General features: G+C 39.5%; 1 protein-coding gene and 1 long non-coding RNA gene across 2 annotated transcripts; both read right to left on the bottom strand.

Moving 5' to 3' along the window:
* Positions 1 to 40,323: 40,323 nt before the first annotated feature.
* LOC110888732 lies at positions 40,324 to 43,360 on the bottom strand. The gene is made up of 3 exons (XM_035980779.1): positions 42,448 to 43,360; positions 40,667 to 42,381; positions 40,324 to 40,413 (listed from the first exon to the last, which is right to left on the bottom strand). The coding sequence occupies exons 1-3, from the start codon at positions 43,358 to 43,360 to the stop codon at positions 40,324 to 40,326; spliced, it is 2,718 nt and encodes a 905-aa protein (XP_035836672.1).
* A 5,052-nt stretch (positions 43,361 to 48,412) lies between these two features.
* LOC110903332 lies at positions 48,413 to 49,158 on the bottom strand. The gene is made up of 3 exons (XR_002571850.2): positions 49,073 to 49,158; positions 48,681 to 49,015; positions 48,413 to 48,606 (listed from the first exon to the last, which is right to left on the bottom strand). It is a non-coding gene; the product is annotated as an uncharacterized LOC110903332 (long non-coding RNA).
* Between the last annotated feature and the right edge of the window lie 22,931 nt (positions 49,159 to 72,089).

The raw sequence follows: 72,089 nt of genomic DNA, 5'->3' as shown, positions 1-72,089 counted from the left end.
AGAATCCTTTCGTTAGTCTTATCCTGCTGCTGTATGTGATCCTTCATCTGCAAAATTAAAGTAAAAAGGTCACTAGTAGTAGGAGTATAAGATGCAGAAGAAGTTGGAGGTTTTGAGAAAATAGGAGTCGGTTTCTTTTCAGCATTCTTCTGGGATCCAGAAGGTGGTGGAGGCAAAGGCGGAACGCCCTGGGATGAATTGATCGGTGGCATTGCACTTGAAGTGGTTTTTCCTTGAGAAGCCATCTGGTTGAATGTGATGAACCGAAATGACCGAAACGAACGAAATTTCTCAGAAATGAAGCATCAATTGCCCCACGGTGGGCGCCAAACTGCTTTGGTCAAAAATCACACAAGGATAATGCAACCAAATCTTTAGATGTGAGGTGTGATGCTTGAATCAATGAACAATATTAAGGATCACTCAAAAATGTAATAAACAAGTGACACAATGATTTATACGAGGAAAAAGCCCTTGATCAAGAGTTGATCTCCGGCATAAAAAACCTGGGGTGTTGGAAACTACCGATCACCAACTCAGATTAAACAAAATGTGTTACAACTTCGGATGATAGCGAGCTTGTTACAAGGATCACTAAAGTATAAAGTGCAAAAAAGTGTGTAATCGCCGAACGAACAGTTGAGAGCTAATCAGAGCAGTTATAAGTGTGTGTGTTTAGCCAAAAATAGCCAAGTGTTCTAATCAAGCTCGCTATCCCCTTTAAAATTTAGTAAATATCTAAGATAACTAACTATCCGCAATTCGTGCACTCTCCCCACGATCTCCATAACGTTCACAATGGTCAAGCACGTGCGGAATAAAAGAGAATATGCTCCAGGAATATCGCCATGACCAAGTCCAAGCACGTATTCCTGCAAAACAATTCCATATTCAAAGCAGACAATCGTTAGTGTAAGGATCACTATGATGATCCTGGATCCTGATCCTTCAATACTCTCTGAGGATCCTAAACTCAAACATAATTAAGGATCCTTAAACCCAACAGCAATTGAGGATCACTGATCATTGGAAAATCCTCCCCTAACAGGAACCTTCTAGTCCTTATATTCTTGTTGTATGCTCTGGATATCCTCTGTTGATATGCTGTCATCCTTAGCTTTGCTGCATCTCTTGTTTCATCCACAGTATCTAATTCTTGGCACATTGCTTCAGGATTCTGCCCAGGATCCTGGAGATTGGATCTTGCCGTAGGTATCACCATTTCTGTTGGGATCACCGCTTCTGCTCCAAATACTAAGGAGAAAGGAGTTTGGCCAGTTGCACTCTTTATTGTTGTTCTATCAGCCCACAAAACAAAGGGTAGTTCTTCTGCCCATCTTCCTTTATTAGCTCCTAGTCTCTTTTCCAGGTTGTTGACTATTATCTTGTTTGAGGATTCTGCTTGCCCATTTGCTTGAGGATGTACCATGGTAGACGTGATCATTTTGATCCCCCAACTCTTGCAAAAGTCAGTGGTCCTCTTGCTTATGAACTGAGAACCATTGTCACAGATTATCTCAGCTGGTACTTCAAACCTGGTCAGGATATTTCTCTTTATGAAGGATACTACTTCTTGGTCTCTAACTTGGACAAATGCTTCAGCTTCAACCCATTTAGAAAAATAGTCGGTCATTGCTAGCATAAAAACTTTTCGTCCCGGAGCTTTCGGCAACTTTCCTACTATGTCCATTCCCCATTTCATGAATGGCCAAGGGGAGGCTATAGGATATAATGGTTCAGCCGGTTGGTGCAATATGTTGCTATTCCTCTGACATGCATCACATCTTCGAGCATATTTTGCAGCATCTTTCTTCATTGTCGGCCAATAGTATCCTGTTCTCAACACATTCGAGAATAAAGATCTGCCCCCAGTATGGTTACCACAATCCCCTTCGTGTATATCCTGAAGCACTTCCATGGCCTCAGGATCCTTCAAGCATCTTAGGTACGGACCTGCAAGAGATTTCTTATACAAAATATTACTTATAATGGTGAATCATGATACCTTCATCCTAAATGCCTTAGGATTCTCGTTGTCAGGAATGTGTCCTTCTTTGAGATACCTTACGATTGGAGTTATCCAGGATCCAGTATCCTCCTCAGGATCATGACCAGGATCCTGAATGCTTGTTACCTCTTTATCCTGAGCTCTAAATGGATCCATGGCAGGATACAGGATATGAAGTATCGGTATTTGGGTTCCCTCCGGTATCCTGACTGATGATCCTAAGTTTGCCAAGGCATCCGCTTCAGCATTATCCTCTCTTGGTACCTGTTCAAGTGTAAAAACATCAAAATATCCTGCTATTTTTTTGAGAATATCGAGATATTCAATTAACTTCTCACCTTTAACTGCATAGGATCCATTAAAATGATTAGTGATTAATAAGGAGCCAACATATACTTGCAAACTTTTAATATTCATGTTCTTAGCCAATTCTAATCCTGCAATCAAAGCCTCATATTCTGCTTCATTATTAGTAGCAGGAAATTCACATCTAATAGCCTGGGGTATTATGTCCCCCTGTGGCGATTTTAGTAGTATACCCGATCCTACTCCTCTAACATTAGATGCACCATCAGAATATAATGTCCAGGATTCTAAGGTTTCTCCTAGTTGTTGTACTTCTAGGTCCACTTCATTTTGAATATCACTACTGAAATCAGCCACAAAGTCAGCTAAAGCCTGAGATTTTATGGCATTTTTAGGTTTGTACACTAGATCATAAGCACATAACTTTACTGACCATTTAGTCATTCTACCTGATATTTCAAGTTTCCTAAGCACATTCTTAACACGATAATTGGTTTTAACATGAATCCTATGTGTCTCAAAGTAATGTCTAAGCTTTGTTGATGCCATAACTAGGGCCAATATCAACTTTTCTAAAAGAGAATATCTAGTTTCAGCATCTAATAAACTTTTGCTAACATAATAAACAGGATACTGCTGACCTTCAGGACCCTTTACAAGGACAGCACTTACTGCATTCTCTAATACTGCAAGATACAGGGATAATGGTTCACCATCCTCAGGCTTCATCAGTAGAGGTGCAGTTATAAGGTATTGCTTCAAATCCTGAAAGGCTGCTTCATGCTTCTCCCCCCATTCAAACTTCTTATTTTTCTTTAGGATATCATAAAACTCCTTGCATTTTTCTAAGGATCTTGAGATAAATCTATTTAACGTTGCTACTCGTCCTGTCAGTCTTTGAACATCCTTCATGTTAGAAGGTGATTTGATGTCTAGGATGGCTTTGATCTGCTCTGGGCTCGTTTCTATCCCTCTTTTAGTTACCATATATCCTAGAAACTTTCCTGCCCCCACTCCAAAATGGCACTTAGCAGGATTCAGCTTCATGTTGTACTGATCCAGAATATCAAATGCTGCTTCAATTTCCTGAGAATGATCCTCAGCCTTCTTAGACTTCACTACCATGTCATCGATGTACACCTCCATAGTGTCCCCTAGTTTGTTTTTGAACATCATGTTTACCAATCTTTGATACATTGCACCTGCATTTTTCAAACCAAAAGGCATACCAGTATAACAATAAATACTTGTTGGTGTCATGAAGGGAGTATCCTCCTGGTCTGAAGGTTCCATCTGGATCTGCTGAAATCCTGAGGATGCATCCATGAAGGTTAGCGTTTCATGGCCGGCAGTAGCATCTACCATTGAGTCAATATGAGGAAGAGGAAATAGGTCTTTTGGATAAGCCTTGTTTAAGTCTGTGTAGAACTCTCCATTTCCCGTTTTTCTTCTGTACCACCACTACATTTGCTAACCACCTTGGAAACTAGACCTCTCTGATCATTTTCGACTTCAACAATCTGTCTACTTCTTCCTGAATAATTGCATTTTGTTTTGGAGCAAATTTCCTTCTTTTCTGTTGGACAGGCTTGAACGACCTGTCAATACCAAGCTTGTGTGTTATAACATCCTTGGAAATTCCTGTCATATCCTCGTGCTTCCACGCGAATATTGGCATCCTGCATTTCAAAAAGTTAGTCAATTGGTCCTCAATATCCTGAGGGATATTAGTTCCCACGAGCACCGAGATATCCGGATTATCCTGATCCAGGATAATTTTCTTTACATCCTGCTCCGAAGCCTCCGCAATATCATGGGCCCGTAACTTTAATTGTTATGCCGCATTAGGCTTGGTAGAGGATTTCATGGAGGATGAGTAGCCCTCCTTCGCCTCCTGCTGGTCACTATCTACTTTGACAACTCCCCAGGGTGTAGGGATCTTGATGCACTGATGATAAGTTGACGGTACGCCTTTCATATCATGGATCCATGGCCTGCCCAATATGATATTGTAGCAGGATAAGGAGTCCATCACACAGAAGCGCTGTATTGAATTGACCCCTTCAACATATACTGGTAATTTAATCTCTCCCACAGTATTCCTGGCTTCTCCACTAAATATCATGCGCACAAAATGGTTAGCCACATATAATATTATTACCAGAGCATCATGGTGAGGATCCTGGACAGTATCCCTGTCATCACTATCAAAACTGATCACTTTATCAGCTGTGAGGGTCGTCATCCTGGTTGGTCTTTCCCCTCTTTCGGCTTTAGCTTCCTTTGCATGTCTCTTGGCCGCAGAATATGAAGTCCCACAAATGTCGGATCCTCCTGAAACAATGTTAATTACCTTGGCATCCGCAGGAGGCAATGCTGCTCGTTCTGGATCATTCTCAGTATCCTGACCCTTGTTTTTCTTTCTTCCCAGGAGATCCTTCAAATATCCCTTGCTCAAGAGGTAACTTATTTCTTTCCTCAAAGCAATGCAATCCTCAGTAACATGTCCGAAATGCTCATGGAAGGCACACCACTTGGACTTGTCCTTCCAATCAACCTTTTGTTGATTCTTCCGAGGCCACCTGGCTTTGTCTCGTAAACCCTGCATAGCATACATTAGTTCAGGTATATTAATAGAAAAACAGTATTTAGATAACTCAGGATACTCCTCAGGATCCTCGTCTTCGACAGCATTCACTTTCTTGCTGTCATTTCTACCATATGGCTTGGAGCGATATGGTTTGTATGAGGATTCTGACTTCCTGTTAGTTGATTCATATGTTGAGGATGCATTCATCCTCTCTTGCATTTTCTTATCATCTTCCAGCCTGATATATCTCAAAGCCCTGTTCCGAGCTTCATCTAAGTTCCTGCAAGGATTCATCACAAGATCTTGATAAAATTGGGAATCTTTTTGTAGTCCCATCTTGAATGCTTGGACTGCTGTAGCAACATCAAGGTGTGGGATATCCAAGGATTCCCTGCTGAATTTGTTCACATAATCCCTTAGGGTTCTTGAGGTCCTTGAGTTATCCTGTAGAGATCACTTGTTAATTTTTCAAAACTCCTACTGCAAGAAAATTGACTATTAAATAAATTCACTAAATGGGCAAATGATGTAATTGACCATTTTAAGGCTGGTCCTGTTAGGGTAGAACCAAAGCCCTTGCACAAACATGCTTCTTTAAGATCTGGAGGGATAGGATTGATTTCCATTCTTTCTCTATACTGGTCAATATGCTCCTCAGGATCCGTGGTTCCATCACAAAGCTTCATGTTGAGAGTTTGGAATCTTTTTGGGATTTCAGCATCACAAATAGGATGCACAAATTGAGATATCCTGTGGCTATCCTGGGATACTTCAGGAATTGGCTGAACCACCCCAGGTACACTGGATATCATATCCTTTAGCTTTTGAAGTTCCCTAGACAATGCTGATGTCACACCTGCATCCTGCAAAGATCCAATTCCGTTAGTAGCAAGTGTATTATTAGTATTGGATACACTACTGATCTGAGGATTCTGTCCCTATCCTGAAGCATATCCTGAGCTTCTCTCAGTTGACATTCTAACTGAAGAGGGTATCTCAGGAGTGTGATTCTGGGGACGGCTAGGCACAATATTTCCCCGGTTATCCTCAGTATAAACAGCAGAACTGAAGTTCAAAGCCCTGGGTTGCAAGGGAGTGACAGTATCCTCAGTGGGCCTGTTTGAGCTGGATTTCAAGAGTTATATTTCTCTTAAAATCATTTGATTGGTCTCCTGTTGCTGCCTCATCTGTTCCTGCACACTGCCAAACAAGGTCAGAATTTCATCATTAGAGGCCAGAATAGGAGCCGACTCCTGAATACTCCGAGTAGGTATAATATCCTGAGGCTGCGAGGAGGCTTGCATCCTCGGAGGAAGTGGAGGAAGCACCGAACCAATTATTGTAGAAGTTGTAGCAGACACAGTAGAAGAGCTCATGCTTGATCTCGTGGCCATTGCAAACAACATAGTAAATAGTTTGGAAAATACAAAACCGAGTAGAGATCTTGCAAAAGTTTTTAGAAAAATAGCACCACTTGCCCCACGGTGGGCGCCAAATTGTTTTGGTCAAAAATTACCGAAGCAATTAAGTGATCAGATTAGTTAAGTGAGGTAGTGTGCTAAGAGAATGTGTTAAAAAATGTGTTAACTAAGTGGTTTGCAAAAACAGTTTCATGATACGGCTCAGGATATTGAGCTGTATCTACGATCAAACAATGAGCAAAAAAGGTAAAAGGTGACACGGGATATACGAGGAAAGTCCTTGATCAATTTAGATCGCCGGCACAAAACCTCGGGAGCTGACAATCGCAGATGCCTTGTTCTTCTTATTGCTTTAAACGTCAGGATACAGTGCAGGATATTGATCAGATCGCTAAGTGTTACAATGTTTGTTGTGAAAGTGAAAGTTGCGAGAGAGAAAAGTGTGAGGGAGTAGTGAGTGTTCTGTTCTTTCCTACTTGATCCGAGTTATCCATCTATTTATAGTTATCAAATACAAACAAAAACTCCTATAAATAAGGGATGCTCCCGAATATTCCATGGTGAACGTTGTGGACCGAGTAAAGTGGCTTCAACGTCTTTCTTCGAACTACTTAGACCGAGTCTTCCGGAGAGAGGGTCCTCATGAACGTTGCGACCTTGAACTCATATTCCTGCACATAATTCGTTAGTGATCCTTAGGATACCACTCAGGATGTTACCAATATCCTGAATGCGTAACCCGGGGTATGAACAGATATCATATAGTCAGGATATAGCTCAAAATATTGACCAATATATAGGCTCAGAATTTCACCCATAACAGCAGCCATTTAAGAGCTGATCCTGTCAGTGTGGATCCAAAACCCTTGCATAGACATGCTTCTTTTAACCTCTCAGGAATGGGATTGATCTCCATCCTTTCTCTGTATTGAGCTACATGCTCTTCTGGATCCGTTGAGCCATCATATAGCTTCATGGTTGGTATTTGAAACCTCTTCGGTATCTCTGCATCACAAATAGGTGGTGCAAAACTAGATATCTTGTGGCTTCCATCTGGAATTTCAGGAATGGGCATAACCACTCCTGGAACGCTGGATATCATATCCTTGAGCTTTTGTAATTCTCTGGCCATAGCTTGGTTGATACATGTATCCTGCACAAAGACATGGTTAGCATTATAAGAATTATTCAAAGTGTTACCTCCTGAAGAATTCAGGTTTGGGATTCCAGATGTGAATCCTTATTCGCGAGATTCTGGTATAATTGAGGGACCAGTTGAAGCAATAGTATGCATAGGTATGAAGTCTCCTAAATGAATCTCCGAACTTCCGGGTTCTGCACTTCTTAAGGATCCTTGATCCTGAAAGATATTGGATCCTTGATACACCGAAGTTGGGGGTCTTGGAGGATAACCCATGGATTCGTGAACCTGAGATGAGGATCCTTGAACCTAAGAGGAGGATCCTTGAACCTGAGAGGAGGATCCTTGAACCGTCAGCGTCCCCATGTATCCTCCTGAACTAGTGAAGGATCCTAGATGCTGGAAGGATGATCCTTGAGGATGAAGAGAGGATCCTGAAGGCTGAAAGTAGGATCCTTGAGCCTGAGTCATTGTCGTTGATCCGTAACGCATTCCCAATGATCCACCCTGATACTGGACATCTGATGCTGTAGAGTGCTGGGCAGTTATGACTGGAGTGTCGAAATTCAGCGATCTCGGCATCAAAGGAAAGCGATCCTCCGCTAACCTCTTCAATTTCTTGATGTCATCAATCTCTCGAAGGATCCTGTCATTAGTTTTGTCCTGTTGTTACATGTAATCCTTCATCTACAAAATCAAAGAATAAAGATCATTATTAGTAGGGCCAGAAGTAACAACAGAAGTTGGTTTTGAGAAAATGGGGGTTTGTTCCTTCGCAGCATTCTCAACATTCTTCTGGGATCCAGAAGAAACAGGTGGGAAAGGTGGAATGCCCTGAGAAGAGGTGATCGCCGGCATAGCGCTTGAAGTGTTCTTCACTTGAGAAGTCATGTGGTTGATGGTAATGCACAGAAATGAAAGAAATAAACGAAATTTTCAGAATTGAAGCACCAATTGCCCCACGGTGGGCGCCCAACTGTTTTGGTCAAAAATCACACAAGGATAATACAACCAAATCTGATTTTGTGAGGTGTGATGCTTGAATAAATGAACAAATGTATGAACAATGTGTGAATGAAATGAATGTTGGACACAAGGATTTATACTAGGAAAAAGCCCTTGATCTATGTATGATCTCTGGCACAAAAAACCTCAGGTGATGGAAACTACCGATAACCAACTATATTAAACAAGTAAAGGTTACAAATCGGGATGACAACAAGCTTGTTACAAGGATCACTAGTGTGCAAAATGTGTGTAATCGCCAATAAGTTGCAGAGAGTTCTCGAGCAGTGTGTGTTTGCTAATTGTTCTATCTAATCAAGCTCGTTATCCCCTTATAAAAATAGAAATAAACTAGCTAACTAACAATCCGCAAAAGATGCTAGCTTCCCACGATCTCCATAACGTTTACGAAGGCTATCCACGTGTGGAATTGTAAGGTATATTCCCCTGGAATCTCGGCAAGACCAAGTCCCATTCGAATACTCCTGCAAAACAAGTTCAAATATAAAGGAAACAATTGTTAATGTTAGGATAATAATGAGGATCCAGGATCCTTAATCCCGCAACGTCTCCTGAGGATCCTTAATTCAAAGGGAACTGAGGATCCGTGATCGTGGCTGCACTTGAGGATCCGTGATCCATACACTATGAAAATCCATCCCTAACAAGTATCTAGGGTTATTTAGCATGAACGGTTTGATTATTTTATGAACATCAATGATTTCTTGAGTTTGTAAATTGAAAACCTAATTGTAGACATCAACAATCATCTAACATACGCAAATGGTGGAAGAAAACCTTCACAATATGAATTAAAGACAATTGTATGTTTTATAAATCAAGAATAATGAATAAACCCTAGCACGAATCAAAACTCATATTGGTAATCATCTCTCAATGTCAATGATGCAAGAAAATCTTAACAATTTCGAGTTCAAAACAATACTAACAATCAATCCGCACAATTTCAATCAAAAGATTAGAAAATGTTTATATCAAACCAAAGCATGAAAAAGCAAACCCTAGAAAACTCACAACCTTGTAGGTCCCGATTCTCGGAGGATCGATACGAAACCAAATCCTTGTTTATCACAAACACGGTCACGAGTGCGGAATCCCCGTGACGATGCCAAACCAAACACAGATAATAGAAACAAACACAGAATAACCAATGAATCACACTCAATTGATTAGATGAGAACAATGATCAAACAGATACACATAATGTTTGACACTAAACTTTCAGACAGGGTATGCTCTCATAGTTTCTGTGTGAAACCATGAAGTGTTTATATAGGCAGCCCAGGCCCACAAACGACGAAACATCACTGGGCTTGACGAAACCTCATTTGGGCCTGACGAAACATCACAGTTGACGAAACTCTAGGAGTTTCGTCACTGTTCCTGGTGAAACATGGAGTTACAACCAAACAAGATTTTCGTCATCATGGTCTCGACGAAACATGGGAGTTTCGTCGAGGGCTGCACAATCTGTTTGGCTGCAAACTGTCTAACAGTTTACAGCAACATAATAAACACACATACATAACACATTAACCAAATTTGCAACATGCATTGTTCATTAACATTACATAACAAACGAGACAAGCTTATCAGACACATGGATAGATTGGAGGATATCTAACTAAGGTCGACGGCGAATACAGACTCGATAATATATAAAAGACCGTACAAAATTACAATGCTAATAAAGACAAGTGACAGACACCAAAATATGCATCAACAAACCTTTCAGCCGGGGATGATCTTGAAGAAATTAGCCACTCATGGTTGATGATTAATCTTCAAAACCTCATGGAATATGATAATGGATCAAATGGAACCTTCAAAAATCTCTTAAAATCGCCTATGGAAGTCTAGAATGGAGTGTGTGTAACTTCATAGTCGAAAATGGGTCTAATCAAAAGAAGAAGTTTCCCCAATTTCACGCTGGGACCAGCGTCTGGGACGCTGGTCTGGGCGTCTGGGATGCCGGTCTCTGAAGTCTGTCCGGTTTTCGCCGTTTAGCTCTGTTTTTCGCTCCCGTTCTTCCTAACCTCATTCCCAAGCTCCGTTAAACTTTCAAAATACACCTTAAACATGTCAAGGCCTGCAAAATACAAACCATCTCAAAGTAGTGTATTCTAAAACTCAATTTCACACAAATCGGTAAGATTAAACACGTTAAGCTTTGGAAATTTACCAACCCATTAGTAGCACATATGTTTACGAGAGTCACGTATGATGTATCAATGTATGAATGAATAAAAATGTATAAGTATAACCAAATAAGCAAAGTATTATTTGTATGAAATAGGAATTTTATTACGATCAGAGTCTCGGATTTACAACGATACAACGAAATATGATTACAAGAGAAACAAGTTTCCAGAAATAGGCATACAAGTCAAGCTTTCTAATTAAGGAATGATACGAAAAAGCGAGACGTTACAATAAACAATATTTTTTTTAATTTATTCTTTCATCAAATACATATGGTTGGGTTTAAATACATAGTCTTCTAAAATTAGGATGTCGTAGAAAGGTATCAAATGAATTTCTATTGAACTCATTCTAGTTGTGTTGGAACCGTCTCATCGAACTTCACGTTCTTAGATTTAGTGTTTTGGTCAAAAATTACCGAAGCAATTAAGTGATCAAATTAGTCAAGTGAGGTAGTGTGCTAAAAAGTGTGTTGAAAATGTGCTGGTTATGTTGTTTGGAAAACAGTGTTTAGGATACGGCTCAGGATATTGACCAGATCGCTAAGTGTTACAATGCTTTGTGTGAGAGTACAAGTTGCGAGAGAACAAGTGTGTAAGTGTAGTCGTGATGTCCTATTCGATCTGGTATACCCGTCTATTTATAGTAATGAAATGGAAACTATAATTCCTATAAACATGGAATACTCCGAATATTCCATTATGAACGTTGTAGACCGAGTAATGCGGCTTCAAAGGCTTCATGTGAACGACTTGGACCGAGTCTCCCGTAGAAAAGGTCTTCATGAACGTTGGGCAACTAGACGCGTACTCCTCCACACAACCCGTTAGTAATCCTGAGGATACCATTCAGGATGTTACCAATATCCTAAATGAGCATCCCGGATATGAGCAGTTATCATACAATCAAGATATAAATCAAGATATTTCCCAGGATATGGGCTCAGAATTTCACCCATAACAATTGTCCCCAAAAATGTTACCGTTAAGTATCCTGATACTAACGGTTACATTTTTTCACGAAGAACGAGGTAATTAAGAGATAAGACCTTGATGTGACTAGTTGTAACCGCGCAGCCTATAACTACTCATTTCACCCCTATAACTTCTCATCCTTATCATCATTTAACCTTTACCGAAGAGAAAAAGGTAAACATTTCTCTCTCAACTTCATCTTTCATTCTTCCCAATATTCCAGTAACAATATGGCAAGGCAGACAAGATCCAGCTCCGGCGATTCTGCTCCCACGTTTATCCACCAAAATATTCTCCAGGATCCGGAGAAAGAAATATGCACCTTTGATAGTGCACACTTGTCAGCCCTTAAAACCTCCGGCATCTTCCCAAAAGGGACGGTGTTCCGGCCGTTTGATCGGGAAATCCGATCAGATATGGTTTCCGACGAGTGGTTGTGCTTCAATGCCTTTCCTTTTACCTTAGGGTTGCAATTTCCTTTCTCGGACTTCATCACCGAGTTCTTTAACGTCATCAACATCTGCTTCAGTCAGACAATGCCAATGCTTTGGCGAGTCTTGTCTGTTCTTGATCAAATCAAGAACAACCATATCCCTGATCTTTCTGTTCATGACCTTCCTTTAGCATACCGACTTAGGTGCCACGGCTCCTGTCGATTCTTGTTTTACTCTACTTCCAGTGACCCATTAATCCTCCGAGCCACCAGGAATGAAGAGGAATGGAAATCCAAATTCTTTTTTGTAAAAAGAGATTCAATCCCTGGTGGAGCGGATTACCCGGTGAAATGGTTGAAGAAGGGTAGGACCTAGGTTTTTAGGAAAATCCTGTCTTATATCCTGCCGTATATTTTAGGAAGCTAGCACCTCCCCTTGCAGATTCACAAAAAAGGATTGACGCTATCAGACTCCTTCCTGAATCTGAAAGAAGTTTTAACCCGTCTCCACCGTCTCCAAGTCCTCTTTCCAGTGTAAACATGTCTGGTAAGGATCCTGTTCAATATCCTGCATACATGTTCTTATTTTGAAATATTTAGGAAAGAATTTTTTCTCCCCGTGTGCAGACTCCAGCAAAGTTCCGATCCTCCTTGACCTTGATGAGCTTGACAGTTATCCTACTCCTGTCATGGTCAAGAAAGAGACACCTGCTGCTACCAGCTCCAAGCCACTGCCGGCCCCCAAGGCTAACCCTAGGACCCGTGCTTCCACAGCAAAGAAGAGGAAGGGCTCTGAAATCAGTGCCCCTGGCTCCGAGGGATTCTCCTACGATGAACTCAGCTTTTCTGACTCCTTAGAGCCAATGACATCCTTCCTCAACAAGGTAATATCCTGCTACATATCCTGCATATATATCCTGACAGGATATACTGATTAATATATTCTAACCCATACCTGAATTTAATGTGCAGGGTCTTCAGCATCTGCTCCACCTGTATAATGATGCCTGCGGTACTGTTGCACTCCACGAAGCCAGAATCAAGCAGCTTGAAAGCATTGTTGCTGACCAAGGTGCCATTGCTGAAGCAAAGTCCCGGCACTACGAGAGCTTGATGAAGAAGGTCACTCAAGAGGCTGAGCTCAAACTTGCCACCGCAGAAATGGACCACGAGCAGGCCATGGTTTCTTTCCGGGAAGGGATCAAGGCCTCTGCCATCGTCTCCTTGCTACAAGCCCGCATCAAGATGGCCTACGAGGCCAAGGAGACAGGCCTCGCGTGTCCAGCTTGGCCGGTTGACTCTTGGGTGGCCAAACTGAAGGAGCTTGGAGGAAAAGCTGTGCCACTTCCTGTAGAAGCCGGTGAGTCCTCTAAGTCAGCAGAGGTGGTGGATCAGGCTGGAGACAAGAAGGATGCTGGAGCGGATGCTGGTGAGGATGCTGGTGCTGAGAAGCCGGGGAAGGCTGGAGAGGATGCCGCTGTGTGAGGGCATCTGAGTGGGCGATGATGGATATTGATGCTTAGGTCGGAGCCCACTTTTTTAGATTCGATGGTTGATGTTTCGAACAATTTACGTTTCTTGTTTGTTGAACAATTTTAATTTCCTGCACGTAGACAATATGATGGCCAAAGGTGGAGGGATCCTGAGTTTCAGGACGAAGCCCTTGGTCATCAGTTAGTATGGTTTATTTTGAACGCTTTTAACAAGTGAAGGTGGAGGTATCTTGGGTTCCAAGACGAAGCCTTCATTTGTTAAGTAAATATATTGGAAAACTAACCCTGCTTTTGGTGGATGGGTCTCGGTTTGAGACGAAGCCAAGAGCATAATCTTTTGCTATGTTAATAATATAACCCTTTTTTGGCTTTATTCCTTCCATTACATGAATTTTACTTATGAAAATTGTTTTGTTTGAGAACTCTTGGAAATATTATGGGAACATCATCTAAGAATATCCTGATAAGTATTTTAAGAGATATCCTGGTCAAGATATCACCATATAACTTAGAAAACTTAAGTCTTTTGAGAAAAGGAGATATCATACCAAAGACTCTTGGAGAGTCTAATCTTCCACCTTAGGAATGTCCCCAGTGCACAGTTATAATCTTGGATCCAACCTTTGAGTAATATAATATATGTCCCCTGCATGTGACACAGGAATGCAAATGTACTCAAGTTCTGGCTCGAATAAATTCCAAACACCTCGAGGCAAAAACCTTGTTACCCTGAAATGAATCCTCAACATACTGGGGTAAACCCTTAATATCCTGGGGATAAACCCTGAGTTTCATGCGCTACAGGCGGGAGTGTATAAACTCCAAGACTTAGAAAGGTGAAAACCTTTAAACCTTAGAGAGTATGAAAATACCCTTTCGTGAGAGAGGGTGATCAATCCTCATATACCTTTAGGATTCAGGATATAGCCAATAGTAACGAAATTGTCAGCCACTTTTACATGGACTGGTCCCGGCCACCTTGAACTATCCCTGAATAACTTGCGCTCCAGGCGGGGTGTTCAAACCCAATTCGGGAGAAAGGTGAATACCTTTAAACCTGTGAAGGGATCAGTATCCCTTAACCGTGAGAGAGGGGGCCAATCCTCTAATCTTCCGAGTTATCCTGAGTACATATCCTGGAGCTGTATCCTGAAACATATCTTGCAAAACAATTGTAAACTAAGGTGGGTGTTAGCTTGGCTAACACCCCTCTGATGCTTAAGTCAGTATTGGGTTACAAAGAACAAATTAAACCAAACATATTTTAAAAAAGGTAGAATTCATACCATCCTGAGTTAGAAATTAAACTCTAAACTCACTTGAAATAGAGCTTTAGGTGTATAGCATTCCAAGACCTCGGTAGCATATCCCCTTCCATATTCTTGAGTCTGTATGCTCCTTTCCCTGCTTCTGATTCAACTTCGTATGGTCCTTCCCATTTTGGAGCCAACTTGCCATCGGCAGGATTGGTAGTATTCTGAAAAGCCTTTCTTAACACCCAATCTCCAACCTTAAATCTTCTGGTCCTAATGTTCTTGTTATATGCCCTGGATATCCTCTGTTGATATGCTGCCATTCGTAGCCTTGCCGCATCTCTCTTCTCATCTATAGTGTCTAAATCCTGACTCAAAGCTTCAGGATTCTGCTCAGGATCACTTAGGGTAGATCTTGCAGTGGGTATCGTCATCTCTGTCGGAATCATTGCTTCTGCTCCAAATACCAAGGAAAATGGGGTTTGGCCTGTTGCATTCTTTACTGTTGTCCTATCAGCCCATAAAACAAAGGGTAATTCTTCTGCCCATCTTCCTTTTTTGGCACCAAGTCTTTTCTTTAAGTTATTGACAATTATCTTGTTTGAGGATTCTGCTTGTCCATTCGCTTAAGGATGTACTAGAGTAGATGTTACCATTTTGATTCCCCAATTCTTGCAAAAGTCAGTAGTTCTCTTGCTTATAAACTGAGAACCATTGTCACAGATTATTTCGGCTGGTATTCCAAATCTGGTCAAGATATTCCTCTTTATGAAGGATACTACTTCTTGGTCTCTAACTTGAACAAAAAATGCTTCCGCTTCGACCCACTTAGAGAAATAGTCCGTCATTGCTAGCATAAAAACTTTTCCTCCCGGAGCTTTTGGTAGCTTTCCCACTATATCCATACCCCACTTCATAAATGGCCAAGGGGAAACAATAGGATACAATGGTTCAGCAGGTTGATGCAGTATGTTACTATGTCTCTGACATGCGTCACATCTTCGAGCATATTCTGCGGCATCTTTCCTCATTGTTGGCCAATAATATCCTGTCCTTAGTACTTTCGAAAATAATGACCTGCCCCCAGTATGGTTACCACATTCCCCTTCATGTATATCCTGAAGTACTTCTTTGGCTTCAGGATCCTCCAAGCATCTCAAATATGGTCCTGCAAGAGATTTCTTGTATAAAATATTATTTATAATAGTGAATCGTGATACCTTCATCCTAAATGCCTTAGGATTTTCATCTTCGGGGATATGTCCTTCCTTGAGATATCTCATAATTGGAGTTGTCCAGGATTTAGGATCCTCTTCAGGATACACTACTTCAGGATTTTGCATACTTGCTACTTCCTTATGCTGAGGATCCGTTGCAGGATACAGGATATGTAATATCGGTATTGGGATTCCTTCTGGTATCCTGATTGATGATCCCAAGTTTGCCAATGCGTCTGCTTCGGCGTTATCCTCTCTTGGTACCTGTTCAAGTGTAAAAATATCGAAATATCCTGCTAATCTTTTAAGAAACCGAGGTATTCAATTAGTTTCTCACCTTTGACTGCATAGGATCCATTAAAATGATTAGTAATTAACAAGGAATCAACATATACTTGCAAATTCTTGATATTCATATTCTTAGCCAATTCTAATCCTACAATTAAAGCTTCATATTCTGCCTCATTGTTAGTAGCAGGGAATTCACATCTAATAGCCTGGGGTATTATGTCCCCCTGTGGCGATTTTAGTAGTATACCTAAACCTACACCCCTTACATTAGATGCACCTTCAGTATATAATATCCAGGATTCTAAATTTTCTCCTAATTGTTGTACTTCTGGGTCTACTTCATTTTGAATATCACTACTGAAATCAGCCACAAAGTCTGCTAGAGCCTGAGACTTTATTGCATTTCTAGGTTCATATATTAAATCATAGGCACTTAATTTTACCGACCACTTAGCCATTCTACCCGACATCTCCGGTTTTCTAAGCACATTCTTAACAGGATAATTAGTTTTAACATGAATCCTATGCGTTTCAAAATAATGTCTAAGCTTTGTTGATGCCATTACTAGGGCCAATATTAGCTTTTCTAGGTGAGAATATCTAGTTTCAGCATTTAACAAACTTTTGCTAACATAATAAACAGGATACTGCTGACCTTCGTGATCCTTTACGAGTACTGCACTTACTGCATTCCCTGATACTGCTAGATACAGGGATAGTGGTTCACCATCCTCAGGCTTCATCAATGGAGACGCGGTTGAGAGATACTGCTTCAAATCCTGCAGGGCTGCTTCATGCTTCTCGCCCCATTCAAACTTCTTATTCTTTTTCAGGATATCATAGAATTCTTTACACTTTTCCGAGGATCTTGAAATAAACCTATTCAAGGCTGCCACTAGTCCTGTTAATCGTTGAACATCCTTCATATTCGAGGGTGACTTTATATCCAAGATAGCTTTGATCTGCTCCGGGCTTGCCTCTATCCCTCTTTTTGTCACCATGTATCCTAAAAACTTTCCTGCCCCCACTCCAAGATGGCACTTTGCAGGATTAAGTTTCATATTATACTGGTCCAGGATATCGAATGCTCCTTTAATATCCTGAAGGTGATCCTCAGCTTTCTTGGATTTGACCACCATATCGTCAATGTACACCTCCATGGTGTCCCCCAGTTTGTCTTTAAACATCATGTTCACCAATCTCTGGTACGTTGCACCTGCATTTTTTAAACCGAAAGGCATAGCAGTATAACAGTAAATACCTGTTGGTGTCATGAAAGCAGTATCCTCCTGGTCTGAAGGTTCCATTTGAATCTGCTGGAATCCTGAGGATGCATCCATGAAGGTTAACATTTCGTGGCCGGCAGTGGCGTCCACCATCGAGTCTATATGAGGCAGAGGGAATGGGTCTTTTGGACAAGCTTTGTTCAGGTCTGTGTAGTCTACACAGACTCTCCACTTCCCATTCTTCTTTTGAACCACTACCACGTTTGCTAGCCATCTAGGGAATTTGACTTCTCTAATCATCCTGGACTTCAATAATCTTTCAACTTCCTCTTGGATAATTGCATTCCGCTCAGGGGCGAATTTCCTTCTCTTTTGTTGTATAGGCTTGAATGACCTGTCAATTCCAAGCTTGTGAGTAATAATGTCTTTTGATATACCTGTCATATCCTCATGCTTCCATGCGAATGTAGACATCCTGCATTTCAGAAAGTTAGTTAATTGTTCTTCAATATCCTGAGGAATATTGGTTCCTACGAGCATCGAGATATCAGGATTATCCTGGTCCAGGATTACTCTTTTAACATCCTGCTCCGAAATCTCCATGATATCCTGGGCCCGCATCTTTAATTGCTATGCTGGACTTGGTTTGGCCGAGGATTTCATTGAGGATGAGTAACATTCTTTCGCTTCTTGCTGATCACTATCGATTTTGACAACTCCCCAAGGGGTAGGAATCTTAATGCATTGGTGATATGTTGATGGAACGGCCTTCATATCATGAATCCACGGTCTTCCGAGGATGATGTTATAGCAGGATAGAGAATCCATCACACAGAAACGTTGCATCTTGTTGACTCCTTCAACGTATACTGGCAACATTATCTCTCCCACTGTGTTTCTAGCCTCCCCGCTGAACCCAACAAAGCACGGTAGACTTTGAAGTGATATCCATTGGAGACAAATTCATTCTCTTCAGAGTTTCTAGTTGGATTATGTTGACGGAGCTGCCATTATCAACCAGTATCATGCGTACAAAATGGTTAGCCACATATAAGGTTATTACCAGAGCATCATGGTGAGGATCCTGGACAGTATCCCTGTCATCTGCATCAAAAGTGATCACTTTGTCAGTTGTGAGGGTAGTCATCCTGACAGGTTTGTCTCCCCTTTCGGCCTTAGCTTCTTTTGCGTGTCTCTTTGCCGCCGAATACGAAGTCCCACAAATGTCGGATCCTCCCGAAATGAAGTTAATTATCTTGGCATCCGCGGGAGGTGATGCTGCTCGCTCAGGATCCTTCTCAGTATCCTGACCTTTATTCTTCTTTCTTCCCAAGAGATCTTTCAGATATCCCTTGCTTAGAAGATAGCTTATTTCTTTTCTTAGAGCAATGCAATCTTCAGTTACATGTCCGAAATCTTCGTGGAAAGCACACCATTTTGACTTATCTTTCCAATCAGCCTTTTGTTGATTCTTTCGAGGCCACCTAGCCTTATCTCCCAAACCCTGCATAGCATACATTAGTTCAGGTATATTAACAGAAAAACAATATTCAGATAATTCAGGATATTCTTCAGGATCCTCGTCTTCAACAGCATTCACTCTCTTGTTATCATTTCTGTCATATGGCTTGGAGCGATATGGCTTATATGAGGATTCCGATTTCCTGTTAGTCGATTCGTATGTTGAGGATGCATTCATCTTTTCTTGCATTTTCTTGTCATCCTCCAATCGAATATATCTCAGAGCCCTGTTACGAGCTTCGTCAAGATTCCTGCAGGGATTCATCACAAGATCCTGATAGAACTGAGAGTCCTTTTGCAACCCCATCTTAAAGGCTTGCACAGCCGTTGCAACATCAAGATGTGGGATATCCAAGGATTCTCGACTGAATTTGTTCACATAATCCCTCAAGGATTCCTGAGGTCCTTGAGTTATCCTGTAAAGATCACTGGTTAGTTTTTCAAAACTCCGACTGCAAGAAAATTGGCTATTAAATAAATTCACTAAGTGGGCAAATGATGTAATCGAATGTGGAGGAACATTTAACAGCCATTTCAAGGCTGATCCTGTTAAAGTAGAACCGAAACCCTTGCACAGGCAAGCTTCCTTGAGATCCGGAGGGATAGGGTTGACCTCCATCCTTTCCCTATACTGGGCAATATGCTTTTCAGGATCCGTGGTTCCGTCGTAAAGCTTCATGTTCGGAGTCTGAAATCTTTTTGGGATTTCAGCATCACATATAGGATGCACGAACCGAGATATCCTGTGGCTATCCTGGGATACTTCAGGAATTGTCTGCACCACCCCAGGTACACTGGATATCATATCCTTTAATTTCTGAAGCTCCCTGGATAATTCTGACGTTACAGTTGTATCCTGCAAAGATCCAACACTGTTAGTGGCAATAGCATTATTATTATTAGACACGTTACCAGTCGGAGGATTCTGCCCATATCCCGAAACATATCCTGAGCTCCTCACGGTTGACATCCTAACCGAGGAGGGTATCTCAGGAGTAGGATTCTGAGGGAGGCTGGGCACAATATTCCCCCTATTATCCTCAGTATACACGGCTGAACTAAAGTTCAAAGCTCTGGGCTGTAATGGAGTGACGATATTCTCAGCAGGTCTGCTCGAGCCGGACTTCAGGAGTTGTATCTCCCTTAACAGCATCTGGTTTGTTTCCTGTTGCTGCCTCATTTGTTCCTGCACACTTCCAAATAAAGTAAGAATTTCATCATTAGAAGCTAGAACATGAGCAGATTCCTGAACACTGCGGGTAGGGATAATATCCTGAGGTCGTGAAGAGGCTATCGTCCTTGGAGGAGGTGGTGGAAGCACCGAACCAGTAGTGGCAGAAGTCATAGCAGACACAGTAGAGGAACTCATGTTTGATCTTGAGGCCATTATGGACAAAGTGGCAAAAAGTTTTGAAAATAGAAAACTGATTAGCGATTTCACAAAAATTTTTAGTAAAGAGAGCACCACTTGCCCCACGGTGGGCGCCAAATTGTTTTGGTCAAAAATTACCGAAGCAATTAAGTGATCAAATTAGTCAAGTGAGGTAGTGTGCTAAAAAGTGTGTTGAAAATGTGCTGGTTATGTTGTTTGGAAAAACAGTATTCAGGATACGACTCAGGATATTGACCAGATCGCTAAGTGTTACAATGCTTTGTGTGAGAGTACAAGTTGCGAGAGAACAAGTGTGTAAGTGTAGTCGTGATGTCCTATTCGATCTGGTATACCCGTCTATTTATAGTAATGAAATAGAAACTATAATTCCTATAAACATGGAATACTCCGAATATTCCATTATGAACGTTGTAGACCGAGTAATGCGGCTTCAACGGCTTCATGTGAATGACTTGGACCGAGTCTCCCGTAGAAAAGGTCTTCATGAACGTTGGGCAACTAGACGCGTACTCCTGCACACAACCCGTTAGTAATCCTGAGGATACCATTCAGGATGTTACCAATATCCTAAATGAGCATCCCGGATATGAGCGGTTATCATACAATCAAGATATTTCCCAGGATATGGGCTCAGAATTTCACCCATAACATTTAGGTTTTTGCTTTTATATTTTTAGCTTGTTGATTTTATAATCTTTATTTTAGATCATTATGTCTTTTTATTTGGTATTGTGTTTTTATTTTATTTTCGTCATGATGTCTTTGTTGCGGTGTATTGTGTTTTTTTTTTTCATCAACATTGTATTATTATATTGATTCGATCAATTTGTGTTATATTTTGCTTGACTTTTTTATATTTTACGATCTATTGTGTTTTTTACGATTCCTAGATTTAGGAGAACACATGAATTCTATAATAAACGTATTTAATCATATTTTCATTACCGAAAACAAAATTCCTACACCAAAATTTACATCAAAACGCAATTTTTGATATGACTTTTACAATAAACACAAACTAATTAATTTCACAACCCTAGCCAACACTTTCGGTTCAAGAAGATATGTTATTATAGATTAAGATTTTGTTTCCCTAAGTACACGTGGCCCTAAATGTTTGTGGACCATCAAATATTCTAACCCTAATAGCCCCACTCGTGTGTAGAACCCTAAAAGGTGATGCAACATTGAATCAATCATATGATCATATCCACAGTAACACACCACAATCACCGGTAGCAACCATGGCCATCAACTACAACCGACTCATGGTACAGCCTGTAATTGCACCAACACTGCATGCCATACAGCCAGAAATTAAACAGTCTTGTCAAGGCTTTAGAAGTGGCAACACTTAATCATTCTCCATTGATAATCTCCAAGCACCATCATAACATTTCGATAAATTGAACTTAAAGATAAAGATAAGGAATCCAACATAAATCAACACGATCTCCTCATAATATTCACTTTATAAGATGGTTATATCCATCAGATCTTTAAAAAGTGGATGAAGGGTAGTCACAGGTTGATGATGAATCTTAATAACTTTCTATAAATGCTATATACTGAGTTTCAGCTTTCAGGGTAGGGTAGGGTAGGGTACGTTTGGGTGGGGTGGGGTAGGGGGTGGGGGTGAATAATAATCTCCAATTGCATGACAGCATATACCTTCCAATCCAAGAGCAGGACCTACCAAAAAAGGAAGAAACTTTAATATCTCCTTTGTTTGCATGTTAGAATTTAGAACAAAGATCCACAGATGTACAACATACTCCTGGCGAGAAAAAAGCATTACAAAGTGGAAGTTAGCCTTAAAAAAAGTTCATTGGATTTTGACCCCACAACACACTTGAAAGAAGGAGAAAAACAGCTTTTAACAGGAATAAGGAAGGTGGTATATTATTTTAAATGTCAAAACTCAGCTAATGCGCCATCCCACTTTAATATTTTTGCAAAGACCCACAAAAAATAAATTAAGTAATTATGGCAATCATTTGCTTATACCTATGCTTGTGATAGAGATGCAAATAAGTATCCGAACATCCCTTCCTTATGGCTTAGTGGTAAGAGTTTTGAGTTTTTCAATTGAGTTTTTAATGAAAACTCAAGTTTAATTCTTACTTGTGTTATATTAGGTGGATAAAGGCAATAAAGGATTTGAACTAGACCTTGTGTGAGGTTTTCAGTTCGATTTCCGGGTCTAATCGGGTTTCCGTCCCACTGTGTGTTACGTCAGAGAGTTCTACTCTTGTGGTGTCACAACAACTGTCAAGTGGCAGCCGGCGGTATGGTTTCCTGGGGGATCGCCCTAAGAAAGCCAAACTTTAAAGCGAACGTGTGCCCGGTTAAGACAACATAGTCTGGCCAGAGTGGGAAAGTGTGGTAACCTTATACATGAAGTTTAACGTTCAAAAAAAAAAGTATCCGAACATATACTTAAAAAGATTCTCAATTTAACTAAACTTCATTGCTTACTAAGGAATATTAAGTTATACTCTTATGATGCCTGCGAGAAACCAATGAGACAGGATGATAAGAGACCAAAAACTCAAATGGTGAACACATATATGTATGGGTGAAAATGTCGAAAGAAAAAATAAGTCAACAAGTCTAATAAAATATCCATAATAGTATCTCTTTAAAATTGTTGGTTTTAGAACTTATTTTGAATGTTACCGTTAAATTTTTTATTTATTTATTTAAGTTTCTAGTTAGTATGCAGATTTTTTTTACCAAAACTGATAAATAGAGATTCATATACATATGTAATGTTTGGCCACTACTAAACTTTCTTGTATTTTGGATTTTATTTACAGGTTCGCTAAAATGTATGTAACGTTTTCTATAGGTTTCTCCAATACACTAACTGATGAAATGGAGAACTCTCACGCCCATATATATTTTAGAGTAACTTGCCACAATTGTCTCTAAGGTTTAGGTCTATTTGGCAGTTTTATCTAAAATGATTTTTTTTTTTTTTTGTGTCAAATAGCCTTTCACCTTTGACATTTTTTTTACGATCTTCATTCAAACCACTAACTTATTTTACTTTTTCTATTAAGTTGAAGGATATTTAGATTAAACTGTCAAATATAAAACCTAAGAGACGATTTTGGCAATTTACTTAAATTCTTTTTAATTCCTTTTATTTAATTAATTTTGTCACATATATATAAAACATAATATACATGCAGTTCTTATAAAAAAAATTAATTGTTTTGTCAGATAATTTTCATAAATTTTCATCCAATCACTAACTCGGTTATTTTTTTCCATTAAGGTGAAGGATCTTTTAATTTTTATAAAGTAAGACAAAAATTAATTTACAATTTTTTTATATATACAAGATTTTTATAAAAATAAAATCTAATTCAACCTCTAAATTTAAAACAAAAATGCTAGTGATCTTATAGAAAAATGTCAAATAAACAAATCTTATCATATGTACCAATTTTGTAATTCATCTTCTATTATTTTAAATTCGCTCCAAACAAAAAACAGAAGCCACTGTCCCCTCTCCCCTTATCAAACAATGTATCGTTACCAAATCTTAAAATAACCCACCAAATAGTAAGTATAATGCGATGAACCAAAAGTTTGTTTACTCAAATCACTCAGAATAAATATTAGTTAGTTACTCTCATAATCTTAATTAGATAAATATTTAATTTCATCAACAAATTTCTTAGGTGCTCAACACATTTAAATATATGTAATATTTTACAATTTTTTTCTATCTCTACACTTAGTTAAATACGAAAAGTTGTAATCGATTGTTATGTGCTGCACACAATTGATATTTATTTTATATATCGTTTTCTCTTTATAAAATTGATCTATATAAAAAAACTGGATATTAATTTGTTTCTTAATTTATAAAATTTAAAACATCTTTCACCTCAACAGAAAAAATAATCGGAGTTAGTGGTTTGAATAAAAATTTATACAAATTATGTGACAAAACTATTAATTTTTTATTATAAAAATTGCATGTATATTTTGTTATATATATATATACATATATATATATAGGGGAAGGATGTATAGAAAACCCACTTTAATTTAGAAAACCCGGGAAACTCAAAGCTCCCGACGTTTTTTTCTGAAAAAATTTACACATGTTATATACATGTTTTTAAGGGTTTTGGGGAAAAAAAATCAAAAAAGCGCCGAGTAGATATTTTGAAAAAAAAATAAACAAGTTTTGGTGTAACACATGTTACATTCATCTGACATATTTGTAACATTTGTTACACCAAAACTTGTTTATTTTTTTAAAAAATATCTACTCGGCGCTTTTTTGATTTTTTTTGCCCAAAACCCTTAAAAACATGTATATAACATGTGTAAATTTTTTCAAAAAAAAAAAACATCGGGAGCTTTGAGTTTCCCGAGTTTTCTAAATTAAAGTGGGTTTTCTATAGATACTTACATTATATATATATATATATATATATATATATATATATATATATATATATATATATATATATATATATATATGTGACAAAATTAGTTAAATAAAAGAAATTAAAAACAGTTTAAGTAAATTGCCAAATCGTCCCTGAGGTTTTATGTTTGCTACTTTGATCCAAATATTATTCAACTTAACATAAAAAGTAAACTAAGTTAGTGGTTTGAAAGAAAATGGCAAAAAATACCAAAGATGAAGGGCTGTTTGGCACAAAAAGAATTATTTTGAATGAAACTCGCAAACAATCCTGAACCTTAAATTCAATTTTTGCAATTTACTCTATATTTTATTAGGTAACGAATCTGTGTTGTTTTAGATTTTATTGAGAACGTTGGAAATTTGGTCAAACATGTTTAAAATAGTCGGGTCCTAGTGATACATATTACCAAACTTGTACCTTTAAAAAGGTATTCTGAAATAACAAAATTCCTTTTGAAAACATGTGCGTACACTGATGTACTTCTGTTTTATCCCAGTCCATGACTTTCAGACTGTAACACAGCACATGGGATGTTCATCTGCCACTTTATGATCAAGAAGCATAAATACATACAAACAAATATGTAATTTCAGATTATTAATTGAGTTGAAATATGTAGTGGAGTGCTTTTTAGTTAAGGGTTAAAGCAATGAAAGGCCATAGATAGAGGTGGAAGTCGTTGAAACAATGGTTAACACGAGGATAACCAAGAGGGTCGTTTCACTTATGGGGTTCAACCTCTTCTCTTGCTCGTATCGGTGACTTGAGATCTGCAAAACAGTAACACCGTTAGTCTCGTTAAGAGGGGGAAAGGAGGTTCTCCCTCTTAACCAGGCTCCGGCGTGAGAATAAGTACTGCTCTGAGATGAATAAAACAGTGTGTGTATAGAGTGAGTAAAGAGAGCCAAGATCCTCAACCTGAATGACGAAGGGTCCTATTTATAGCCGGAGGGTGAAGAAAGAGAAAGCAGCTGTGCCAGCTGTGGGTGTGCGCCAGCTGTCCGACCAAAGGGAATATCCTTTTGGTCTGCTCTGTCGCGAAGTGTGTAGTGGTACACGTGGCGTCCTTGTATTCGCTTGTGCTGGGTACCTCGTACTGGTCGTGTCAGCCCTGCTCCCTGAATTGTCACAGGCCTACGTGGCCTTCTGTCAATGGTGACACGTGTTGTCCTTTATGTTGGGCAAAGCATCTTTGATGCCAGCTGTGAACCGCCTAGATGTCTTCTGGAAGCTTCTGGTGACATGGGTGCCTTGTGTGCACAAAAGTGGTGTGGTCCCTGCCATGTAGGCAGGGAATTGGGACCATACCTCTTCAAGTCCCCCCAGTCAAGTGTGCCTTCTAGTTGAGTTGATCGTCTAGGAGGGATTCTGGACTTATGAGAGTTGTGATTTCTATGCATCGCGTTGAGGTTGGTGAATATAAAGTGGGCCAAGTGGACGCATGCCGCATGGGTTTTGGCCCTTTGAAAAAATGAGCCAAATGGACGCATGCCGCATGGGTTTTGACTCTCTTGAAAAAGTGAGCCAAATGGACGCATGCCGCATGGGTTTTGGCCTTTTGAAAAAAAGTGAGCCAAATGGACACATGCCGCATGGGTTTTGACTCTCTTGAAAAAGTGAGCCAAATGGACGCATGCCGCATGGGTTTTGGTCTTTTGAAAAAAGTGAGCCAAATGGACGCATGCCGCATGGGTTTTGACTCTCTTGAAAAAGTGAGCCAAATGGACGCATGCCGCATGGGTTTTGGCCTTTTGAAAAAAGTGAGCCAAATGGACGCATGCCGCATGGGTTTTGACTCTCTTGAAAAGGTGAGCCAAATGGACGCATGCCGCATGGGTTTTGGCCTTTTGAAAAAAGTGAGCCAAATGGACGCATGCCGCATGGGTTTTGACTCTCTTGAAAAAGTGAGCCAAATGGACGCATGCCGCATGGGTTTTGGCTCTCTTGTGCTTCCTTCTGTTGGAAGTTTGGTGGTTATGGGGGAGTGTTTGGTGTGACCGTCTGACATCCCTGTCTTTTCGGAGGCGAACAGTTGCTTTTGCAGTGACTTTCTGTCACATCAGCAGACCCTGTTGCCCATGCTTCCCGAAAAACGAGCCGACGTCTTCTCTCTCCTGTGACGTGTCAGTCATCTATTGGGCGCCTTTCCTGTTCCCTGACGGTCCACTACCCATCGCATTAAATGCGATGGGTATAAATATGGGGCGGTTATCTCCTTTTTCCCTCATTTTCGAATTTTAAGTGTGATTTCTCTCTATCTTCTTTTTGTGTTTTCTCGTCGTTCATATTTTCTTGAGTTTAAATCATCTTCTTCTTGACCTTTATCATGGCTGAGAAGAATCCAACTCAGAAGAAAAGGAAACATAGAGGTAGAGCGCCTCCTGGTCCAGACCAAGCCGTTATCAACTGGAAGGAGGAGGAATTTCAGATGCATGTGAGGGGGCATAACTTTCGTCCTGAGTGGGGGGCTCGGTACCCTCCTTCTGGATCTACTGCATTGGATGCCCCTCCTGGTTTTATCACGTTGTACGCTGCTTTTTTCCGGGAAGGTAATTTTAGGTTGCCGATTACAAAGTTCACTGCTGCTGTTTTGAGGGGTTATGGGCTCCATATTTCTCAGATAATTGCGATTGGGCTCCCTCGGATTACCCATTTCGAGTTTGTCTGTAGGTCGTACCGTGTTGAGCCTACGTTTGAGATGTTCAACGCTATCTACAGCGTTTCGTATGCCAGCGGGTTTTACTCTTTTCAGGCTAGGATGGGAGTTGCTCAGGTGTGTTCGGTGCCGATAAAGGGCATTCATGATTGGAAACAAAAGTTTTTTTACATTCGCCGTGGTGTGATTCCGACGGATATGTCATATAGGCAGGTGGGTCAAGGGGTCCCTAAAGTGGATGTGCTGCCAGATTATGCTGCTCAAGAATGGTATGGGAAGATAACTGCGAAGCCGACTGCGATTTCTCAACTGGATGAGATGGCTTTGGTTGGTGCAGGGATGAGTTTACTGTGGGTGCCCAAACATCCGCTGGGTCAGCCTGCGTATAGCCATAAAGGCAAATGTATTGTTCTTTCGTGTCTTACCCTTTGGTTATTTCCCTCTATGTTTACTATGTGTCCTTATTTTGTTGCCATTTTGCAGTTGGTTACAGTTTGTTAAATGCCTTGGACCCTAAATCAGCTGGTGCCATGGTTGAAGCTATCTAGGCTGATGGGAATCCGACGTGGTTGGAACAGATACGGGACCGTTTTCTGCATCCTACCGACGCTAGTTTGAGCAGATACGCGAATGAAGTTCTTGGTGAGGATGATTGGGATGACTTTGTCGACTCTGGTCGAGAGGAAGTCATTATCCTTTCTAGTGGAAGTTCTGACCGGGATGTTGAAGATCTAATATCTCATTCCGCGCGTGCAGGTACCGCGCCTGGTGGTGTTGCTGAGCCGGTACATGAATTTGTTGAGGATGATGATGATGCGGAAGCTTCTGTTGATCCGTCTTCCCAGTTGGAGACGAGAAAGAAGGCACGGACTGATAGGTCTGGAAGGAGGGAAGAGAAGAAGGAAAGCGGAGCTGCTGGATCTTCTCGTAAGCAACCTTCTACTCTTCCATATCTAGATTATGTGGTAGTGTCTGATACATTGTATGGCCTAGGCCCTGGGGAGGTGCGTCAGGGGTCGGATCCTGACGATAAGGCCACTTTGACTGAGCATATGAAGAAGAAAGCTCTTGATGATCATAAGCGTCATCTTGATGAACAAGCTGCTGCCCTTCTTGCGGCCAAGAGGGCCAAGCTTCAAAAGGATGCCCCCCCAGCCCCTTCTGAATCTGAAGTTGATTTGGGTGTGTTTAGTGGGGGTCGAGGGAACTTGTTGGAGGAGATATTTGCTGCCTCTGCTCCCCGCCCTGGTAACTTAGTTTCATTGTATGTTTCTGGTATCTTTTCTTTGGGTCTTTTCATTAATTGTAGTTTTATGGCAGCATCCAAGACTAGCAAGAAGCTGCGACCGGTGGATATTTCTCAGATTACTCCACCTACTTCTCCTCCTTCGAGGACTGTTGGCTTGACCCCTCCTCGAGATGGTGTTGATGCCACTGTGAGGGGCGGTGAAGGGTTTGTTGAAGGTATGTTTGAGGGAGGTGACGCTGCTGGAGGTGATGCTGTTGGAGGTGACGGTGCCGGAGGTGATGTTGCTGGAGGCGATAAGGGTAAAGGTGTTGAAGTGGAGATGGAGTCTAGTGAGACTACTCCGCAACAAACCATTTACACAAAACGTCCTCCTGGTGGGGGTGGGGCTACTTCTGGCACCGTGCGGGACTCGCACTTTGAACGTGTTCCTGATGATTCATGGGGCAATCCGGCTTGTGATGATATGCCTCATGTCCCTCGTTGGAGCCTTACTCAGGGTTCTCGAATGACTGACTTACAGAATTGTCATGAGTTTTTCTCTTTGTCCCTTCCTCCTGCCGAGAGAATGTTTCAGAAAAACCGCAGCCGCTTTGCCCTTATAGATGATCATGTTACGGCTGGGGTTAACTTCTTTGCCACTTCTCATGAGATTCTTCGCGAATGGCGATCTATGGGAGAAGAAACTATGGCGTTTGAAGAGGCTAAGAAGGCGTTTTCTGAGGAGAGAGAAAAATTTAACGCAGAGCAAAAAGGTTTGCAATGGCGGGTTGCTGAGGCTGAGCGGAAGCTCGAAGAGCAGAAGCAGTTGAATGAGCAAAAACAAAAGGATTGGGAATCCGCATGTGCTCGTACGAATACGGAGATGCAGTCGCAGCGTGATGCTATTGTGCGGCTGTCTGGTGAGAAGACGGCCCTTGCTGAAGAGGCTCATCAGGCGCGTCTTGCTGCTGAGAAGAAAGAGAAGGAGTATGTTGCGCGGATCGATAAGATGGAGCTTCTTGTGCAGGAGAAGGCTTCGGACTGTGAGGCTGCTCAGCGTCTTCTTGATGAGAAGACGGCTGAGTGTCGTGCGTCTGAGCTGCTTGCTGAGGAAGCCTCAGCTGATAGTAGGTGGTTGCTATCCCGTGGCGTTACATTGGTAATGTTCTTTGCTTGTCCCGTTGCTTTCTTTCTTTTTATTTTTGCTTTTGTGTATTCATTTCTGCTATCTTGCTCGACCTTGTTTTTCATGCAGCTTGCTGATCGTATCTTGCATTCTCCTGAGCTTGCCCGCTATATGTTTGAGTTGGGTGGAGCAGGCTATAATAGTGGGCGCAAGAATGGGTATGCTGAAGGCAGGTGTGCCGCTGTAAACAATGAGAAGGATTACCACTTTGAGTTGTTTAAAGAGGATTGTGAAGGTGCTTATGCTGCTAAGCGCCAAGAATTTTCGATGCTTGATTTTGCTGTTGTTCGAGCCGCTGGGAAGTTGGCTCATAAAGCGGATGGAATAGCTTTATTGAAGAAAGCTTTGGGAGATGATGGCGATGGTGGTGCAGGAGGTGCTGGTTCTAGCCATTCTTGATTAGAAGTTTCCGGCCTGTGTGCCGTGTATAGCCCTGAATGGGCTTGTAATGGTTGTTTTTGAGACAATTTGAAATTTCTTACCTGTGGTGTTGTGTTTTTGACAGATGTGTCGTTACTTTGATTATGGCTATGCGAATTTTGAGATCGTCATAATATGTGCATGTTTAATTACTTTGATTAGGTGTCACGAATGAATGATGGCGCTGACAGGTGATGTTGTGTTATTACAACGGTTTTATTCTGTCGTTTAAGTATGCGCGCTTGTATGTGACATACGAAGTGATCGAGTTGCAGGTTATTGTGTGGGCTCAGCTGGGATCACAGCCTTGGGAGCATTACAATGTTTAGTTACCTTGCTATCGATATTTTCGTGTTTATGTGGGCACGAAGTTATGTATTTTGGCGTTTTGTAGGCTTTGGTTGTGTTTCTGACCCGGCTGTTCACTTGGCTGTGACGAGCCTTGGAGGTCTACAACGTTTCCTATGGTCGAGCCATTGATGTTTTCGTGTGTAACACCCCAAAACCCGAATGCTTATAATTGTCGTATGTTCCTATATGACATATCATGAAATAAATGACTAGGTTATTTAACCTAGTAAATTGTATGATAAAAACTATTTAAAAGATGAAAGTTGTGCCAATTATGTTTTAATGGCAAACATGGAGGGGTTAAATGGTATATAATGAAAGTTGGGTTACTAAATAACAAAACACACACACAAACACACACTTTGCGTGTGTTCTTGATCGAGCAGGAGACTCCCATGGAGTCAAGAACCCTAACTTCATCATTTTCATCAAATTGGAAGGCTAAATGATGCTTAAACTCATAACCGAGCATGGATTAATGATCACCAACACTAGGGGATCATAAGGTATGTCTTAAATCTAAGATTTGTGATCATGGGTGAAGTGGGTTATGCTCTAATCCGTGAGATAATATGAAATTGATCATGTATAAGGGTTAGAAACATCATATAGAACATGGGTTATGTAAGGTTTGTGTTAATTTGAAGTTTAGATGTGAAACCCGTTTGTTATGGTGAAGATGATGACATGGATAAATCATCTATGTCTAAATTCTTGCTTAAAATTGATGTATTTTGATTTGTAAGATGGATTCTTATGAGGGGAATTGAAAGAAATGTGATACTAGTATGTTTGATGTTTATGCATGTATGATTCATGTTGATTAGAAGGAAGAAATTGATGAATTATGTATGAACTTGGAGGATCATGCATAAATTAGTTGTACATTGTGCATAGCTAGTGGTACGCACACCAAGTGTTTGATGAAATGCCTAGGTGAGCTTAATAGAGGAAATTGTATGTAAGTAAAAGATGAATATATGTGGGATGTGAAAATGATGTATTTGATAGTAAACTAACATGAGAAGTGTGTTTGGATATTGTTCGTGTGGATATTATGTTGAAATGATGTTGGGTTAGCTTAGTATGGGCTAAAGCGTTAGTTGTGAAAATATGAGAATGCAAGCGTGGGTGGAATGGATTATGTATGTATATGTGTATATGTATACAAGTAAGTGATCATGTAGTTGTAGATGTCATACAATATGAGGTTATGTCGTAAGTTATATGTTAAACCGTTGACTTCTGGAAGTCAATTATGCGTCTACACATAAGAAGCATGACTTGAATTGTTGTCGTACAGGTAGGTTCATAGGAAGTCGTATGGTACGTGTTATGTTAATACGCATTATTTGAGATGACATGATGAATTACGTTAATTTGAAAGGATATGAAATTGATTATATGTCTCATGCTTGTTAGTTGTGACTAAAGGAAGTCAAATGTGAAATATGCGGTTGATATGATCATTAGCATGTACAATGATGTATGCTAATGAAAATGTAATTTGGTGACATGAAAGTATAGGAGTCATGTCAAGACGGACTCAAGCATGAAAGGCTAACGGGTCAAGAGGAGGCAAGGAATCGGATACGAACCCGGATGCACAAGGTAAGTGATTTCCGTAATCACTTCGTAGTACAAGTAAGTAATAAAGTGTTGTAATGAATTAAATATGATGTTTGAGGTCAAATATGTGTTAAAGTCTTTCGTCGTAAATGATGGGTTTAAGGTTGACCAAAATGCCCATGATGGGTATTTTGGGGTAAACGAACTTAAAAGTGGTTTAGAAGCAAGTTATTCGATTAGAGTAATGTTTTGGACAAGTATGGAAGTGGGGATGATGGTTTGGTCAGTCATAGACCAATTAATGCGCGAATACCCTTAACGGGTCAAATAGTTAGAAAATAGTTAAGTCGAATGTATGTAAGTTAAGGATTTCCGTAATCCGGAGGTAAGATTTTAAGTTCATATGATAGAATGTGAATTTACAAGCATGTAGGAAGAAACGGGAGGTCAAACGGGTAAACGGTTCAAAAGTTACGTGCGTTTTAGTGCGTACGGACGACGAAACGAACCTGCAGAAAACTGCAAAAACTAGAGGGCGTCGCCGACGGGTAGGGGGCCTAAATGTGGGATCCTAAAGAATATGTAGTAATATGGTACCCAAAGGTGGGATCCTAAAGAATATGTAGTAATATGGTACCCAAAGGTGGGATCCTAAAGAATATGTAGTAATATGGTACCCAAAGGTGGGATCCTAAAGAATATGTAGTAATATGGTACCCAAAGGTGGGATCCTAAAGAATATGTAGTAATATGGTACCCAAAGGTGGGATCCTAAAGAATATGTAGTAATATGGTACCCAAAGGTGGGATCCTAAAGAATATGTAGTAATATGGTACCCAAAGGTGGGATCCTAAAGAATATGTAGTAATATGGTACCCAAAGGTGGGATCCTAAAGAATATGTAGTAATATGGTACCCAAGGGTGGGATCCTAAAGAATATGTAGTAATATGGTACCCAAAGGTGGGATCCTAAAGAATATGTAGTAATATGGTACCCAAAGGTGGGATCCTAAAGAATATGTAGTAATATGGTACCCAAAGGTGGGATCCTAAAGAATATGTAGTAATATGGTACCCAAAGGTGGGATCCTAAAGAATATGTAGTAATATGGTACCCAAAGGTGGGATCCTAAAGAATATGTAGTAATATGGTACCCAAAGGTGGGATCCTAAAGAATATGTAGTAATATGGTACCCAAAGGTGGGATCCTAAAGAATATGTAGTAATATGGTACCCAAGGGTGGGATCCTAAAGAATATGTAGTAATATGGTACCTAAATGTGGGATTCTAAGTTAAGAATTTCCTTAAGTAGATACATATGAAGGTATGTATGTATGTATGTATGTGTGAATATAAGTGGTATGTATGAATGAATGTATGTATGTATGTATGTAGGTATGCACGTATGTAGGAACGTACGTATGAATGTAGGTACGTAGGTTTGTAAGTAGTTATGTGTGAACGGATGCACATATGTAAGTATGTATGAAAGTATATACGCATGTATTCAATGAAATTGAGTATTGACGATAATAATAGTGTGCCTTGTGAACGAAGTGTAACGCAGGTACAATGAGAAAGTCTCACCACGGAATGTACGATCAGATGGAAAGCTGGGATGTAAAGAATTAACGGAACAAGAAGTAAACGTGAATAAATCTTGTATGTTTATAATGCGTACTAATGTTATGAATTTAATGTGGTGAGCGCAGGTAGTACGAGTCATGAGGATCATCAAGGAACAGAGATCGAGGATCGAGTCACTAGTGAGATTGTACGGGAACGTTGATGTATATAATGTAGTAAACATAAGCTATGTTTTTACTTAGTAAATAAGTCGATTGATGGATTTATGTGAAAGAGTTATGTTAAAGTTAATCTTTAAATAAGTTAAGGTGTTTATAATGAAAGAAAGTTTATGGCTTGAACTTCCGCTGCGACTTTTAGTCAAATACGTATTAGGGTCTTACAAGTTGGTATCAGAGCCCTGGTTTGAGGGAATCAAGTACGAGAAGGTAGGTACTTGAACTCAAACCTATGTGCTCTTGTGATAAGGAACCTGTACAATCCATGACTCGATCAAGATCCAAAGGTAGAAATGGAATGAAAACGTGTATGTATGTATTCATATGAAGAAGCTAACGGTTTGCTATGTGCAAGGTAAGCTTAAAAGTTTGGAGAGGATGATCCGTGAATGCAGTCTAAGGTGGATGCTAAGGCAGGCAAGGATGCGAATGGACAGACGGACCCCAGGTACACAATGTTGACATGTATGGGTACCGTTGTTAAAAGAAAAAGGAAGAAGTCTCCTTGGGAGGGTAAGTACTAAACGGAAGACAACAATATTGTCTTGGTAAAATTGTAAAAATGTAGCACGAACTGAGACCCACTAATGCGGACATAAGGCGATGATTACCTGAAGGCACGAAATTAGTATGTGAATTGCGCACCTGGCCAGTACGCAAGAAGCATATGACGTTCGTGAGACCGTGGTAATTATCGCAGGTATATCTGTAGAATTGGGTAGCAGGTGGGCGTGCGGGTGAAGTGGGTAGTAAGGCTCTCGGGAAATTGAGAATACTATGTAGGAATGAAATGCAGAAAATGATATGTTTGAATCTGTGAGACGGATTCAGCACATGTAATGAATGAAAGATGTGAATGGGTAATGTAAATGAAATGTTTGAATCCGCGAAAAGGATTCAAAGCACGAAAGGAAGAAAATGTATGAATAGTATGTTTGGAACCGCTAGACGGATTCAAAACATGAAAGCAATGAAAGGCATGAATGTGACGTTTGAGTTCGCGGGACGGATTTAAAATATAAAAAGGGATGAAATTAATCCACATCACAATGTGTCGACAGTTTGACCATGGTTGTGTCAAACGAGTCATACGGGTAAATGTAAAGTAATAAACAAAAGAATGATCGTAATGGGCATGCAAACCTAAATTTTAAAGCGAAAGAAAGAAGTTCGAACAAGTTATGTGTTAAATATGTTAGTAATGGACTCTTAGGAGTCATAATGAATGACGGGCTACGACCCGGACAATGATTTAAATACGAACAGGTAAGTTTTGTTAAGAATACCGAAATGATGTAATGAATGTCTATGCAAGTAAGCATGAATGGAAAGAAGTACGAAGAGTACCTCAATACATCTATGGTAAGTAAGAAATGACAGCCTGACCTGGAAAGGGTCAAACTGCAAAGGTTGATGAAATGAGGAACCAGAATAAAAGAATTGCATGTAAGGAATGAAATGCGGAATGTGTTAAAGTTTGTACGTAGGACGTTGAAAAAGGAAATATAGGTGAGTAATCACCTAGTATAATGAATGCTTGAATGAAATGTGCTAACCGCAAAAAAAATTGTAGATTATAATGTTAGGAACTCTTGATGTGATGAAACCAAACGAATTGGTGGAAGGATGTGCACGGGCGAAATCGCATTACGCGGATGAATGAAATCTAGCCTAGTATGGCTAGTACTCATGAAGAATGCGGATCGATCTGGGTTGCGGATCGTCGATTGATGATATGAGATAAGGTCAGTAAAAAGTTTAACTTATGTTAGATAAGTATGAATTGGTTAATTGGCACAATATGGAATGGGTATTATGGGAAGTTTGATTTATTCCAAGAATTGGTTAATTGGGTACGACCTATGAAGTGAATGATGGAATGGGTATGGTATAATATGGGAAGTTTGATGTTTTTTTTAGTTGACATAAGAAGAAAGCTATGTCATCAAGAAGCGAATCTCAAAGGTTTTGAGTGAAAAGCTCGAGTATTGGTTAAACTCTCATGAAATGAATTGCACGACACGTATGCTTATGCAAAATAAGTAAGACACGAAATGAGAGGTTAGTAATGTGGAACGAATGAGGCAAGTTGAAGGTAACGTAAGGATATGTATGTTACAAATGACTATAGAAAAGTAGAATGAGCTAACTATGGAGTTAAGCATGTAGGTGTAACTATGAAGTAGTAGTTTTGTGGTGATAACAAAACAATAGTTAAATGTTATACAACGTGTGCATGGAATGGAATCTTAAAGGATGAGGCAAAAGTATTAAATCTATTTTAAACAGATCATATGAAGGTAAGCATTATTATAAGTTTAAATGAATATGTATTTTGACCTGCTACTAACGGGTCGAGGAAATGAGAATGTTATGTGAAAGTATGCCATGGAAAGTATAGACTTGTTAAGAAGAAGTCAAGTGTATGAATAATTATGAAATGAGATAGGACGATTACTTATAATTATAATGTGACTATTAAGTCAAAAAAAATAAAAAATAGATGTGTGTGTGTAAGAGGAAATGAGAAAGGTTTCGGGGACGAAACCTCATTTAAGGGGGGTAGACTTGTAACACCCCAAAACCCGAATGCTTATAATTGTCGTATGTTCCTATATGACATATCATGAAATAAATGACTAGGTTATTTAACCTAGTAAATTGTATGATAAAAACTATTTAAAAGATGAAAGTTGTGCCAATTATGTTTTAATGGCAAACATGGAGGGGTTAAATGGTATATAATGAAAGTTGGGTTACTAAATAACAAAACACACACACAAACACACACTTTGCGTGTGTTCTTGATCGAGCAGGAGACTCCCATGGAGTCAAGAACCCTAACTTCATCATTTTCATCAAATTGGAAGGCTAAATGATGCTTAAACTCATAACCGAGCATGGATTAATGATCACCAACACTAGGGGATCATAAGGTATGTCTTAAATCTAAGATTTGTGATCATGGGTGAAGTGGGTTATGCTCTAATCCGTGAGATAATATGAAATTGATCATGTATAAGGGTTAGAAACATCATATAGAACATGGGTTATGTAAGGTTTGTGTTAATTTGAAGTTTAGATGTGAAACCCGTTTGTTATGGTGAAGATGATGACATGGATAAATCATCTATGTCTAAATTCTTGCTTAAAATTGATGTATTTTGATTTGTAAGATGGATTCTTATGAGGGGAATTGAAAGAAATGTGATACTAGTATGTTTGATGTTTATGCATGTATGATTCATGTTGATTAGAAGGAAGAAATTGATGAATTATGTATGAACTTGGAGGATCATGCATAAATTAGTTGTACATTGTGCATAGCTAGTGGTACGCACACCAAGTGTTTGATGAAATGCCTAGGTGAGCTTAATAGAGGAAATTGTATGTAAGTAAAAGATGAATATATGTGGGATGTGAAAATGATGTATTTGATAGTAAACTAACATGAGAAGTGTGTTTGGATATTGTTCGTGTGGATATTATGTTGAAATGATGTTGGGTTAGCTTAGTATGGGCTAAAGCGTTAGTTGTGAAAATATGAGAATGCAAGCGTGGGTGGAATGGATTATGTATGTATATGTGTATATGTATACAAGTAAGTGATCATGTAGTTGTAGATGTCATACAATATGAGGTTATGTCGTAAGTTATATGTTAAACCGTTGACTTCTGGAAGTCAATTATGCGTCTACACATAAGAAGCATGACTTGAATTGTTGTCGTACAGGTAGGTTCATAGGAAGTCGTATGGTACGTGTTATGTTAATACGCATTATTTGAGATGACATGATGAATTACGTTAATTTGAAAGGATATGAAATTGATTATATGTCTCATGCTTGTTAGTTGTGACTAAAGGAAGTCAAATGTGAAATATGCGGTTGATATGATCATTAGCATGTACAATGATGTATGCTAATGAAAATGTAATTTGGTGACATGAAAGTATAGGAGTCATGTCAAGACGGACTCAAGCATGAAAGGCTAACGGGTCAAGAGGAGGCAAGGAATCGGATACGAACCCGGATGCACAAGGTAAGTGATTTCCGTAATCACTTCGTAGTACAAGTAAGTAATAAAGTGTTGTAATGAATTAAATATGATGTTTGAGGTCAAATATGTGTTAAAGTCTTTCGTCGTAAATGATGGGTTTAAGGTTGACCAAAATGCCCATGATGGGTATTTTGGGGTAAACGAACTTAAAAGTGGTTTAGAAGCAAGTTATTCGATTAGAGTAATGTTTTGGACAAGTATGGAAGTGGGGATGATGGTTTGGTCAGTCATAGACCAATTAATGCGCGAATACCCTTAACGGGTCAAATAGTTAGAAAATAGTTAAGTCGAATGTATGTAAGTTAAGGATTTCCGTAATCCGGAGGTAAGATTTTAAGTTCATATGATAGAATGTGAATTTACAAGCATGTAGGAAGAAACGGGAGGTCAAACGGGTAAACGGTTCAAAAGTTACGTGCGTTTTAGTGCGTACGGACGACGAAACGAACCTGCAGAAAACTGCAAAAACTAGAGGGCGTCGCCGACGGGTAGGGGGCCTAAATGTGGGATCCTAAAGAATATGTAGTAATATGGTACCCAAAGGTGGGATCCTAAAGAATATGTAGTAATATGGTACCCAAAGGTGGGATCCTAAAGAATATGTAGTAATATGGTACCCAAAGGTGGGATCCTAAAGAATATGTAGTAATATGGTACCCAAAGGTGGGATCCTAAAGAATATGTAGTAATATGGTACCCAAAGGTGGGATCCTAAAGAATATGTAGTAATATGGTACCCAAAGGTGGGATCCTAAAGAATATGTAGTAATATGGTACCCAAAGGTGGGATCCTAAAGAATATGTAGTAATATGGTACCCAAAGGTGGGATCCTAAAGAATATGTAGTAATATGGTACCCAAGGGTGGGATCCTAAAGAATATGTAGTAATATGGTACCCAAAGGTGGGATCCTAAAGAATATGTAGTAATATGGTACCCAAAGGTGGGATCCTAAAGAATATGTAGTAATATGGTACCCAAAGGTGGGATCCTAAAGAATATGTAGTAATATGGTACCCAAAGGTGGGATCCTAAAGAATATGTAGTAATATGGTACCCAAAGGTGGGATCCTAAAGAATATGTAGTAATATGGTACCCAAAGGTGGGATCCTAAAGAATATGTAGTAATATGGTACCCAAAGGTGGGATCCTAAAGAATATGTAGTAATATGGTACCCAAGGGTGGGATCCTAAAGAATATGTAGTAATATGGTACCTAAATGTGGGATTCTAAGTTAAGAATTTCCTTAAGTAGATACATATGAAGGTATGTATGTATGTATGTATGTGTGAATATAAGTGGTATGTATGAATGAATGTATGTATGTATGTATGTAGGTATGCACGTATGTAGGAACGTACGTATGAATGTAGGTACGTAGGTTTGTAAGTAGTTATGTGTGAACGGATGCACATATGTAAGTATGTATGAAAGTATATACGCATGTATTCAATGAAATTGAGTATTGACGATAATAATAGTGTGCCTTGTGAACGAAGTGTAACGCAGGTACAATGAGAAAGTCTCACCACGGAATGTACGATCAGATGGAAAGCTGGGATGTAAAGAATTAACGGAACAAGAAGTAAACGTGAATAAATCTTGTATGTTTATAATGCGTACTAATGTTATGAATTTAATGTGGTGAGCGCAGGTAGTACGAGTCATGAGGATCATCAAGGAACAGAGATCGAGGATCGAGTCACTAGTGAGATTGTACGGGAACGTTGATGTATATAATGTAGTAAACATAAGCTATGTTTTTACTTAGTAAATAAGTCGATTGATGGATTTATGTGAAAGAGTTATGTTAAAGTTAATCTTTAAATAAGTTAAGGTGTTTATAATGAAAGAAAGTTTATGGCTTGAACTTCCGCTGCGACTTTTAGTCAAATACGTATTAGGGTCTTACATCGTGTACGCCCGAAGTAATAAATGCAGTTGTGACAAAAAATTTGCATGAAATAAAGGTAGCCAAACACTTCTTGTATTAAGTAAATGTGTCGGCGATTCGCCCTATACGATTACATGTTTATATGTAGCATTTTCGTAACTGTTGGGCATTCCAGGTTCGTGGAATCTCTTTGTCGTTCATGGTGCGTAGCTTGTATGCCCCCTTGCCGAGGACCTCATCAATGATGTACGGGCCTTCCCATTTGGGAGCCAGTTTCCCTGGTTTTTCTGCGTTGGACGCTTCATTGTCCCTTAAGACATAATCGCCTGGGTTGAAGGTGCAGATCCGGACTCGGGAGTTGTAGTACTTTTCAAGCTTTGATTTGTATTTGGCTTCATTGATCGCTGCCATCTCCCTCCGTTCTTCTAGGAGGTCCAGGTCGATCCTCCTTTCTTCTTCGTTATTGATCAGATTCATGGAGAGCATTCTCGGAGATGGAAGCCCGATTTCTGCTGGGATCACGGCCTCGGACCCATAGACCAAGCTGAAAGGTGTTTCTACATTGCTTGTTTTGGGCATTGTTCTATGGGCCCATAATATGCTTGGTAGCTCATCGACCCACCCTCGTCTTTTTTCACCGAGCCTCGCTTTGATGCCATCGACGATGCTCTTGTTGACCGCTTCAACTTGACCATTCCCTTGCGGATGTGCGACCGACGAGAAGGTATGTTCAATGTTTAGTTCCTTGAACCATCGTTCGAGATCATCTGCTGCAAAGTTTGTGCCATTGTCGGTGATGATTCGGAGTGGCAGGCCGAACCGGCATATGATTTGTTCCGAGATGAATCGTTTAACGACTGCCGATGTGGTTGACGCAAGTGCTTTTGCTTCCACCCACTTGGTGAAGTAATCGACCGCGACGATGATGAACTTGACTGCCCCCGGAGCTTCTGGGAAAGGGCCCACCATGTCTATGCCCCATTGCTGAAAGGGCCATGCGGTTGTTACTGGTACCAATTCGTTTTTTGGACGCATGGTTTTTGGTGCATGCCGTTGGCAACCGCTGCACTTCCTTAATTCCTTCACGGCATCGAGGTGCATTCCGGGCCAGTAGTAACCGGCGTTCATTACTTTTGCCACTACCATGCGCGGCCCGGCGTGGATACCGCAGATGCCTTCATGTACTTCCCGGATCAGATAATTTGCGTCGTCGGCGTCAACACATCTTAGCAGCGGGCCGAGATATGACTTTCGGTACAATATCCCGTCTGCCATCTGATAATGTTCTGATTTATACTGGATTTTCGGTGCCTCAGCTTTATTTTCTGGAAGTATCCCGGACTGTAAGTACATGATTATGGGTGTCATCCAGGACGTGGTTCCTGTTTGGATGACGCTGACTTCTCTGAGTGGGACAGATGGGTTGCTTAAAACTTCTATGCGCACGTCTTTGGCTAGGTGCTGGAAGCTTGTTGACGCAAGCTTGCTTAAGGCGTCTGCCGGCTTGTTTTCACTGTGGTTTATGTGGTGCACCTTGTAAGAATAGAAGGTTTGCAGCAACGTCTTTGCTTGGTTGAGATAGAGTGCCATTATGTCGCCCTTGGCTTCGTATTGACCATTGATTTGGCCTGCTACTAACATGGAGTCCACATGTGCTTCAATGTGTCGGACTCCCATTTTGATTGCCAAACGCAAGCCGGCCAGAAAGGCTTCGTACTCTGCTTCGTTATTTGTGCTCTTGAAGTCTAGGCGTATGGCGTAAGTGAACTCGTGTTTGTCAGGGCTTACTAGCCGTAGCCCCGCGCCTGCCCCATCTTCGTTGGATGCACCGTCTGTATACAGCAGCCATGGCTCTTCGGTTTGTTTTTTCTCAGCTTTCTCCATCGCTTTACACTCTCTGTCTTTGTCATCCGTAACTTCCGTCATGAAGTCTGCCAAAACTTGGCCTTTGATCGACGGTCGTGGTCTGAAGACTACGTTGTGTCCCCCTAGCTCTATCGCCCATTTGGCCAACCTTCCTGATACTTCTGGCCTTGCTAGGATATTCCCAATATTGTAATTTGTTAGCACGTGGATGACGTGATTGGCGAAATATCGGCGCAGCCTTCTTGACGCATGAATCAGTGCAAGGACGAGCTTTTCCATGATTGTGTATCTGGTTTCTGGGTCTGTCAAGGTTCTGGACACGTAATACACAGGTGTTTGGACACCTTGTCTATCAACCAGCAGTACGGCTCCGACGGCCCTGTCGGAAGCTGAGAGGTACAGGACCAAAGGCTCTCCTTTGTTAGGTGCGGTTAGAGTTGGCAGCTTGATGAGACAGTCTTTCATCTCGCGGAACGCATTTTCTGCTTCCGGGGTCCATTGGAATTGGTTTTTCTTCATGCAATTGCGCAAGGTCTTGATGAATGGGAAGGATTTTGCTGCGTGGTTAGCTAGGAACCGATTGAGTGCTGCCAATCGTCCTGCGAGCTTTTGCATGTCTTTGACGTTTGCTGGTGAAGGCATCCTCTCTATGGCCTGGACCTTTTCTGGGTTCACCTTAAAACCATCTTTAGTGACTATGAAGCCCAAAAACTTTCCTTCCTCTATTCCGAATGAGCACTTTGCTGGATTCAGTTTGATGCTCACGTTGCGCAGCGTGTTGAAGGTTTTCTGAATATTTGCCAGCATCGCGCTCTCCTCCTTGCTCATGATTACCAGATCATCCATGTATACTTCTATGTATTTACCGATGGCGTCACTGAATGTTTCGTTCATCAGCCGTTGGTATGTAGCACCTGCATTCTTTAAGCCGAACGGCATCTTGGTGTAGCAGTATAACCCCGTTGGCGTGCGGAATGCGGTTTTATCTTCATATTGAACAGCCATCTGGACCTGGTGGTATCCTTTGTAGCAATCCAGAAAACATTTCCATCGAAACGTTGCCAGAGAATCTATTTTCTCGTCTATGTCTGGTAAAGCGTAGCAGTCACGGGGACATGCTTTGTTCAGATCTTTGTAGTCGACACACATTCTCCAACTACCATTCGGTTTCTTTACCATTACTGGGCTTGCTACCCATGTTTGATACTGGACTTCTCTGTTGATTCCTGCGTTTAGCAGTTCCAACACTTGTTCTTTCATTGCATCGTGCTTGATGTCTCCCAGGTGTCGTTTAGCATGCACTACCGGCTTTGCATCCTCTGAGACATTTAGCCGGTGTTCTGCTATATGCCGTGGAACACCAACCATATCAGCCGGTGTCCAGGCGAACACGTCCATGTTGTCATGCAGTAATTTCTTTAGCGCCGCGCGCGTTAAATCAGACATTGCGGGTCCCAGAGTGACTGTTTGTTCTGGGTATGCGCTGTTCAATACCCATTTCTCTGCTTCTATGCGCGGTGCCTGTTTGCTTGCTTTTGCCGGTCTGATTTCATCTGTTGTTAGCACTTCTTTGCTTGCGTAAATCAACGCAATGCCTGTTTCGGTTGGAAAGCCTATGGCAGAATGTGGTGCGGAACAGATCATGCTGAAATCTCCTTGGGATTCTCTTCCTAGGAGGATGTCATGTCTTGAATGTGCCGGTAGCACCATGAATGTGACTTCTTCGGTTCTTGAATTTCTCCCATCAGAAAGCAATACTGGGAATGATATTTGTCCTAGGGGAAAGACGGCCTCGTTGCAGAAACCAGTTAGTGGGTAATCGACTGGTTCTAGGCGCGCCTTATCCTCTTGGTCGAATTGATTGAAGCATTGTTCATATATGATGTCTGCGGTGCTCCCAGGATCGATAAAGATGTAATATGTTTGGTAGTGGCCGATCACCCCTGGGATGACTATTGGTCGCTTTTCTCTTGGACCTCCCCTGACAACTGGGAACACCACTTGCTTCTCGCGCCATGAATCATCCTGCGCGCGCTTGTTGTAGTTTTTTCTTGGTCGCCGTGGACCTCCTTGCACCATATGAGTTTCTAGCTTTCTGAGCTTCTTGTTGTCTGGACCTTCATCTCTTCGTTGTATCTAGCGATAGTCGCGCTTTCCTCCTTTGACTAAGTGACCGAGCTTTCCGTCTCTTAGAGCTCTTTCGATTTCTTGCTTTAAGCTAAAGCAGTCATCGGTCAAGTGGCCCGTATCTTTGTGGAATTCACAGAAGAGATTTGGGTCTTGACCCCTTTTGTTGCGCATCTGCAAGGGTGGTTTGAACTGATGGTTCTCTGTGGCTAGAACTTCAGAAGGTGTTTTGGTTAGTGGAGTCCACTGCTTTTCTCTATTTTCGCGCTTTACTTCTTTTCGGTGGGCTATCTGATTGATCGTATGGCGTGCGTCGTCCCGTGGGGGGCTTCTTTCTCTGTTCCCAGAAGCCCTCCAGGGTTGATTTCTGCCCCTTCTGTTGTTTCGATCGTTATGGTTATGTGCGCGCTGACGGTGATCGTCACCGGTCAGTTGCCTGTCTGTCTGCGCAATGGTCTTGGCCGCTTCAATGAAGGTTTCCCAGTCTTTGGGTCCTCCATCTCGCCCCTTGATTCTTTTAACCAGTTCATCGCACTTGACCGCTCGCATGAAGTGTGCGCGCATCATTTTCTCTGGTATGTCTCCGATCTCTAGACACTCTTTGTTATACCTTGTAATGAAATCTTCTACGCTTTCATAGTCTTTTCTCCATATGTTCAGACAATCACCCGGATCTCTGGCTTGTCTTCGCTGCTGAGAGAAGTGTGCCAGGAACTTCTCTCGGAAGTCGACCCATGATTTGATTTTGCCAGCCGGTAAGTTGTCGAACCAAATGCGCGCCGCGCCAACGAATGTCTGAGCAAACAGGTGGCACCATCTTGGTAAGTTCCATCCGCCTGTTGCTCCCGCACCTTTAAATACCTGGAGGTGATCGTCTGGGTCCGTCAACCCGTTGTATTTACCCACGTTGTGTGGTAATTTCGTTTTGTCGATGGCCGCGCACGCGATTTCTCGAATGAATTTTGAATTTTCAGCCATGTCCTCAGGACGATAGCTCAAGGTGTAATCATGCTCTGCTTTAGGGTTGTACCCCGCGCGCTTGGTTGGTTTGTATGCTTCGTGTTCCGGAGGAAGTCTGCTGAACACTGTGGATTCTGCCTTGTAAGTTGGGACGTCTTCCTCCTCTTCCCATTCTGTATTCATGTTGCGTGCGCCCAAACGGGTTTGGATCGGCCTTCGTTGTAGATTGGAGGTTTGGACGAAGTTGCTCTCTGTTTCAGCACAAGTGTCGCGCGTGTCTTGTATGCTGGGTCTTCTGACCTGTTGCACTGGTTCTCTTTCTGGTCGTAAGTTCCACGCGTTTGTCTGCTGAGCCGTGTGTGTACTCAGAGACCTTGGTTGTGGAGTTACGAATGCTGATTGGTTAGCCTGTGCTTGGAGCAAGGCTTGTTGTGCGCTGAGTTGCGTATAAACGAGGTTTATGGACGCCATTTGTTCGGCATACCAGGAAGCCAGAGTTTTTCCCTCGGGTAGCCCTAAAAGTGCAGAATAGTTGAGTTGTGCTTGTTCCGATGGCACAGAAGGGCCTGGTCCATGGCTTACAGTCTGCATCGGCGGCGGTGTTTGGTGTAATATCCCCGTTGGAGGTTGGAGAGCAGCCCCGTTTGTGGTTTGAGTGATGATTCTTGCTGGTGTTTGGAAGATGGGTCTAGTTGTGGTTTGGCTAGCAGCCCTGGACACACTTCCAAAAATGGATGGAAACTCGTTGTTCAGCTGACCTTCTTGGATGGTCTCGTTCCTTTGACCTCGTTGGACGTGTGCCGTGTCCGAAACGAGTTCAAAGGAAGAGATTTCTCCGTCAGCTGGGTGTGAATGATTCTGGTCTGCCATTTTCACGAGTGTTTTCTAGAAGAGAAAAAGAGGTGAGAGTGGTCTTGCAAAAAAGCGGATGGCGCCAATGTTGAAACAATGGTTAACACGAGGATAACCAAGAGGGTCGTTTCACTTATGGGGTTCAACCTCTTCTCTTGCTCGTATCGGTGACCTGAGATCTGCAAAACAGTAACACCGTTAGTCTCGTTAAGAGGGGGAAAGGAGGTTCTCCCTCTTAACCAGGCTCCGGCGTGAGAATAAGTACTGCTCTGAGATGAATAAAACAGTGTGTGTATAGAGTGAGTAAAGAGAGCCAAGATCCTCAACCTGAATGACGAAGGGTCCTATTTATAGCCGGAGGGTGAAGAAGGAGGAAGCAGCTGTGCCAGCTGTGGGTGTGCGCCAGCTGTCCGACCAAGGGGAATATCCTCTTGGTCTGCTCTGTCGCGAAGTGTGTAGTGGTACACGTGGCGTCCTTGTATTCGCTTGTGCTGGGTACCTCGTACTGGTCGTGTCAGCCCTGCTCCCTGAATTGTCACAGGCCTACGTGGCCTTCTGTCAATGGTGACACGTGTTGTCCTTTATGTTGGGCAAAGCATCTTTGATGCCAGCTGTGAACCGCCTAGATGTCTTCTGGAAGCTTCTGGAAGGTTCTGGTGACATGGGTGCCTTGTGTGCACAAAAGTGGTGTGGTCCCTGCCATGTAGACAGGGAATTGGGACCATACCTCTTCAGAAGTGGAGGAATAATTAACAAATATTTGAATTAATTTTGCACATAGAGTAGCAGTAGCAGACAATCATGAGGGAAGCATATACACTTTCCTCTTTGTCATCACTTTCTAAGAGTATGATTAAGAGAAACAAAGTGGATCAATATTGTAATCAAACTCAAAATCAATATCTTGTTCCACTCCTTAAACATAGGCGCTATAAACGCTAGCTTGACACCCATTGCTTTGCTTAAAAGAGAGATAACACAATGATAGTAGATAAAATGTTCAAATTTTGGTAATTCATATAGGAGCTAACTTAAAATTGTTAACTGTGACATGAAATTGTTGCCGACTTGAATTGATCTTGATAAAACGCCGAAGCATGGGTATCAATACTAGGTGATAATTTATGACACTTACATTGTAGTGCGATGAATCAGCAAAAGACTCTTTGTGATCAGTGGCGTATCAAGAAAATCCTTATAAGGGTAACGTTTCAAAAAAAAATGGATAACGAAATCGAAAAAACGTTAAAAAGTCATTTTTTTCCAAAATTTACACTAATGTCGGATCGTCAAGGGTTAGCGGAGGCTACCCTTAATACAAGGTATGTCCGCCACTATTTGTGATAGAAGTATTATAACATAAACCCTAACTAATATATAATCTTTGCGGTTTCAAAAAAAAAAAAAAAAAAAAAAACTAGGGTTTTTTGCATATTTCCCCTTAAAAAACTTTGAAATTGCATATATACCCGAGTCAAAAATTCAATTGCATATTTCCCCTCTAATAACTAATAAAATTGCAAATTTACCCATTTTGATTTAATTTATTAAAACTAAATTATAGAAAGACTATTTTACCCTTCATTTAACTAAACTTTAGAAAAGTGCATATTTACCCTTTTTTTCTAGTTTTTGTCTTTATTCACTACTTGGATTTGTTCATGAAGTTTTTTTTTTTTTCATTATTTTTCCTCACGAACTAGAGTAACAATCATAATAAATACAATTGACAATCATCTAAATAGAAAACAAAATGCCAAAACTTTAATCCATTACGGTACCAAAAAAACAACCACAAAACATGTATCAATATCCAAAAAATGAAAAAGACAAATGCCAAAGTTTTGACCATTTGGTAACAAAAAAGTAAATTGCTCGACTTTGATTAGTTATTTTCACATGTTTTTGTTCTTTTTCCCCGTTTACTTGTTGATGGTTGATCTTGTCATGCCGAATTTTTGCTTTTTTTTTTTTTGGTGTTCATACCCACCACACCGGTGACATTTATATTTTTTTCTTTGCTCATCATTTGCTCTAATTCTCTCCTTTCTTGGTCTTCCGGGCGGCCGTTTGATAATAGGTGGGTATATCTTCTCCTCATCATCTACATGCACCCATTGATCCTTTGTAGGCATCGGAGCAACTCCTAGAGCCTAAGCCGATTTAAATTTCTCAATAGTGAAGTAAGAATCAACAAACTTCTCCCAATTTACATCCCTTGTGAAAGCAATAAAAGCAGCTGCATATAGACATGGAATACCTTTAACTTGCCAAACACAACAAGTGCATGTTTGCTCATCAAGTACGACCTCCTAACGCTTTTCGCCGCGTTTCACTTCAGCTCGATTTTCACTACTTCTACAAACTTCGTACTCGCCCAAATTCTACATATAACATGGAAAAATATCAATAAGTTCATACAAATTTTAATCTAAAATAAAATTTATAATAAGTAATAAACACCAATTCACTAACCTTTGAGATTCGATTAAGATAACTCTTAGTTTTAGGTACTAATGTACCCTTCCATTTCTTTAGAATACACCTGTAGCAGAGACGTCCCCATCAGATTTTAGCTTATCTTTAATGACACTGGCAATCCATCCTTGAGTTGCAACCTTGTTACCACCCTTGTTACTTCGAGTGCAGGAATGTGCTTCTACAAATTTCTTAACCTTCATGACATTACATAAACATATGGTTTATTAACAATATGGAAAACAAGAAGTAATTAATTCATAAATCCTACCTGGAATGTAATTCCATCTTGCTTGACAGAGGCATGTATTCTCCATTTACATTCTATGTCAACACACCTTGCTGTGACTCTTGTCGGTTCACTTTTCTCAATGAAGTATTCAAATTCATTTACAAGTGCATAATGGATTAATGTTCGTCTAAACGTGGCAACATTTTCATGAGTTCAACTTGATGGGTCGACTTTTCTTGGTATAAGTTTCCTCTTGGGAGTTATGTTGCTCAACTTCATCATCACTACTATAATAACTATGATAGCTTTCATCACTTAATGAATACTCTGATTCATCTTCACTGTGTGGTTCGTCACCCACTTCATCTTGACCCCTGAAAAAGATTTACAATTCTAATGATTTAGAAACTCACTTTTAAACAAACTTTTACCTTTGATTAACTGAAGAAGTCTCATGATTACTACTCGTTGTCACATAAACGACAAGTTCTTTTTCCACTTCATACATTCTAACCATAAACTCAAATTTCTCATGAGAATCAAGCTTGATAATAGATTGATCTATGGCATACTTGTCAACGAAATAAATAGAGAAAACGAGATCCCTATTTGGTGGATGATGATTTCTAACCTCTTCAACTAAATCATCAAAGTTGTATGAGTATGTATCAATGTAAATACATTTTTGATAACCAAAACAATACCGTTTCCTAGCCGAGTTCTTAGCTAATCGAAAGTAGCATCCATATTTTAATTTTATCTTATACTTGGATGTCATTTGAAAAAGATTTGGCTCAAGTGTTGGTGATTGAGCCAAGTTCTCCCATGTTGGTGCATATATGTCAGCATCTTCCATCTTGCTACTGTGTCATCAAAATCACTATGTCATCAAAATCACCTAAACAGTATATTAATAAAATAACAAAACAAAGCAATACGAAAAAAAATCTAATCTAACTTTTGTTGTAGATATACAAACTTGAAAAGCTACTGTGTCATCAAAATCACCTAAAAAGTATCATCAAAAGCATTGTTGTATCATCAAAATCACCCCTTTCATCATATGACAACCATAGTTGTATCATCAAAATCACCTATCAAGCCTAAACCTTTAAACAAAGATGCTTGATGAACAAACATACCTGCAAAAGAAAGACCGTGAACCGCATAAAAGCGCTGCTGTGTTGTCGCCGGATTCGTGCTGTGTGTCGCCGGCAGAAGCGTCTGTGTGTCGCCGGCAGTAGCGTCGCCAGCAGGAAACCCTGCTGTGTCGCCCTTGTTGTCGTCGTAGATGAAGAGAACCCAAACGACGTCCTTTTTTTTGGAATGATCTGATTATTATCCCATTATTCTATAATATCTATTAATTTTAAGAAGGGTAATTTTGTCATTTTAACAAAGAAGTGGAAATATGCAATTTTTATTTAGGCTTGGGTAAATATGCAATTAAAAGTGTTTTTAAGGGGAAATATGCAATTATTCCAAAAAACTAATATATAATCTTAATAAGATAGACATCATCAAAGTAACTAAACCTATAGTGTTCATGTTTCATACCCTAATTTTTAGGGGTGTGACCTAACAATAAGCTAGACTTGTTATATCCAACACTTTCCATGATGATGTTCAACGAGGAAAAACAGAGATCCCAGTGCAACAATTCGTCGACGCTACCGAAGTGTTTTGAGTTTGTCCTTTCTCTTGCACTTTGCAAAAGATTGTTGTTTGTTTAACTTGAATGGGTGACGTTAAGAAGGATGTCCGTACTTTATTTTATTTTCTTTGGAACATCAAAGAATAATTATGTAAAATGAAAAAGAGCATTAAGGTTTCCACAAGGACCACAACACCAAATACACTACTCCAGCCCAAGACAAGATGCAGAGTCTATTTGTAAAGCAATGCCAACATAAAATATGGACCATTTCTCCAATAAAGCCCATTACAAGTTTTTTCATTCTTAAAGAGGATAATGCTTACCTTCAGTTATCTAATCTCCATGATATGGCTTATTGGATATTGGTTTTTATAGAGCCCAGCTCATTTTGACCCAAGTCCTTTATCCGACCATGCATACCTATGGTCCAAAAATGATATAATCATGGTATGCCGTATGCGATTGACAATATTGTGCAAGTCATGGAAGGTGATAACATATTTGGATGTTAACAAAATTTTCCCTTAGACTGCGGTCACGTAATAATAATAAAATTCATATTCTGAAAACCAACAATCTATTTACAATGGGGATTAGTATCAAATACAAAAGATTTTAATTGTAATAAGTGTAAGAAAGATTTATAAAGTGACAAGTGTCCAATAACCTAAAAAAACCCACTACACAAAAAAAAAAAAAAAAAAAAACCCTTAAACATCCACCACCACCAAAAACCTAAACCCCCTCACCCCCATCACCCACCCCCCAATTTTTTTTTTTTTTTTTTTTTTTTTTTTTTTTGCCGAGGGGGTGGGGGTTTAGGTTTTTGAGTGGTGGTGGGGGTGGATGTTTAGTTTTCTTTTTCAGATTTTTTTAGGTTTTTGGGGGGTGGGTGGGGGGGGGGAGGGGTTAGGTTTTTTTAGGTTTTTGAGGGGTGGGGGATTAGGTTTTTGGGGTTTTTTTTGGTGAGGTATAGTTTCTTTTTGTTTTTCTTTGCCGCAGGAACGGGGGGGGGGGGATTTGGGGGGTTTAGGTTTTTGGGTTGGGGTGGGGTGGGGGTGGGTGTTTAGGTTTTGGGTGGTGATGTAGTGGGTTTAATTTTAGATTATTGAACACTTATTACTCTATAAATTATTCTTACACTTCTTATAATTAGAAGTTTTTGTAGAATAATTTCACCCTTTAGGCTAGAGGGTATGGTGCCCATCCTCCTTTGAAGGATGATCCGCCACGTAGGCGCCACACCATAGTCCTCCCAAGGATGGTCCATCCCACAAAACTAGAGGGTATGGGAGGATGATCCTAGATAATCCTACCCCACCACTTTTATATTTTTTATTTTTTTTAATCTTCCACTTTTGTAACACCCCAAAAACCCGAATTTTTATATTCGTTAAATGTTATAATATGGCACATCAAGAAATAAATAACTATGTTATTTAACCTAGTTAAAAGTATGGTAGAAGCAATTAAAGGATGAGTGTTGTGCCAATTATGAATAAGAGAGAACATGAGGGACTAAGATTGCCAAACTTGAATCTGAGTTTAATTAAAACAAAAAAAATCTCAGACACACTAGGTGTGTGCGTGAGATCGATCAGGAGGAGGAGAAAATGGGTGTAAACCCTAGTTCACAAGCAAGCTTCAAATTGACAAGGAGATTAGGCTCAAATCCGATGCATGAACTCGTTTTCTTGACAATCTATCCCTAGCAAGCATGTGGTAAGTTGTAATTTGTGATTTAATAATCTTGCTATGAAGTGGGTTATGATCAATCCACGAAATTGTATGAGATTGAGCATGAATATGTGTTAGAATCATCATATGGAACATGTGTTGTGTATGATTTTGATTAATTTCATGTTTAGAAGTAAAACCCATTTGGGATGATGAAGGGAGTGAATCACCATGTCCAATAATTGTGTAAATTGTGATCTAGTATGTTGTATGTGATGAATTATTTTAGATAAGTTGATTAGGACATGAATTAAATGGATGTTTAGTTGAATTTGATGAATGAAGAATACAACATGGAGGATCATGCATGAATGGGTTGTACATTGTACTAAGATAGTGGTACGCACACCAAGTGTTTGATGAAATGCCTAGGTGAGCTTAATAGAGGAAATTGTATGTAAGTAAAAGATGAATATATGTGGGATGTGAAAATGATGTATTTGATAGTAAACTAACATGAGAAGTGTGTTTGGATATTGTTCGTGTGGATATTATGTTGAAATGATGTTGGGTTAGCTTAGTATGGGTTAAAGCGTTAGTTGTGAAAATATGAGAATGCTAGCGTGGGTGGAATGGATTATGTATGTATATGTGTATATGTATACAAGTAAGTGATCATGTAGTTGTAGATGTCATACAATATGAGGTTATGTCGTAAGTTATATGTTAAACCGTTGACTTCTGGAAGTCAATTATGCGTCTACACATAAGAAGCATGACTTGAATTGTTGTCGTACAGGTAGGTTCATAGGAAGTCGTATGGTACGTGTTATGTTAATACGCATTATTTGAGATGACATGATGAATTACGTTAGTTTGAAAGGATATGAAATTGATTATATGTCTCATGCTTGTTAGTTGTGACTAAAGGAAGTCAAATGTGAAATATGCGGTTGATATGATCATTAACATGTACAATGATGTATGCTAATGAAAATGTAATTTGGTGACATGAAAGTATAGGAGTCATGTCAAGACGGACTCAAGCATGAAAGGCTAACGGGTCAAGAGGAGGCGAGGAATCGGATACGAACCCGGATGCACAAGGTAAGTGATTTCCGTAATCACTTCGTAGTACAAGTAAGTAATAAAGTGTTGTAATGAATTAAATATGATGTTTGAGGTCAAATATGTGTTAAAGTCTTTCGTCGTAAATGATGGGTTTAAGGTTGACCAAAATGCCCATGATGGGTATTTTGGGGTAAACGAACTTAAAAGTGGTTTAGAAGCAAGTTATTCGATTAGAGTAATGTTTTGGACAAGTATGGAAGTGGGGATGATGGTTTGGTCAGTCATAGACCAATTAATGCGCGAATACCCTTAACGGGTCAAATAGTTAGAAAATAGTTAAGTCGAATGTATGTAAGTTAAGGATTTCCGTAATCCGGAGGTAAGATTTTAAGTTCATATGATAGAATGTGAATTTACAAGCATGTGGGAAGAAACGGGAGGTCAAACGGGTAAACGGTTCAAAAGTTACGTGCGTTTTAGTGCGTACGGACGACGAAACGAACCTGCAGAAAACTGCAAAAACTAGAGGGCGTCGCCGACGGGTAGGGGGCCCAAAGGTGGGATCCTAAAGAATATGTAGTAATATGGTACCCAAAGGTGGGATCCTAAAGAATATGTAGTAATATGGTACCCAAAGGTGGGATCCTAAAGAATATGTAGTAATATGGTACCCAAAGGCAGGATCCTAAAGAATATGAAGTAATATGGTACCTAAATGTGGGATTCTAAGTTAAGAATTTCCTTAAGTAGATACGTATGAAGGTATGTATGTATGTATGTATGTGTGAATATAAGTGGTATGTATGAATGAATGTATGTATGTATGTATGTAGGTATGCACGTATGTAGGAACGTACGTATGAATGTAGGTACGTAGGTTTGTAAGTAGTTATGTGTGAACGGATGCACATATGTAAGTATGTATGAAAGTATATACGCATGTATTCAATGAAATTGAGTATTGACGATAATAATAGTGTGCCTTGTGAACGAAGTGTAACGCAGGTACAATGAGAAAGTCTCACCACGGAATGTACGATCAGATGGAAAGCTGGGATGTAAAGAATTAACGGAACAAGAAGTAAACGTGAATAAATCTTGTATGTTTATAATGCGTACTAATGTTATGAATTTAATGTGGTGAGCGCAGGTAGTACGAATCATGAGGATCATCAAGGAACAGAGATCGAGGATCGAGTCACTAGTGAGATTGTACGGGAACGTTGATGTATATAATGTAGTAAACATAAGCTATGTTTTTACTTAGTAAATAAGTCGATTGATGGATTTATGTGAAAGAGTTATGTTAAAGTTAATTTTTAAATAAGTTAAGGTGTCTATAATGAAAGAAAGTTTATGGCTTGAACTTCCGCTGCGACTTTTAGTCAAATACGTATTAGGGTCTTACAAGTTGGTATCAGAGCCCTGGTTTGAGGGAATCAAGTACGAGAAGGTAGGTACTTGAACTCAAACCTATGTGCTCTTGTGATAAGGAACCTGTACAATCCATGACTCGATCAAGATCCAAAGGTAGAAATGGAATGAAAACGTGTATGTATGTATTCATATGAAGAAGCTAACGGTTTGCTATGTGCAAGGTAAGCTTAAAAGTTTGGAGAGGATGATCCGTGAATGCAGTCTAAGGTGGATGCTAAGGCAGGCAAGGATGCGAATGGACAGACGGACCCCAGGTACACAATGTTGACATGTATGGGTACCGTTGTTAAAAGAAAAAGGAAGAAGTCTCCTTGGGAGGGTAAGTACTAAACGGAAGACAACGATATTGTCTTGGTAAAATTGTAAAAATGTAGCACGAACTGAGACCCACTAATGCGGACATAAGGCGATGATTACCTGAAGGCACGGAATTAGTATGTGAATTGCGCACCTGGCCAGTACGCAAGAAGCATATGACGTTCGTGAGACCGTGGTAATTATCGCAGGTATATCTGTAGAATTGGGTAGCAGGTGGGCGTGCGGGTGAAGTGGGTAGTAAGGCTCTCGGGAAATTGAGAGTACTATGTAGGAATGAAATGCAGAAAATGATATGTTTGAATCTGTGAGACGGATTCAGCACATGTAATGAATGAAAGATGTGAATGGGTAATGTAAATGAAATGTTTGAATCCGCGAAAAGGATTCAAAGCACGAAAGGAAGAAAATGTATGAATAGTATGTGTGGAACCGCTAGACGGATTCAAAACATGAAAGCAATGAAAGGCATGAATGTGACGTTTGAGTTCGCGGGACGGATTTAAAATATAAAAAGGGATGAAATTAATCCACATCACAATGTGTCGACAGTTTGACCATGGTTGTGTCAAACGAGTCATACGGGTAAATGTAAAGTAATAAACAAAAGAATGATCGTAATGGGCATGCAAACCTAAATTTTAAAGCGAAAGAAAGAAGTTCGAACAAGTTATGTGTTAAATATGTTAGTAATGGACTCTTAGGAGTCATAATGAATGACGGGCTACGACCCGGACAATGATTTAAATACGAACAGGTAAGTTTTGTTAAGAATACCGAAATGATGTAATGAATGTCTATGCAAGTAAGCATGAATGGAAAGAAGTACGAAGAGTACCTCAATACATCTATGGTAAGTAAGAAATGACAGCCTGACCTGGAAAGGGTCAAACTGCAAAGGTTGATGAAATGAGGAACCAGAATAAAAGAATTGCATGTAAGGAATGAAATGCGGAATGTGTTAAAGTTTGTACGTAGGACGTTGAAAAAGGAAATATAGGTGAGTAATCACCTAGTATAATGAATGCTTGAATGAAATGTGCTAACCGCAAAAATTGTAGATTATAATGTTAGGAACTCTGGATGTGATGAAACCAAACGAATTGGTGGAAGGATGTGCACGGGTGAAAGCGCATTACGCGGATGAATGAAATCTAGCCTGGTATGACTAGTACTCGTGAAGAATGCGGATCGATCTGGGTTGCAGATCGTCGATGGATGATATGAGATGAGGTCAGTAAAAAGTTTAACTTATGTTAGATAAGTATGAATTGGTTAATTGGGTACGACCTACGAAATGAATGATGGAATGGGTATGGTATAATATGGGAAGTTTGATTTTTTATTTTATTTTAGCTGACTATAGAAGAGTAGAATGAGCTAACTATGGAGTTAAGCATGTAGGTGTAACTATGAAGTAGTAGTTTTGTTGAGATAACAAAACAAGGACTGAATGCTATATGATGTATATGAATAGAATGTAAATCTTAAAAGATGAGATGGAGACATTAAGTCTTTTATAATCGGGTCAATGAAATGAGGATGGTAGGTGAAAGTATGGTATGAAAAGTATAGACTTGTTAGAAAGAAGTCGGTAATGTGAATAATATATGAGTAAAGAATGGATAGTTTACCTATTATTATGATGTACCTATCAAATTAAGCATAGAAGAGGTATGTGTAAATGATGAATTTAGATCGCATAGTCAACAAGATGATATGAAATTTGAAATAAACAGGAAGGAATGTTATTATTAGGATGTTAGAATTGTTTCAAGCGAACAAAATATATGGCACATGATATACGAATATTATAATGATGAATGAACCTTTAGTTAAGAAGTATGTTAGAAGCTAGCATTTTTAGTGAAAGCGACACTAATAAGAGCTCTGGGGCGGGTTCTTGAAGATATAAGATTGTCAATGAGATGGGCTGGTGGTCGTGTCGATGAACTGAAAGACAAGGTGATTAGTATCAAACGAAAGTGAGGAAGGTAACTAGTGTTCGATGGAAAATGAGAAAGGTTTCGGGGACGAAACCTCATTTAAGGGGGGTAGACTTGTAACACCCCAAAAACCCGAATTTTTATATTCGTTAAATGTTATAATATGGCACATCAAGAAATAAATAACTATGTTATTTAACCTAGTTAAAAGTATGGTAGAAGCAATTAAAGGATGAGTGTTGTGCCAATTATGAATAAGAGAGAACATGAGGGACTAAGATTGCCAAACTTGAATCTGAGTTTAATTAAAACAAAAAAAATCTCAGACACACTAGGTGTGTGCGTGAGATCGATCAGGAGGAGGAGAAAATGGGTGTAAACCCTAGTTCACAAGCAAGCTTCAAATTGACAAGGAGATTAGGCTCAAATCCGATGCATGAACTCGTTTTCTTGACAATCTATCCCTAGCAAGCATGTGGTAAGTTGTAATTTGTGATTTAATAATCTTGCTATGAAGTGGGTTATGATCAATCCACGAAATTGTATGAGATTGAGCATGAATATGTGTTAGAATCATCATATGGAACATGTGTTGTGTATGATTTTGATTAATTTCATGTTTAGAAGTAAAACCCATTTGGGATGATGAAGGGAGTGAATCACCATGTCCAATAATTGTGTAAATTGTGATCTAGTATGTTGTATGTGATGAATTATTTTAGATAAGTTGATTAGGACATGAATTAAATGGATGTTTAGTTGAATTTGATGAATGAAGAATACAACATGGAGGATCATGCATGAATGGGTTGTACATTGTACTAAGATAGTGGTACGCACACCAAGTGTTTGATGAAATGCCTAGGTGAGCTTAATAGAGGAAATTGTATGTAAGTAAAAGATGAATATATGTGGGATGTGAAAATGATGTATTTGATAGTAAACTAACATGAGAAGTGTGTTTGGATATTGTTCGTGTGGATATTATGTTGAAATGATGTTGGGTTAGCTTAGTATGGGTTAAAGCGTTAGTTGTGAAAATATGAGAATGCTAGCGTGGGTGGAATGGATTATGTATGTATATGTGTATATGTATACAAGTAAGTGATCATGTAGTTGTAGATGTCATACAATATGAGGTTATGTCGTAAGTTATATGTTAAACCGTTGACTTCTGGAAGTCAATTATGCGTCTACACATAAGAAGCATGACTTGAATTGTTGTCGTACAGGTAGGTTCATAGGAAGTCGTATGGTACGTGTTATGTTAATACGCATTATTTGAGATGACATGATGAATTACGTTAGTTTGAAAGGATATGAAATTGATTATATGTCTCATGCTTGTTAGTTGTGACTAAAGGAAGTCAAATGTGAAATATGCGGTTGATATGATCATTAACATGTACAATGATGTATGCTAATGAAAATGTAATTTGGTGACATGAAAGTATAGGAGTCATGTCAAGACGGACTCAAGCATGAAAGGCTAACGGGTCAAGAGGAGGCGAGGAATCGGATACGAACCCGGATGCACAAGGTAAGTGATTTCCGTAATCACTTCGTAGTACAAGTAAGTAATAAAGTGTTGTAATGAATTAAATATGATGTTTGAGGTCAAATATGTGTTAAAGTCTTTCGTCGTAAATGATGGGTTTAAGGTTGACCAAAATGCCCATGATGGGTATTTTGGGGTAAACGAACTTAAAAGTGGTTTAGAAGCAAGTTATTCGATTAGAGTAATGTTTTGGACAAGTATGGAAGTGGGGATGATGGTTTGGTCAGTCATAGACCAATTAATGCGCGAATACCCTTAACGGGTCAAATAGTTAGAAAATAGTTAAGTCGAATGTATGTAAGTTAAGGATTTCCGTAATCCGGAGGTAAGATTTTAAGTTCATATGATAGAATGTGAATTTACAAGCATGTGGGAAGAAACGGGAGGTCAAACGGGTAAACGGTTCAAAAGTTACGTGCGTTTTAGTGCGTACGGACGACGAAACGAACCTGCAGAAAACTGCAAAAACTAGAGGGCGTCGCCGACGGGTAGGGGGCCCAAAGGTGGGATCCTAAAGAATATGTAGTAATATGGTACCCAAAGGTGGGATCCTAAAGAATATGTAGTAATATGGTACCCAAAGGTGGGATCCTAAAGAATATGTAGTAATATGGTACCCAAAGGCAGGATCCTAAAGAATATGAAGTAATATGGTACCTAAATGTGGGATTCTAAGTTAAGAATTTCCTTAAGTAGATACGTATGAAGGTATGTATGTATGTATGTATGTGTGAATATAAGTGGTATGTATGAATGAATGTATGTATGTATGTATGTAGGTATGCACGTATGTAGGAACGTACGTATGAATGTAGGTACGTAGGTTTGTAAGTAGTTATGTGTGAACGGATGCACATATGTAAGTATGTATGAAAGTATATACGCATGTATTCAATGAAATTGAGTATTGACGATAATAATAGTGTGCCTTGTGAACGAAGTGTAACGCAGGTACAATGAGAAAGTCTCACCACGGAATGTACGATCAGATGGAAAGCTGGGATGTAAAGAATTAACGGAACAAGAAGTAAACGTGAATAAATCTTGTATGTTTATAATGCGTACTAATGTTATGAATTTAATGTGGTGAGCGCAGGTAGTACGAATCATGAGGATCATCAAGGAACAGAGATCGAGGATCGAGTCACTAGTGAGATTGTACGGGAACGTTGATGTATATAATGTAGTAAACATAAGCTATGTTTTTACTTAGTAAATAAGTCGATTGATGGATTTATGTGAAAGAGTTATGTTAAAGTTAATTTTTAAATAAGTTAAGGTGTCTATAATGAAAGAAAGTTTATGGCTTGAACTTCCGCTGCGACTTTTAGTCAAATACGTATTAGGGTCTTACAACTTTTTTTTAACTTCTAACAAATAAATTAATAAAAATATTTATAGCTTATGCACATTAATAAAAATATTAACAAACAGCACGTTATTCTTTTGGAGATAGGTTATTAAAGATAATTTCCATTTTTTTTTTGTTATTTTAAATTTATAAAGCAAGCACTTTATAGCTTATGCATATTTTTATGTTAAAATAAAGCAAGTATTTTTATGCAGAACATTAAGGCCCATACTGAAGTCCAAAGCAAAAGCCCAACTGAGCCTACTACAAAAAAAAATCCCTAACTTTCACCATCTTCATCACTACCGCACCAACCTTTCTTCCTTCCGGCGCCTGCACTTTTACGACTCCGAAAATAGTAAATTCAATTTCCATCTTTTTTTTTATTAAACGGTCATAAAGTTGCGAATGGTCCCCACAATTTTTGTCATTTACTGTCTGTCTCCAACGTCAAGGTCTCGCCGGTAAGGACGGGGACAGGAGGGGCCGGGATGGTGTGAATGCGGTGCCGGACCTCGACGGGTATGGGGACGTACCCCATACCGCACAGCCTTACAAGGGTTGAATATTCAAATCAAATCACATAAGGCTAGAGGGTATGGTGCCCATCCTCCTTTGAAGGATGATCCGCCACGTAGGCGCCACACCATAGTCCTCCCAAGGATGGTCCATCCCACAAAACTAGAGGGTATGGGAGGATGATCCTAGATAATCCTACCCCACCACTTTTATATTTTTTATTTTTTTAATCTTCCACTTTTTTTAACTTCTAACAAATAAATTAATAAAAATATTTATAGCTTATGCACATTAATAAAAATATTAACAAACAGCACGTTATTCTTTTGAAGATAGGTTATTAAAGATAATTTCCATTTTTTTTTGTTATTTTAAATTTATAAAGCAAGCACTTTATAGCTTATGCACATTTTTATGTTAAAATAAAGCAAGTATTTTTATGCAGAAAATTAAGGCCCATACTGAAGTCCAAAGCAAAAGCCCAACTGAGCCTACTACAAAACAAATCCCTAACTTTCACCATCTTCATCACTACCGCACCAACCTTTCTTCCTTCCGGCGCCTGCACTTTTACGACTCCGAAAATGGTAAATTCAATTTCCATCTTTTTTTTTTATTAAACGGTCATAAAGTTGCGAATGGTCCCCACAATTTTTGTCATTTACTGTCCGTCTCCAACGTCAAGGTCTCGCCGGTAAGGACGGGGACGGGAGGGGCCGGGATGGTGTGAAGGCGGTGCCGGACCTCGACGGGTATGGGAACGTACCCCATACCGCACAGCCTAATAAAGTACTCCATATTTTCATTAATGAGGATCATATATACATAAGTGAACTTCATATATCCATAATTAAATCAAGTCCAACCGATGGATGCCTTACTTTTTTTTTTTTTTTTCTGATCTTGAGTTTAATATCATGTGGGAATAATTGAAATTATATGACACATGAGTCCAATTTATTTCTTGAAAACATAAAAAAAGGGTGTGGTGACAATATTCTAAATAAGAGAAATATTACCACTATATTTAAACTACTACAATTTACATGGGCGGGAATAGTGCCAGGCAAGTGCCTGGCACTTCGTCATTGGCTGTCACTGGGCGGCGAGTAATGGAAATTACAGTTCTACCCTCCACTCCAAATGAGACAAGAATCAGCTCCCTACACTGAGACACAAACCACCACCGCCACCGCTGCGCAGCCGCCGTCTGCGGCGGCGCCGCTGCCACCCTCCAACGCCGACTCCATCTTTGTCTTCAGTCTCTCTCTCTCTCTTTTCGTTTCTCTGTGTAGCACCGTCGCACGCCACCACCAGATGGTGGTGCCAGCCGCTTAAAAAAAAGAGGGGGAGGGGGTTGTGTGGTGTGAAAGGGGGTGCAGTCGCCGGATTTACGGTCTCCGGTGACCGAACAGGAAGCGAGAGGTGTGTTTGGTTTGAGAATTTCGTTGAGTGTTCTTTGTCGGTCAGAAGATGACGGCTGCCATGGGTCGAAACGGCCATGATAGTTGCTCAAAACAGAAAATCGGTACTAGGATTTGTGATCAGGATACTTGATTTAGGGGGCGGGGTACACCGGAGCACCACCGTGAAAAGTCGCCGGAAAGACCTCCTACACCGCCGCCGCACCGTGGACCACCACCGGCTCCACCGGTCTTGCCGGCCGGAGTCCGGCCATTCTTTACCGGAGAGAGATAGAGAGAAAAGTGTGGGTGGTGTGTGTGTGTTTGGTTTCTGTGGGTATAGGATAAGGCTTGCGGAGAAAGAGAAAGTTAAAACATATACCTATAAACTTTTAATATATGTTGCTAATAAAAGTTTTTGTTAAAATTAATGAAAAAAAGTTACCCTTGGTTTTTTTTTAATTATATAATAGTTATCTGTAGCTCTATCAAATTACAAATTTGTCATTTTGTACCAACCAGTTTATTATTTTATACTCACTTTAAAATTACGTTTTTTTCCCACAGTTAGAAAATACGGTTTTGCCCCAACTTCAAAATACAGTTACCCTCTTACCCCAGGCTAAAAAATACGATTTCGCTCTCGAAAAAAAAATTACACTTTTACCCTCAGCCAAAATTACGTTTCCGCCCCAGTTAAAAATAATTTTTTTCCCCCGACTGAAAATTATGATTTTACACCAGTTTATTATTTTAGACCCACTTTAAATTTACGATTTTGCCCTCTATTAAAAAATGTTAGTTTTCCCCGTTAAAAAAATTATGATTTCGCCCTCAGTTGAAAATTACGTTTTTCCCCCGTTCAAAATAAAATTATGCTTTTTCCCCAAGCTCAAAATTACGATTTTGCCATCGGTTCAAAATAAAATTGTGGTTTTGCCTCCAGCTTAAAATTACGATTGTGCCCGTAGTTCAAATTTATATTACACTGTTACCCTAGGTGCAAAATTACGAATTTGTCCCTCTTAAAATTTCAAAATTTTCCCCGTTTAAATTTACAGTACTGCCATCACTTTAGCTTTTGGCAAATTACGATTTTACCCCTGTCAAAAAATACAACCTTCCATCAGTTAAAAATTACAATGTTGCCATTGTTTTAGTTTTTTTTTTCAAAAATATAAAAGTGTTTTGTTTTAATTGGTTGACTCGATTTAATTGTTTTCCGTGTCAATGAGCTGCTGCCGGCCACCGCCCCGCAACGCGGGCGGGGCATCTAACTAGTTGTATATGTTGGTGATTACACTACATGACACAAATTTCAAGCTGTGGCGATATGATAAATAACTGAAATTTTAATTGCTTACTGTATAAACTGAAGATTACATAACATTTGTTACTAACGATTTAGTGTAATCGTTCCTACATAGGCTACATGTATCAATACTATATATTGCGTATGCATTGGTGATTACAATAATATATTACCACAGATACTATACGACTCAGACTCATGATACATTAGTATATGCACTCATGTCTTTACTAATTATGAATTATTAGTATAACGTATATATTGACTCATGATACACTAGTATATGCACTCCTGTATTTACTAATTAATTATGAATTATTAGTATAACGTATATATTGACTCATGATACACTAGTATATGCACTCTTGTATGTACTAATTATGAACTGCTAGTATAAGGTATACATTAAGTAATATACAATATGTGTTATTATGTATGCTTTATTGTATGTATTTGTGCATACATTATATAAAATGCTAGAATAATGTATGTATTGTTGCATAAACTGTTGTGTTACTCATGATACTTTTAAAGTGGATGTGTTACTCATGCATTGACACATGCTCTACATGTGTAATTACCATGTATACCGAAAGCATTGTTCTATGTATTGTATATGTAGTCTTAGAATTATGTGAATTGTTGCATATACAACTATTACTAATGATCATCTTTTATAGTGTACGTATTTTTGTATACACTACTCTTTACTCTTTATAGTCTTAATGATAATATATATGTGTTATTTGAACATTTCTTTTTATTTGATGTTTGTAGTTTTTCGTGTTTTCGTTCAATCTGTTTTTCATATATTGTTTAATTTCAAATTTTCTCACCACGTAACAAAGTTTAATCTTTTTGTATAAGAAGGATCATAAGAAAATGAAGAAAACTAAATCTAACAAATCACATAATTTATAATTGTGTTTTAGCTAATTTATTCAGAGGGGGGTTTTCGTAATATTTCACCCTTCTATATAAATATAATATTTTTATTGTAATCTCTTAATTTCCTCACCTCCATAATCGAATTTGTTAGTTTAAATTTATACTTTATATTAAAGCAAAACAAAGTTTGACCACTAGACATCCATTTATATCACTAATTGCCATGTGGCATGTGACTAATCCTTAATGAAACAAAAAAGCACACCGAGTGGTAGATCATAGTCTAGTGTTGCTAAAGGCAGTGTCGCAAGAACCTTTGAGAATTGAGAGGGTGTTGTCTAGGCACACTAGGAGGTTGATTCGTGCCACATAATACTAATATCGGATCATAAGCTTCTAAAATTGGTCTTAGATTTTTGTTGTCTTAATAACAAACAAGTTAAGATGTTGTTCTAGAAATCTATGGCATTATAGCCTAGTGGCATCTTAAGGGTGGGATAAGCCTTACAGACCATTAGGTTCTTGGTTTGATAACGGGGTTTTTCCTATATTTATTGAGTTTCTTCCTGAATTGGTGTATAGGCATTATTGCCTAATGGAAATGGATATGATCGGGTAGTTCCGCTGATGGCATGATGATAATCTTGTGGTCCATCAGTGATCAAATTTACCGTTAAAAATGATGTTGTTCTAGAACAAGGCAAGGAGATGCTTCCTAGATCTTTGAGATGATCTACTACACAAATAGGAGACATCGGTAACGGAGTCATATGTGGTGGTAAGTTTGTTACTAAGACGACTAGAGTAGCGGTAAGTTTGTAACCTAGTTAAGTCATTTACTTGTGAATGTAATAGTACTGAGCGTTCCCAATCATTAGTAGGTTATAAGATAATTATTTAAAATGGATAATGAAATGGTTATAGTTACACTTGTTAGGCTGTCAAATTCCGAACTACTTTAAGAGATCTATGTTGACGTTGAGCCGAATGCTAGACATGTGGATGGCGAACAAATATGTGAGGAGAATGTTAGAGGCCAGATGAAGGGCCACCTCCTCGCCCATGGGACTATTCAGGATCCCTACCATGCCAATAGTTACTAATGACCCATGTAATTGCAATAGTTGGATATCTTACGTTCCTACTCTTATACGCAGATATGCTTTTATACAAGGTTAGGAACTTTGTTCATCAACAAAGAACTTATCATATGTAAAATGTTTTAAAATGATCTTTTCTGATATGTTTTTTTTTACCATGAACGTGTTGTGAATAGTAATATACAAATAATTGAAACATAAACGTACATGCTATTGAACCAGAAACGATTCAATTTACAATTTCCTTTTGGTGTGTGTTAGGATTTATTTACTGTGTTTTGCAACATAAGTCATTATTGTGTGTCATTGTGGTACGATACATCGTCTCACGTTAGTTATTATGGGTGGTGTATGTCTTTTTCCTTTGGGGGCTGCATTCATAGTTGAAGGGTAAGTAGATAGTCATGTCCTTGGTAAAGGGTATGAGGGTTCTTTATATATGTTAACAATCGTAACCGGGGAACAAATTTTGAGTATAGTAGCAACTACATCTATGTGTAATTTGTTAAATCAATAGATCCATAAAAAAATATTTCCTTTACACAACGCATAAATCACACAGAAACTTAATTAAACTAGTACATCAATAAATCATTAATGGTAATCTTTACCAACTGTAGATACGTTCATATTTCAAGAATTAATTAGGTTACCAAATTCTTAATTTTTTTACATTGGATAAAAGATTTTAGCAACACCTTCCCTTCAACTAGATTAGGAGTGAAGTAAAATAAGTAAAAATATGAGAAGGGTATACTTATTCAATCATTGATCTACAATTTATACACATAGACATATGTAGTTGTAAATAAAAGTATATGAGAATAAATAGGAGATAAACATGTAATATATCTATTCATAACACTCCTCCTCAGATGTGTGTATCTCTCGCTCTCACGCTCTCTCTCTCTCTCTCTATATATATATATATATATATATATATATATATATATATATATATATATATATATATATATATATATATATATATTTAATATACATGGTTAATACTTTAGGATGATCATAAATAGGTACTTTAGGACCTAAAGAAATAAACTAATACTACCGGATCCGTTGTGCCGCCTCATTAAAACCTTACTAAGAAAACCTAGTGGGACAAAACTTAGTTAATGGAAAAAGAGTACATCGTATATAATTCTCCCCCTGTATTCAACAAACATCTTTCAATTTGCGGAGAGTGATCTTGTGTGATAGCTGCTCGAAACTGCTTCTATGTAAAGATTTAGTATTAGACGATATACTCCTTGTATAGGCATGACCCTATGATTGTTATAGCTGGCCCTAATGTTGTTACCCTAGTCTATATATAGATTATATGTTGCTCCTATGTAATCACAATCATATTAAAATCAATATACAATATTTTACCAAGTTTATCTTAGTATCAGAGCCTAGGGTTTTCCTACCTCTGCCGTTAGCCCCCTCAACCCTACCTTGTGTCTGATTACAATCTGTTGCTGACAGACACAACTCTGCAACATCCTTTTTTTTCGACAGACACAACCTGTCCACGTACAACCTTCTGTTCGATTTTCACATGGCCACCAATCCGATTGTTGCCTTTACCACTGTTGAGAAAACCTCCCACAATTCTCATAAGTTTGCTTTCACGTTGTCCCTTACAAACTATGGCCATTGGAAGCTTATGATTCAGCCCTTCCTGACAACCCATAGTCTTTTTGGCTATGTTGATGGAAGTATCCCTTGTCCGCCTTCCCTCATCTCCACACCAGCAACCTCTAGAAAAGATGCTGTTGTTGCCGCTGCTACTGTCCCCAGACCAAACCCAGAATACACGGCCTGGTTATGTAACGATGCACACATTCGCATGCTAATTCTTTCAACCATATCAGAGCAATCCTTTCCACATGTTCAAGGCACCACTTCACGTGAGCTGTGGCTTGGCCTCGAACAAGCTTATGCTCCACATACTTCTTCCCGAGAATTCACGTTCGAAACACAACTGCTGAAGATCGAGATGAAAGGAGATGAAACTTCTACTGCATATCTTGTTAGGGCACATGAGTATGCACATGCCCTCGTAAATATTGGACATCCAATGCCTGAGAAAGATTTGGTTATGTTAGTTGTTGCAGGTCTTCGTGAAGAATACAATGGAGTCAAACAAAGCCTCCTTCATAGACAATTCACACCTGTCTTCTCTGAATTTCTTGGTATGCTTGAAGACATTGAATTTCTGATCCACAAACCTACTACCGAAACAGCCCCAGTCCAGGCTTTCACGTTTGCCACAATAACCACTTCTCCCTTGGCTACGTCTGATACAATTCAGACTATTCAACAACTTGTTTCCCGATTAGGTTTTCAACTACAACCAGCCACAGATTCCTCATAGAATGCTACACCTCAAGCGTTTTTTACAAACCGGGGTGGACAATCCAATTAGTCTCGCGGTATGGAAACCGTGGCGGTCGCGGTGGTCGCGGTGGTCGAAACAACAACTACAACCGTAGCCACGGAAATCGAAACTCAGGTCAGTTTAGTTGGGCTTCTAACCAAAACATTATGTATGGTACTTGTAACAGGTGTGGAATCGGACATGTTCCCTCCTAATGCCCAAATAGAGATCCATCCACAATCCGCAACAGACAACCAACTGCCAACTATGCGGATTTTCGGTCACAAGCCTCCACTACCTGTCTTCCGGAAACTGGAACCAATGGCCACTCCTCGGTAGATATGTCAGGTATTGATTCTGCTGAGCCCTACTTTAGTGATGATAGTCTTCACGTTGGTAATGGTATGACTTTACCCATCTTACATATTGGTTCCCAAAAAATAACCTCTCCAAACAAAACATTTTATCTAAAAGTTATCCTTCATGTTCTCACACTCAAAAGAAATATTCTTTCTGTACAAAAATTTTGTCAAAATAATAATGTTTACTTTGAATTTCATGCGCCCTTTTTTCTGTGAAGGACAAGTATACTCACACTACCCTCCTCACGGGTCCAAGTGAAGGTGGACTTTACTCCATCAAGTTTCCAATCAAACAACCCATTCCTAAGGTCGCTTTTTCAACCACTCGTGCTACAACAACCACATGGCATCAACAATTGGGGCATCCACACTCACAGTTGTTCAAGACTATGCTTTCTGAATACCGTCTCCCTGTTTCTGCAAAAACTTTTGATATTCATTGTTCTTCTTCTTCTGTTGGAAAATCTTACAAACTACATTTATTATTGTATGACTATAAAAGTACTCATGTTTTGGACCTCGTTTTTTGTGATGTTTAGGGTCCAACCCCTGTGACTTCTTGTGATGGCTATAAATATTTTTTGTTATGTGTTGATCATTTTTCTAAATTTATGTGGTTGTTCCCCATGAAACAAAAATCTGAGGTGTTTGGAATTTTTAAACAATTTGTCACCGTGGTCGAACGTCAATTTTGCACCAAACTTAAAACTGTCCAATCCGATTGGGGAGGAGAATTTCGAAGTCTCTCACCTTTACTTAATTCCCTTGGCTTTATTCATCGCCTATCTTGTCCCTTTACCAGTGAACAGAATGGAATCGTTGAACGACGACACCGTCATGTCATTGAAACTGCCTTACACTTATGGCACAAGCCCATGTCCCTCAACGTTTCTGGTACTATGCCTTCAAAACGGTTGTTTATTTGACCAACCAAATGCCCTCTCGCACACATTCCATTACCTCTCCCTTTGAATATCTATTCAAACATCCACCTGATTTCTCCTTCCTCCGTGTCTTTGGTTGTCAATGTTTTCCCCATCTTCGACCCTACAATCCACATTAAATGGATTTTCGTCCCACCCCTTATATTTTCCTCAGTTACAGTACCTCTGATCATGGTTAGCGTTGTTTTGACCCTCTCACCGAGCGCATTTATATCGCTCGTCATGCTCGGTTTCATGAACACATCTTTCCCTTCACTACTCCCACATCCCACTCAACCACACCTCCTACCCCACCTTCCAACCCCTATGTTTCCTCTTACCCTAATCCATTCATTCCAACAACCCAAAACAGCCTAGCCCCAGCCCAATCGACCACTAATCAGACCAGTAACCTTTCACCTCGCCACCCTCATCTCTGGTCTACAATACCTGTCCCGACCCAGACCCAGAACCTACTCAAACCCAGCCCAAAATACCGGACCAGCTACAAACACAACCCACTTCTACTACCACCTAATCCAGTCGGCCCCAAACTCATCGCACAACTCTTCAACCAGCCTTTGACCGCTACCAAACCACCACCGAAGCAGCACCACCTACGCCTGCTTCAACCGACACATTCGTGGCTGCTACAAATCGGCCACCTCAACCCCGTCCTCGACCACCAAACCTCCGCCAAAATCCAAAATAGACTAACCCTTTTAAACCCACCTTTATTCATAAATCCACTACTACACCCGACCCATCACCTGATTCTGAACCTACCTCCTTTTCCATTGCCAATAAAGCATCTCAGTAGCATAAGGCTATGGCAGATGAATACACTACACTTATTCGAAATGGTACTTGGTCATTGGTTCCTCGTGCTCCTAATACAAATATAGTTGATTTCAAATGGGTGTATAAGGTTAAACGGAATCAACATGGGGCTGCTACACGCCACAAGGCTCGTTTGGTTGCTAAGGGTTTTAATCACCAGGCGGGCATTGACTATACTGATACCTTTAGTGCAGTGGTAAAATCTACTACTATACGGGTTGTTCTTTCAATGGCAGTTACCTGTGGTTGGCCTTTACGTCAGCTAGACGTTAAGTATGCCTTCTTGCACGATGATTTAAAGGAGACAGTTTATATGAAACAACCATAGGGATTTGTTGATCCTAAAAAACCTAATCACGTGTGCCTTTTACACAAGTCCCTTTATGGCCTCAAAGAGGCACCTCGAGCATGGTTTGAAAGACTCTCAGCTGCATTGACTACTCTAGGCTTCAGGGATTCTAAGACGAATCCCTCTCTTTTTATATACTCCCACAATGGAACACTTTTGTATATGCTTGTCTATGTAGATGACATTATATTGATAGGTAACAACTGAAGTGCAATTGATCATGTTGTCAGGGGTCTCAGTCAATCTTTTGCTATCCAAGACATGGGTCCTTATCTTATTTTTTGGGGATTGAAGACGCATGCGTCGGGTTTGATGTCCTCCTTTCTCAGAAGAAATACATTGCTGAATTACTTGCTCGTGCGAACTTATCACATTCTAAGCCAGTTCCTTCACCATGTGCTACCAGTGTTACACTTTCTCTTGGTGATAGCCCCCTGTTTACTGTTCAAGTTAAGTATAGGTAGATGGTTGGAGCATTACCGTATGTTACTCTATCTCATCCTGAAATCACTTATGTCGTCAACAAAGTCTGCTAGTTCATGCACTCTCCCACTGAAAATCATTGGTCTGCTGTTAAACGAATTTTGCAATACTTTCACGGGACGGCTAATCATGGTCTTCTCATCTCCATCACTTCCTCTTCTGTCCTACATGCTTATACTAATGCCCATAAATTAACAACATTTTCTGATGCCAACTGGGTTGGTTGTCCAGATGACCATCGATCCACAGGGGGATATGTAATCTATTTAGGGACGAATCTTATCTCATGGTCAGCTAGAAAGCAAAAGACTGTCTCTCGGTCATCTACTGAAGCAGAATACAAGGCTTTGGCAAATACAGTTGCTGAATTGACTTGGCCTGAAACATTGTTGGCTGAACTTCGTGTTCCTATGAAGATACCTCCGATTTTATGGTGTGATAATTTGGGTGCTACATATCTTTCTACCAATCCAGTCTTCCATGCCAGAACCAAACATGTAGAAGTGGACTTCTATTTTGTTCATGAGAAAGTTGCCAAAAAGAAGTTATCTGTGCAGTTTATTCCCACACATGACCAGATTGTTGATGTTTTCACAAAACCTCTATCAACGGATCGTTTCCTTTTCTTGAAATCCAAGCTAAAAGTTCGGTCCTGGCCTTAGCTTGAGGGGGAGTATTAGACGATATATATTCCTTGTATAGGCCCGACCCTATGATTGTTATAGCCGGCCCTAATGTTGTTACCCTAGTCTATATATAGATCATATGTTTCTCCTAAGTTATTACAATCATATTACAATCAATATACAATATTTTACCAAGTTTATCTTTTAGTGAATAGGTCAGCTAAATTTTCACTTGACTTGATCTTACGAACATCAATTTCCTGTTCTTTCTACAAGTCACAAGTTGAGAAGAACTTTGGTGAGATGTGCTTTGTTCAATCACCCTTGATGTAACCTTCTCTGATTTGAGCTAAGCAAGCAACATTGTCTTCATGAATAATTTTCGGCTCTCTTGATTTGTTCTAATCCGCATGCTTCTTATATGTGATTAATCATTGATCTCAGCCACACACATTCTCGACCGACATTATATAGTGATATCATTCAAGATGATTTGATGACATTGTTGTAAGAGTTTTCTTAGTTGACTTCCAAGAAATTGTTTCGCCACCATATGTGAATACATAACCTGTTTGAGATTTTTCTTTATATGGATATGATGGATATCCAGCATCGGCATACCCAACAAGCTAGGACTTTTGATCTTTCTGGTATGAAAGACCTATGTCTTGCGCCCCACAAACATATCAAACTATGTGTTTTATTCCATTCTAGTGTCTACGTGTTGGATTCGAACTTTATCTCGCCAGTAATGTATCGAGAATGAAATGTCGGCTCTCGTGTTATTTTCAAGATACAAAAGGGCACCGATCGCACTTAAGTATGATACTTCTAGACCAAGTACTTCTTTGTCTTCTTCTTGAGGGCGGTAAGAATCCTTATGTGGATCTAGTGGTCGAACAACCGTGGGTATGCTAAACGGATGAGCTTTGTCCATAATAAAACATACTAACATCTTCTAGATGTGGTTTGATTGATGGATGAATGTAACGTTAAGCAAATGCTCGAACTTCAGGCCGGGATATAATTTTGTTGTACAAAGGTCTTTCATCTCAAATTCTCTCTTTTGTATATTAGCAGTTTTTTCTATCTCTTTAGTGGCTCTAATGATGTTTATATCGTCAACATAGACTACTATTATAGTGAATTTTGAGAGTGGACTTTTTGCAAAGACACATGGCCTAATTACAACAGACTTGTATCCTTCTTTTTCGAGACATTCACTGAGTCGATTATACTACAAACGACCAG

This window comes from Helianthus annuus, chromosome 2, assembly GCF_002127325.2.
Source record: "Helianthus annuus cultivar XRQ/B chromosome 2, HanXRQr2.0-SUNRISE, whole genome shotgun sequence".
Taxonomy (NCBI): Eukaryota; Viridiplantae; Streptophyta; class Magnoliopsida; order Asterales; family Asteraceae; genus Helianthus; species Helianthus annuus.
Note: the sequence above shows the minus strand (reverse complement) of the source record. Positions and strands in the feature narration are given on the sequence as shown.

Coding starts and splice junctions, on each gene's coding strand:
- LOC110888732 (XM_035980779.1), bottom strand. CDS start 43,360: ATGGTTGGTGTTCCACGGCATATAGCAGAACACCGGCTAAATGTCTCA. Junction 42,382..42,447: donor GTTCCGCGAGATGAAAGACT/GTCTCATCAAGC, acceptor TGTACCTCTCAG/CTTCCGACAGGGCCGTCGGA. Junction 40,414..40,666: donor TAGAAACACCTTTCAGCTTG/GTCTATGGGTCC, acceptor CGTCCAACGCAG/AAAAACCAGGGAAACTGGCT.